General features: G+C 48.1%; 7 protein-coding genes across 10 annotated transcripts in view; 4 read left to right on the top strand and 3 right to left on the bottom strand.

Annotated features, from left to right (window-relative positions):
* The window catches only part of LOC120648581 (protein LYK5-like), a 2,808-nt gene extending 2,486 nt beyond the window's left edge, over nucleotides 1-322 (bottom strand). The window contains exon 1 of the mRNA XM_039925321.1: nucleotides 1-322. This exon is cut by the window's left edge and continues 2,486 nt beyond it. Within this exon, the coding sequence (XP_039781255.1) occupies nucleotides 1-112 (112 nt within the window). The 5' untranslated portion in view covers nucleotides 113-322.
* Nucleotides 323-3,642: 3,320 nt separating this feature from the next.
* Nucleotides 3,643-9,668, top strand: LOC120648557 (peroxiredoxin-2E-2, chloroplastic-like). 3 transcript variants are annotated; one of them, XM_039925313.1, is made up of 3 exons: nucleotides 3,643-4,438; nucleotides 7,277-7,853; nucleotides 9,335-9,668. In XM_039925313.1, exons 1-2 carry the CDS (start codon nucleotides 3,756-3,758, stop codon nucleotides 7,293-7,295), a joined length of 702 nt encoding a protein of 233 aa, XP_039781247.1. In that variant the 5' UTR covers nucleotides 3,643-3,755; the 3' UTR covers nucleotides 7,296-7,853; nucleotides 9,335-9,668. The 3 variants fall into 3 exon arrangements, 2 of the variants coding, with proteins under 2 accessions (XP_039781247.1, XP_039781242.1); XM_039925308.1 differs by having other exon boundaries at nucleotides 7,277-9,253; XR_005664998.1 differs by lacking the exons at nucleotides 3,643-4,438; nucleotides 9,335-9,668 and adding an exon at nucleotides 6,181-6,514 and having other exon boundaries at nucleotides 7,277-7,946.
* A 5,957-nt stretch (nucleotides 9,669-15,625) lies between these two features.
* On the top strand, nucleotides 15,626-21,872 carry LOC120648545 (glucomannan 4-beta-mannosyltransferase 1-like). Its single transcript, XM_039925299.1, has 9 exons — nucleotides 15,626-16,084; nucleotides 16,227-16,325; nucleotides 17,729-17,981; nucleotides 19,980-20,090; nucleotides 20,170-20,306; nucleotides 20,474-20,587; nucleotides 20,701-20,900; nucleotides 21,012-21,209; nucleotides 21,286-21,872. Exons 1-9 carry the CDS (start codon nucleotides 15,806-15,808, stop codon nucleotides 21,446-21,448), a joined length of 1,554 nt encoding a protein of 517 aa, XP_039781233.1. The 5' UTR covers nucleotides 15,626-15,805; the 3' UTR covers nucleotides 21,449-21,872.
* A 3,021-nt stretch (nucleotides 21,873-24,893) lies between these two features.
* LOC120648535 (methyl-CpG-binding domain-containing protein 9-like) lies at nucleotides 24,894-48,472 on the bottom strand. The gene is made up of 11 exons (XM_039925290.1): nucleotides 47,602-48,472; nucleotides 36,453-36,538; nucleotides 35,725-36,044; nucleotides 34,433-35,572; nucleotides 33,655-34,326; nucleotides 32,315-32,620; nucleotides 31,006-31,341; nucleotides 29,632-29,730; nucleotides 28,818-29,249; nucleotides 26,241-28,331; nucleotides 24,894-25,728 (listed from the first exon to the last, which is right to left on the bottom strand). The coding sequence occupies exons 1-11, from the start codon at nucleotides 48,282-48,284 to the stop codon at nucleotides 25,486-25,488; spliced, it is 6,408 nt and encodes a 2,135-aa protein (XP_039781224.1). The 5' UTR covers nucleotides 48,285-48,472; the 3' UTR covers nucleotides 24,894-25,485.
* Nucleotides 48,473-48,687: 215 nt separating this feature from the next.
* Nucleotides 48,688-49,540, bottom strand: LOC120652151 (protein-L-isoaspartate O-methyltransferase 2-like). The gene is made up of 2 exons (XM_039929886.1): nucleotides 49,296-49,540; nucleotides 48,688-49,078 (listed from the first exon to the last, which is right to left on the bottom strand). Exons 1-2 carry the CDS (start codon nucleotides 49,538-49,540, stop codon nucleotides 48,688-48,690), a joined length of 636 nt encoding a protein of 211 aa, XP_039785820.1.
* A 5,558-nt stretch (nucleotides 49,541-55,098) lies between these two features.
* On the top strand, nucleotides 55,099-64,066 carry LOC120648515 (protein FLX-like 2). 2 transcript variants are annotated; one of them, XM_039925282.1, is made up of 5 exons: nucleotides 55,099-55,310; nucleotides 55,459-56,205; nucleotides 56,296-56,438; nucleotides 56,530-56,627; nucleotides 63,223-64,066. In XM_039925282.1, the coding sequence occupies exons 2-5, from the start codon at nucleotides 55,577-55,579 to the stop codon at nucleotides 63,853-63,855; spliced, it is 1,503 nt and encodes a 500-aa protein (XP_039781216.1). In that variant the 5' UTR covers nucleotides 55,099-55,310; nucleotides 55,459-55,576; the 3' UTR covers nucleotides 63,856-64,066. The 2 variants fall into 2 exon arrangements, with proteins under 2 accessions (XP_039781216.1, XP_039781213.1); XM_039925279.1 differs by having other exon boundaries at nucleotides 55,099-56,205.
* A 3,527-nt stretch (nucleotides 64,067-67,593) lies between these two features.
* LOC120648503 lies at nucleotides 67,594-68,225 on the top strand. Its single transcript, XM_039925269.1, has one exon. The coding sequence runs from the start codon at nucleotides 67,675-67,677 to the stop codon at nucleotides 67,903-67,905; it is 231 nt and encodes a 76-aa protein (XP_039781203.1). The 5' UTR covers nucleotides 67,594-67,674; the 3' UTR covers nucleotides 67,906-68,225.
* Nucleotides 68,226-69,351: the final 1,126 nt, after the last annotated feature.

Here is a 69,351-nt window from a genome sequence, read left to right as displayed (position 1 = left end):
CGTTCTGCTTGTTGGCCTCGTACTCCTGCTGCCCCCGCGCCGGAGCCGCGGCGAGGAGGAGGAGGAGGAGGAGCGGGAGCGCCGCCGCGGGGAGCCCCGGTGGACGCGGCATTGTTCGGTTGGGAATGGGAGGCGCTGGGAGTGGGACGGAGGGGGCGGGGCTGGGTGGGTATGTGAGGAGCGCGGCGGCCGGCGGTGACCGGGGCGGTCGGTCAACAGACAAGCGGTCGGTCAAGGCTGCGCAGGAATGGGGGCGGCTTGGGTTCCGGCGGTCTCTGTTTTCCCGCAAGCCCCGCAATGGCTGGCCGCTGGCGGTGGCGACTGGCGAGCGGGTGGGGAACTGGACACCTATGGAGGCCCGTTGCGTTGGCAGGTCAACACGGCACACCGAGTCAACTCTTCCGTGCTTCACTATGAATCATTTATGAAGCTATGATTGTACCCAACTGCAACTTTTTTTAGAGCAAACTGCAACTGATGAGGCACAAAACAAAACAATCCGTCGCTCGCGAAGCGGAGGAAATGCAGACATCACCGTTCGCCAGCATCCGTTGACAGTAGCGGGCTGAGCTAGTCACGTCCAGTTTGGCAAGCAGTACTAGACTACTAGTACTCGGGACTCGGGAGGGGTGGAGTACAGATCAGATGCTCCCTCGGTTCCTAAATAAATGCCGCCGTTGGAGTGTGTATAGTAAATTTAACTTGATTTATAGAAAATGTATATTTGTATATTCAAATAAATTTATTAAAATAACTAGAATAAAAGATCTTTTTATTGATATTAATTGTGTATCATAAATATTAACAAATTTTAATACAACTCCGTCTTGGAATGTAGAGCATTCTAGATTTTTATAGGCAGATTATGGAGATAGAGTAAAGATGCATGAATCCCTCATTATTGTATTGTTCAATTAATTATTTAAATTTCAGCGATCCACACTAATACCAAGAAGATTAGCATGTTTTTTTTACCCCTTCGCCCACCGAATTTCTTTACAAAACTAACACCAAAATCAAACAGATTAGCATGTCTTTTTATTCAAAAAAAATCCTAAGATACTTTATACTAGGATATAAATTTTAAACCCTCCAACACTTACATTTCAGACTAGATAAATATTTAGGGAGAGAGGGATAGTAGCTAGTGACCATGGTTCTACATGTATCTCGGCCATTTTCTCCGGTATGGGTGGGCAGAATACCCGAAACCCGAACCCGAAAAACCCGAGCCCGAGCTCGAAAAACCCGAACTCTAATTCGGGTTCCAATCCACGGTACCCGAAATTATTACAGATAATTCGGGTATCAGACCACGGTACCCGAATTACCCGAAAAACCCGATATTAAAGAAATCTTACCTGAAATTCTACCTTGTGCTTGCAATTTCAGCCCAGTCAGCCCAAATTCTTGTAGCTTCGCACGGCACACGAAGACCAAAATCTTATCCAGAGTCTTCTTTCCTCACCGTCAAGACACAGAACAAAAAAATCTTCCGTCTCTCTCATCTATCATCTCTCGATCTCTCTCTTGATCTATCGATATCTCCCTGCAGCGATGAATCTGTGCCCCGCGACGGCACATCTGCACACCCCCCGCGGCCCTGCCGGCTAGACCTGGGCATGGGTCACCCGACCCGAACAACCCGACCCAACCCGCCCAAAAAAAACCCGACCCGACCCGACCCGAGCTACGTGGCGGGTGGGCGCGGGCTGTATTTTTTGACCCGCAATAATCAACGGGCCGGGCACGGGCCGTGATTTTTGACCCAAAACCCGACCCAACCCGAAAAAACCCGACCCAAATGCCAAAAAACCCGACCCAACCCGAAAAAAACCCGACCCGACACGCCCGCGCAGGGTGCACGGGCCAACCCGACCCGACCCGGTGATAGGTAGGGGTCGGGCGCGGGCCGTCCTATGCGACCCGTGACCCGACCTTGACCCGACCCGAACCCGACCCGACCCGACGTTTGCCCAGGTCTACTGCCGGCCAGCCATTGGCCTCCCGTCGGCCGCCGTTGTGCCTCTACCGGGTAACGATTCCTCACGCACGGCCCCGTGCCCGATCTGAGCTGGGTCGATTTGAATCCATGGCATTGTAAGGCTCATGGTCGCAGGACTGCAGGAGCAGATCGATGACGTGTGCTGGAGGAGCACCGGAGGCTTTCCATCGGTGGGGATCGGGGGCCGGGGGCGCTAGTTCTTGACTACGCTTCCGTCGGTCGCCGCCAACATTGGGGAGCTTGTCGGGTATTTCGAGGATATCCGAATCCGAACCCAAATTTTCGGGGGTTTTTTGACAATTTTCGGGTAGCAATTTTGAAAATTCAAAATTTTAAAAATTCGAATTACTCAACCCGAAATTTTCGGGTAACCCGAATGCCCACCCACCGGACATCTCAGTTGCTTTACCCCCTCGTAGTGTGGTGATTGATGCCTCTCTCCGATGCAGGTTATCAGGAGGTAAAACAACTAAAAAAATGCTAACGGTAAACCGGTCCTGGTGCTAGACGATGTCCAGAAGCTAGCGGCCGCAGATCGCGACGTGCACGATACGTGTGCGCCCGGTCAAAGGCGACGACGAAGGCCATGGCCCAGGCGCAACGGATTCGCTTTTTGGCCCCGTGACACACGGACGACGCGGCGAGACCCGTTTGTTCGTTCGCTGCTAGCGACCGGAGCGGGGGGGGGGGGGGGGGGGGGGGGGTCCGTCGCTGTACGGCTCGCGTAAATCCGGCTGGCGGGTTGGCGCGGTCAATTTCCTCAACCTACGTCCTACGGTAAGCAATTGACCAGTTCACCGGTGTCGCTTCCTCCTACGACTACTATAGTGCTCGCCAACTTTACAGCGTGCAGAAGAAGAAGAATTAGGGTTTTGATAGGCCGTTTAGTTGCCAAAAATTTTCACCTCCCCTTTGAACACATGTATGAAACATTAAATGTAATTAAATAATAAAATTAATTACACAGTTAGGATGTACACGACGAGACGAATCTTTCGAACATAATTAGTGCATGATTAACCATAAGTGCTACAGTAACCCGCATATGCTAATGATGCGGTCAAAGATCTCAAAAGATTCGTCTCGCGGTTTTCCAAGTGAGTTCTGAAATTAGTTTTTTAATTAGTGTCCGAAAAACTCTTCCGATATCTAGTCAAAGTTTCGATTTGACATCCAAAATTTTTTATTTTTGGAACTAAACGGGCTATGAGACTTGTAGTTTGTACTTCCACGAAACGAGCAAGCCCGTTCGGTTGCGCTTGCAGGGGCTGGGCTGGCTGGTTCCGTCGCTGATTCCATCCAGCGCTGGTTGTCTGGTGCTATGTGTCGCCGCAGGCAGAGCCGCAGCTGCCTCGGTGCCACTTACGTCGAGACGGGCGGTGTTACTCACTCGTCAACCACGACTCGAGTGCGAGGACGGAACCAGCCAGCCCAGGCCCAGCAAGCGCAGCCGAACAGGCTTGAGAGAGGAAAAAAATAAAATCCGGGCTGAGCTTAAACGGGCTCCCAAGGCCCAGAGCATCACTCGGGGCCCAACCTCTCCCATACGACTGTTGGGCTGCAGCTGTGTGATCCAGCCCAGCGACTCGCCTCCCACCCCACCGCCGCATCAAACCAACCAACCGAGAGAGCCGATCAGACAAAAATCCCGCCGCTCGGCGCTCGCCCTGCAACCGCAAACCACATCCCCGCACGCTTCCCAACCAACCCAAACAGATAGCATTCCGTCGAACACCTCGCCTCGCCTCCAATGGCCGCCGCTGCCACCGCATCCCTCCTCACCGTCTCCCCCGCGGCCTGCAAGCGGTTCGTCCTCTCCTCCCCGTCCCTCTCATTCTCCTCCCACCGCCCCGCCGCCCCCGCCGGGCCCGGGCTCCGCCTCCGCGCCGCCGCCTCGAGGGCGGCGAGGAGGCGGCGGGCGTCCCGCGTCGCGGCGACCATCGCGGTGGGCGACAAGCTCCCTGACGCGACGCTGTCCTACTTCGACCCGGCCGACGGGGAGCTGAGGACGGTCACGGTGGGGGAGCTGACGGCGGGGAAGAAGGCCGTCCTCTTCGCGGTGCCCGGCGCGTTCACGCCGACGTGCTCGCAGAAGCACCTCCCGGGGTTCGTGGAGAAGGCGGCGGAGCTGCGGGCCAAGGGGGTGGACACGCTGGCGTGCGTGTCGGTGAACGACGCGTTCGTGATGAAGGCGTGGGGGGAGGCGCTGGGGGTGGCGGGCCCCGACGCCGTGCTGATGCTGTCGGACGGCAACCTGGAGCTGACGCGCGCGCTGGGCGTGGAGATGGACCTCTCCGACAAGCCGGTCGGGCTGGGGGTGCGGTCGCGGAGGTACGCGCTGCTGGCGGAGGACGGCGTGGTGAAGGTGCTCAACCTCGAGGACGGCGGAGCGTTCACCAGCAGCAGCGCCGAGGACATGCTCCAGGCGCTCGGGTGAGCAGCAGGCCCGTCGGCGTCTTCTTGTCGTCGGCTACTCGAGAGCATCATGTCGTCCTCGTCGTCGTCGCTGGGGAGAGTTTTTCTTTTTTCTTTTTTTTTTATATATAAACAACTAGGCAAGAGCACTGTCGATGCATCTAAGAGAGAAAGCAGAATTTACAGTTAAAACAAAGAGTTGTGATTACGCGAAACAAAATGAACTCCTCGACTCATGATTACAGCTAATCCCATCGGGCCATTCCCCGTCCCATCTCTAAAACACGATTCTGGTGTTATTTCCTGGCACAACATCATGCCACGTCAGCAAAAAAAATCATGGCTGTCGATCCAGCGACCAACGCCCCGCGGCCAGCCGAGCACGTCCTCCCCGCGGCCGGCTCCCGCATGCGCCGACCGCCGCCGCGGGCCGCGCCTCCCGCCGCCACGCCATGTCCTCCACCGCAGCGCGCGGGCCTCCACCAGCGCGCGCATGGCCCACATCGGATTCGGCCGTGGACGGAGGAGGGAGGAGGGAGGCGAGCGGCGGGCTCCAGGCGAGGGAGGGGGACGAGGACAAGGGAAGAGGCCCGCCGCCTCCCGTAGGGCCGCCGCCGCGCGCTCCGGCCGCCGTGCGGGAGCTCGACCGCTGCCGCTCCGCCCCTGCTCCTCCACCTCCTCCACTGCCGCTCCGCCCCGCCGCTGCGCTCCCGGCCGCCGCAGGGGAGGGCCGCGCCGGCGCTCGAGAGGAGGTGCCGAGCTCGCTCACGGCCGCAGCAGGGGAGGGCCACGGCCGCTCGGCCTGCTCGCCCACGGCGGCGCCGCTCGCCCGGCCACGGCGGTGCGGAGCTCGCCCGCCCGGAGCCCACCAGGAGGGAGCTCACGGCAGCACGGAGCTCGCCCACACGACGCGGATCCCACGGCATCGCGGAGCTCGCCCGCCCGGAGCACGGCACGAGGGAGCTCAACTGCGAGGCCCACCGCTCGCCGCGGCCCTGCGCGCCCCGTGAGCCGCCCGCCGCCACGCCATGGCCTCCACTGCAGCGCGCGCCGGCACGGATCCGGCCGCCACGGCCATGGACAGAGAATGGAGGAGGAGAGAGACGGCCCGCAGGCTCGGGGACCTCGCGGGCCGAGGTTTGCCGCTTCACCACTTTCCGTCCGCCTCCATCTTCTGCCTGCGCGACCGCACCCCTGCTCCCCATCATCCGCCTCCGCTGCCGACCCTCCGCTCCCCACAAGGGCCGCGGGCTCCCGTGATGCTCCCGATGTAGAGGCCCTGCTCCCTGTCGTAGTGCCGTCGCCGCCTCCACGAATGCGCGTACCGCTACTCTGGAGCCGTCGAGAAGCGTGAGCCATCACTAGGCCAATCGAATCGCCTCGGAGCCTCAGAGGAAGCATGTGCTCTGAGTGCCTCTCCTTCGCTCAAGTGCTCAACTGCATCTGCCCATGCCTCCTTGCCTCCGGGGAGGACCTCGTCGGCGGCGGCTGCCGTCGCGGAAGATGCCTCCCTCCCTCTGCACGCAGGCCCCCGCTGGGATCGAGCGCCGCCGGCCACAGCTGCAAGTAATCACGTAAGCCTCTTTCACTTTGCTAACATAGAGATCTCGTTAACTAATTAGCTTCTGTGCACGTGGCCACGATCCAATTCTCGGGTTGCAAGTGGCGCGGGTTTCGCGATAAGCCCGCTGGGCTACGCTGCGCCGCCAGCCCACAAAATCCCGCATCCCAGCCCACAACGCCGAAGCGTTTCGCGGTAACCCGCACGGCCCAGCGGCGCCGCATAACCCGCTCCCCGCTTCCCTGGCGAACTCTAGCGCCGCCATGGCGAGTCCCTCGGCTCGACCTCCGCTGCCTCCCGTTCCTACGCCTGCTCCGCGTGCGTCGCCTCCATTGATGCCGGCGCCAGCGCCCGGATCCGCGCCAGCGCCATTGAGATCTGGGCTCATGGTCGCAACCTCTGGTCCCTCGGTGATGCTGTCTCCACTGCCGCCGCCACCTGCTTCGTCGCCCGCAGCAGCACCTGTGCCGGTGCCCTTGGTTGGCATGAAGACCGGCGGCGGCATCCTCCTCCCGGAAACATCCAAGCAGCAGGTTCTCTCCCGTCTTGCCCTTTCGATTCTTTCTTTCTTTCTTTCTTTCTTTCTTTCTTTCTTTCTTTCTTTCCTTCCATCCCTTTTACTTTTTAATACTGAAGGATAGGCACATGAATCTGTCATCTGTGGTCTTAATACTTCCCTTGGATCTTAGAAAAGGATAGTATATCTGTCGATTCTACGGCGTCGTGTGCCGGGTTTGCGCCTCCGCTCAGGCGGCGACTCCGCAAGGGGGCTTTTAGGCTTCTATAAGCACATGAGTTAGTATGTTTGTGCTGTAGCATGTGGGTATGCAGTAGTTTCGATGCATACTGCTACTATGTGATGCTATGGAGACTAATTTGACTCAGTTGCATCCTCTGTTTTTACATAACAACCATCTTCTGAACATTCTAATTTGACAAGTATGTTGTTCCAACATCCTTGGATGGTATATGTTTTGTGATTGTGAATTCTTTTGCCTCAAAGAACCTGCTATCCTTTTTGGAAGGGAAAGAATCTGCTATCGCTAACATCAACCATGGCAACTGGTATTAGAGTGCACTATTCTGTGACAACACGTTCATCCCCTCGCTTGGATATACCCCTACAAACTAACAATTTTGGTTTGCTTCGGTGCTTAAAGTCTTATGTACAGGCTCTAGTACCAGCAAACCTGCTTGTAGTGAAGCTGTGTTTGCTAACAGTTGCTAACTCTGAACTTGTGTACTGACAGATTCAATTCTTATCAAGTGCTTTCTAATTTTGTCTATATATGCAGGCTGAGGGAGATGCACTGAAGTGTAAGGTCTCTAGCGTGAAGAGGGCAAGTGATGGATCCAAGTGTAGTGCTAATAGATTAGTGTGGTTCTGTAATGTATAATCCATTTTAATCTTTTCAGAAACTCACCGATGTCATCATCCGATCCTGGAGCATATTTGGATTTTGATGTAGTGTTGAAAAATCTGGAGCATATAGTTGTTATAGGCTTTTTATACATGTATGGTGTTGCAAAATCTGGATCATAAGCTTGTTATACTTGGAGCTTAGGCTTGCTAGCATGAGCGCCTGAGCGGTCTTCACTGCTAGCTTGCTAGCGTGGGTGGTCGCGGCGGCAACTGGCGGCGCTATGCAGGCCGCCGCAAAGCCTGCAAACACTTGCGGCGTGATGTGGGCTGCCGCAATTGCCCGCGTGACAGCTTGCGGCACGTGCGGATGTGGGGCGGGCAGCCCACATCCGGCCCACTTGCATCTTGATCCAATTCCATGGAGCACAGCGCCATCCATGCATCAGGCTGGCATGGCGGACACTGCTCAGTGATGCTCGTTGCGTCTCCGCCACAAGAAGCTGATCAAGGTCTAGCTCTTCTTACACATTACTGATCTATGAATTAAATCCACCTGTCTTGATTCGCGGACACATGAAAAAGTGTTACCTTTTCTTTGTTGATCTTATCTTGTTGACACATTTGATTTGACTTCTCTAAATCTGCAATCTTCGATGCCTTTTATTTGATCTTACGAAAAGGATTCAGAGAAACAGAGCAAAGATTTAGATGACTGAAAATTTTCGGCCTCAAAATCGACATGTTCCGGAGCTCCATGTTATGGATGGGACGGTATACCAGATTCGCCATAAGCGCTCACGCGGCTGATTAGTATAAATTTTCAGTTTGTTAACTCTGGGAAGGAAACATTGTTAGCCTAAGATTTGGGTTGTCAGCAGATTTATTAGCGGCCATATATATATGGCCAGGACTCTATGAGATATTCTTAAGCAAGGTAACATATTGTTACCCCTTGCACACCCAATTAGATTGGCAGTAACCATTTGTCCTTTGTTTTGAGTGTGTGATTAACTGCAGGGCAAATAGATTGATCAAGAATCTATCCTCCCGTGTTGCCATTCCTTACTACATTGCATGAATGAAACGAGTCTAACGGAAATTGCAGCAGGTGCCAACCTCTTTGAATCTCCTAGGTTTCCATAAATAAGAATTTGCAATCCTCTTTTATGAAGTTGAAATTGTCCTTTGAATATTATTTAGCTTTTATTATGGCTAGATTTCCTCTCTCACTCGGATATCTATTGACAAGACATGCATTTTTTTTTGTTACTTTCTGTCTTTCTGAAGTTGGCGTGATCTGAATTATGCTTCCTTGCATTGTCCTTGCCGCCACCAGCGCTAACCACATAAGAGGGGACATAATTCATCCAGACAATTCAATATTTTGATCTGTTGTGAATGGTGAACCAATGTTTTTACATTGACTGCCGTTTAATGAGTGTCCAGGCAGTTAAGGGATGACACATGAAATCTATGTGGGGGCTTATTGCCTTCTTATTTGTTGTTTTTCACCTTAGTGTTCTAATATGGTGACCTTCCTAATTATAGGACAATGTACTTCTTTTATTTGCCCATTTCAATGTTCAGTCAGTGATGTGAAGATAAGTGCTAGGGCAGAGTTTAAATATCTAAATAGTTGCATTAACAAACCGTCTGACTAAGTTCATTTTGGATCTACCTTAGTGGGAGCTACTAAAATTAGATGCGTACCATAATTGTCATTTTGGCTTTATTACTGTTGTACATTGACAGCTAAAATTGTCATCTCTTTCGCATGGTGGACTTCGGACTTTGCGCAAGATAGTTGCAATCAGAATTCAATATGGAGCCCAAACTGATGAAATGGGAGTATCAGCATTCAGCCATGAATATTAACTAGCACAAGATAAAAGGGACATCCCTTGGTTTGGTATCATCAATGGGAAAACTCTATCATGTGCTGTAAATAAACGGCGAGCTGTTTACAAATGTTTTGTTTATGTTGTTTCAGGAACCAAGTAACACGGTGGCAATAAGTTGGATGAAGAAGCACAACCAACTGACCAGTTGGAAATTGCGTGCACTATCGCTCCACTGCATCAGGGTGAAAATTAGACTGCTGGTTTGCATTGTCTTAAGACAGCGTAGTACACAAGATGTGGAATTGTCGGTGCTGCGACAGTAGTAATAGGCAAGCTTTGCAGTAACCAAGATCTACAGTTATGTGCAGAGCTAGGCTTGGTCGGACTAACCTGCAACCTGGTTTCACAAACTTACTCATATTTGCTTAAATCATGTAACTGTGCTGCCGTGCGCTTAGAAAGTTTGATGCGAAGTTCTAGAGCTGTTCAGGTGTGTGCATGTCGTGCTGAAGCTATAAGCATGCTACTTCATTGTAAGGTTTTCAAAAAATTGTTATTTTCTAATATCTACACGTTGGTTTAATGCCCATTGCAATGCTCAAAATAGGATGTTGTTAATATATTTTCATACTCAATATAAAAGTTGTTATTTCCTAATATCTACACGTTGATTTATTTGATGCCCATTGCAATGCTCAAAATAGGATGTTAATATATTTTCATACTCAATATATGTATTGCATTGGATATCTTTTGTTGCCCGTTGCAACGGGCACGAACCTAGTTACAAATAAAAGTTAAAAATCAGGTGTTGCTGCGCAGCCTTCCTTTCTAGTGTTCGATGAAACGTGAGTTGAGATCATATGGACACATTTACGCGGCAGCCCATGCTTGTTTGCGGTGGGCCGTGCGCGTGAGGCTAGAGCTCAGCACAGCCCATCAGCGCGACACTATCCACCACCACCGGCTGAGCCCATCAAACCCAAGACTGTTCACCACATTTCGGCTGGGCATCAATGGCTGCTGCTCCGGTCCAGCCAGGGGTCCCCTTCAGCGGCGTTCCGTCGGCGTCGGGCCGGCACATGCCCTCCCCGATTGAATGGCCGCCGACTCGCCGCAGATCACGCCCGCTAGCTGCTCGTGGTGCGACCGTACCCGTGAGAATTTTGATGCGCGTCCGAGTCTCCGGAGGCATAAACAACGGTGGTATTTTATTTATTTATTTATTTTGAAAAAAATACGGTGGTGTTTTATTCATGAGTAGTATACTCTTTATTCAAAAAAAGAAAACGGCGGTAAACTGTACCGCGTCGTCTAGGGAGTACTAGCAAACTGCCATGCATGTGGGCGCTCAAGAACTGCTTTTCCGTGGGGACAAAAAAAGAGTGGGTTAGGCCATAATTAGTTCTAAATAAGTCATCTACTTATAATCTAAAAAATAAAAAACGTGACTTAATTTGCCAAACAATCCATAAGTCATCTCAACTTATAAATTTTAAGCAGTTCCACTCCAATTTAAAACTTATAAGTCCTCCTTTTCCGCGTGGGGCTCACACCTTTTAAGTTACTTAACAACCAAACATTCCAGACTTATAAGTCACTGGTGGTTTTAAGTTACCTGATTTACCAAACAGAGCCTAAGATTAGAGTGTCGGTGGTAAGTGTCGTGGAAACGAGCATCGTGGAGTTAGCTGTTGTTGCAACTGCATGCCAGAGCCGTCATCTACTCATCTTCTATGTTCTATGGATCCTTCTCTTTTGCCTTTCCGGCGCAAAGGGGGCTGAGCTGAGAGAGATGAGATGAGATGAAATGGTCCTCCGATCCAGTCCACCACTCCTCCAGAGCTGTGATGGAGCGGGGCGGCCGGCTCTCGCAGCCATCCCTTTGGAGATCAGATCAGCTCGCTAGGAACCCATCACGGCATTCAACTGCCCCCAAGAATTCAGCAGCCAATGACCTGCAACCTCCCGGGCATCATCAAGACCGACCCGGAACCGATCGAGCTGAGCTTCCAGCTCAACCCGCTGCGGCGACAGCGCGAGGACGGGACGCGTCGTCGATCGATGCTCCCCGCGAAAGCGAAGCGTAGCTGAACTGAGGCCCTGTTTTTTTCACAGTTCACACCCCGTAAACGCAAAAAAGTCGTAAACGCATTAAAGTGAAAAAGAATCTTGCTAATTTGAAGTACTAAATGAAGTCTATTTACAAAACTTTTTGCATGGCTGGGCTGTAAATCGCGAGACGAATCTAATGAGCCTACTTAATCCATGATTTGCAACATTAATGCTACAGTACCATCCGCTAATTATTGCTTAAACATGGATTATTTAGCATCATTAGATTCGTCTCGCGATTTACAAACCATCTGTGCAAAAAGTTTTGTAAATAGACTTCATTTAGTACTTCAAATTGGCAAGATTCCCACGCAAATTTTTTTTGCGTTTACAGGTAAAACCATGATAAACAAAACCCAACTGCAGAGTACTCTAGGGAGGAGATCGGACGGGGTGCTTCCAAGGCCTGCCGCAATAGAAGCAGCGGCGGCCGGCACGGGCGCGTGGCGAGTTTGGTTGGTGTCGAGGGGAATGGTGGCGCGGACTGCGAGGAGCAGGGGGCCTCTCGTCTGATCGTCGTCTCCTCCTCTCGGCGGACGCACAGTGCCGAGCGCTTCCTCAGGGTCCATTCATACAAGCGGCGAGTGTGTGCTCCCTTCAGCAACTTTTACCGCACGCGGCTCCGATTGGCGTAGCATTGTAGCCACAACCTCTTCCATCTTCTTCTCTGTGGTCTGTGCCTCTGCGGATGTCGCTGCCTCGTGCCGAATCCGGGAGCAGAGAGCAGCGCATCGCCACCTCATGGTTCCTCACCCTCCAATCGGTGCCTCTCAGGAGCAAGCAAGTTACTGGGCAGACTTTCTTGCTCCTAGTAGTAGTAGTACATTTGTCAGACCAGACCAGACCAGGAAGGAGCGTCAACGTATACTTTTTTGGCATCCTAGGAAATGCTAGTAGCTGTTAGGCAAGGAGATGAAAACCGGCGTCCTGACACGTGACGCTCTTGGCCTGGGGTCTCCTTTTTCCTTGGCTGCACACCGCACGTCACCTTCCGTGCCCTCCCTGTTAGCGTAATCAGTGCCTTGTGAGAGGCTACCTTGGCAACATCTGCTGCGATCGAGAACATGCATCCATTTTCATAAAACAAAAAAGAAGAAAAACATCCATGAATTTCAGAGCTCGCCAAACGTCTTTCACATGGCGCGGCCGGTGGTGCACCTAGCTGCCCGCCGCTTGTCAAGGGCAAGGCCGCCGCCCCGGCCTACTGGTGGCAGAGAAGCAGTAAGGATCTGAGATCCCCCTGCCTGCAGGTCTCCGCCCCCCCCCCCCCCCCCCCCAGCCGGATGCAATCTGGGATGCCAGAAAAGGAAGGCTCCGTCCCCTGCGCGTCAATGCCCGGCGCCGACCGGCCCCCGCCCACTGCGTGCGCCAGTCCGCGCGCGGGCGCAGGCATGGATCCCGCCCGCGCTCGGGTCGGCACATGGCGCCGCGCGTCTCGCTCCGCGCCACGATTTGTGCGGGAAATCCCCATGAAATTACCAAGCACGACCGGGCCTGGCCAGACTCTGTATAGGCGCTACTGTGTGTTGGTTCCAGGCCCTGACCCAGCCGAGCAAAAATCTGGCTCTCTCCAACAGTTTTGGCCTTCGATCACCACCTTCGCTTGGTCTGAGGCCAAATCTTTGGGTCCTGGAGACAAATTTTGGGCAGCCCATGCCCTTGCTAGCTATGCTGCCATGGTGCTACCAAAGAAAGAGTTGGCCTGGCCATGCGCCATGTAGCGTTGAGTTGGCATTGGGAGACGCTTTTAATCGCTTGATAAATCTTATTAAAATCTTCATTTAAAAAGAGAGAGAGAGAGAGATCTTTATTGAATTCACAGTAACTTTTCTCTAAAAAAAGACTCTCGCTTGATTTGTAACCTGTTTAAACCACCGTATTTTAGGTGATTAATTCCATTATTTAAGACCACGCCAAACAACTACACGCTATGACGATGATTAAAATGCTACTGACTCATGGGATCCACTAGTCATAGACACATGATTTTCACATCAAATTCTAACTATTTTTTTAAAAGATTCGGACCATTGTCCAACATTCACTAATAAGGAAAAGAGTTTATAGTGACTTCAGGGGCGGAGCCAGGGGCCTAATTACTAGTACTCCCTAATGAAATGTACTAATCACCAACGTTAGCTTATATTGGCCCCCCTCAAGTCAGCCCATGACTGATTGGTCCTCCCTATATCCAAATTCTGGCTACGCCCCCGGCCCTAGTGGCGCCAAAAGCAACTTCCTTCCCAAACAAGCGGTGGGAGGCCAAACAATGTAAAACGACTACTCGCTAAACAGATGACCAACTAGCGTAGCCAGGTGCATCAAAACTAGAGCCTTGCTATTAGCGATCCAAAACTAGAGCCTTGCTCGCTCAGATTCTAGGCGTGACGAGCTTTCGGGTTGGCTCTCGGTGGGGAGGGAGGGAACCGGACATGCCACATGAGCATCGTCTGGAGATGTGGGTAAGCCCGGTCCGTCGACGGCGAAATGCACCTGAACAACTTGAAAATGTTGTAGCCGAGCCCGCCATGGCCGGGCTAGCTAGAACAAGGCGCGGCCGAGCCGGCCATCTCGGGTTTTATTAAGCCAGCAGGGTGACGTGGGCACTGGGCAGGTCGCAGCTTATTACTGCGCATGTTACATGCCGTGCCTGTGCTGCCGCTTCATCACGCATCGCCGGCCGGAGAATCTGAAGATCAGAAAGGTCGCCTGCATGAACAGGCCCGGTGCCGACGGGAATGGTGGGGCTAGTGGCCGCCGATCCCTCTCTCTCTCTCGTTGATGACCATGGATGGTGGCTCGCGCTTTTCAGCAAAGGCGCGAGCCCCTGTTTGAATAATGATTTGTCCCTGCCGGTTACGCTGCGCGTGTTGTGGCGCGGCAAGAGGAAGAGGAAACCAGAGCCGCCGCGCATGTGGCCGCGCCGGGAGGAAACATAACCCCCCGGCTTAATGCCCTGTCTTGTGGCCGCTGCTGCGCTCGGAGGCTTGCCCCGCCGCCGTCGGAAAGCACGGGCCAAGTGCCCAAGTGGAGCGCTTTAATTTCCTTCCCCTGATCCCCTCCCTCTTGTGCTGAAAAGAAGCTGATAACTAGCTCATCTTTGGTTTGTTTTTTCCCCTGGAATTAGGCGAAATCAGGGGGAGAAAAAGAAGCTCTTGTTGTCCCTCCACTGCGAAAAATCAGACCTGCGTTACTCTCTGGGAACTTGATGACACACCGTCTAATCCCTTTTGGATTTGCATCTTTTGTTTTCCGGGCCTGGCCTCCTTTCGCTCTGCCTGATCGTCGAAGCCAATCCCAAGGCCCCAAAAGTGCTCTATCCTCTACTATCCCTGCGCGAGGCTCACGCAGAAAAACTACCGCCGGCGAGTTAACTGACTCCGTGATTCCCAACCAACCCGGCCCGTCTCCATCAGCTAGCAGTAGACGGCAGCAGGGTGAACCGGCATAACTGACGCGCCCATGGCCCCGTGCTTCTGCAGCAGCTAGGCATCTGATCTCATCTCCAGCCGCGCGCGCCACCGACACCCCCCGCTGGGCCCGTCCACCCCCACCGCGACAATGATGGCCTAATCGGCCCCGTCTTCCCTCATCCTTCCACGCTTTTCACTGTTACGGTGTTACTGTTACTCCCCTCCCTCTGACTCATCTCATCTCATCTCATCCGTGCTACTAGTATGTTTGTTTACCGGCAATCATGCAATTTCCCCTGTTTCTTTTTACTGTCACGGCGAGCACAGCATATGCCTTGGATCCCAGACCCCACACTCGTCTCGTTTGCAGGTCAACAGTGCGGATGCCAGAGGAGGCTGCGTTAAAAAAAAATCCCCTCTGGCGAGCTGGAACGGCGCTGGTGGTGATTAGCGAATGTGCTCGGTCCGGCGAGCGAGAGACCGTCGGTGTGAGGCTCGGGCTCATTCTTGCCAGCAGATGCGGACCTGGGACGAGGCTCCGCTGTACTTGGCCGCCGTGCAGTTGAGTCACTGCGTGTGAGGCAATCCGGTTCCGCGGACATGAGCTGAGGGAGTCGCCACAACGCTCCCGCCATTTTCTTAATCAGGGCACTCAGTGGATCTGCGGTTTTGGCGCCACTTGCACCTGCAAATATCTCATCGCCCCAGTCCACTCTAAAAAATACTCCTAGTTTTGAGTTAAAAAAAAACTCTTCTGGAAATGCATTTTTTTCTTTCTTTCTTTAAAAGAAATAAACAAGTGAAGTGAGAGCTAGGAGGAGCCTAACAGTAGGAGTGTACTAGACGCACAGTGTGATGACCGATGAGCAGCGGCAGGGCGTACAAACCCCTACGCGCCCCCCTGATGCCGCGCTGCTAAGCACGTGCCCGGCCTCTATAAACCCACCTCGCGCTCGCGCACTCCCAGTCCGCAGCCCGCCCGCGCCCCAACATAGACCCGCACCCGCGCGCCCCAGCCAGCCCAGGCAGCCAGCCAGCACCCCTTGCCGCCGCCGGCCGCATTGCCCCCTCGCGGCGCCTCCGGAGCGAGCGATGGACGCGGCGGCGGGGCTGCCGGAGGCGTGGTCGCAGGTGCGCGCGCCGGTGATCGTGCCGCTGCTGCGGCTGGCGGTGGCCGTGTGCCTCACCATGTCCGTGCTGCTCTTCCTGGAGCGGATGTACATGGCCGTCGTCATCGCCGGGGTGCGCCTGCTGCGGCTCCGCCCCGACCGCCGCTACCGCTGCGACCCCATCCCCGACGACGACCCGGAGCTCGGCTCCGCCGCCTTCCCCTCCGTGCTCGTCCAGATCCCCATGTTCAACGAGCGCGAGGTACGCGCGCATCCGCTGCCCCGCTAGCTAGCCATCCGCATTGCGCCCCCGCCATTGCCGGCCTCTGCCGGGGGGCGGCCTCCAATGGCGGCCGGCTGGATGGATGGATGGATTCCGGCTAACCTCGGCGTGCTGCGCGCAGGTGTACCAGCTGTCGATCGGCGCGGTGTGCGGGCTGGCGTGGCCGTCGGACCGGCTGGTGGTGCAGGTGCTCGACGACTCCACGGACGAAGTGATTAAGGTAAAGCTCACGCCACAGGTTGATTAGCATTAGCGCGAGCAGCTCCTAATCATGCGGTTACCTTGCCGCCGCCTGCCATCATCAGCAGCGCCATCTCCGACCTGTCGGTGGAGTGGGTGGCCCATTGATACGGGCTCGGGCTCTGTAGGGAGAGGGGAGGGGTAGAATAGGCACAGTAAAAAAGTGGAAAGAAGGTGGGGGCACTAGGGTGCCGCCGAGGGGAAGGGGCTTTGCCTGGCCTTTTTACTTTCTTGTCCCCAATTGAAAGAGGCCCGCCGCGCCCGGGCATCCTGCCAGTGCCAGGCCTGGCCTGGCCCCGACCACGCTAGCTTGTCCTCTTTACGCACGCTACACATGTCGCGTCACGCTGCGGCCGCGCTGTGGCTGAGGTTACTGCACCAGTAGCGCTTGCGATGAAAAAGTGAAAACCCACATGTACCCTCACTCCCTACCTACCAGCGGGCAACACACATGGCCGGCCGCAGGACTTTTGCCGGAGATCAGTTATTAGCAGATCATTTCCATGAGAAGGAGAGAACAAAAAAAAAAAACTTTAGCGTTCGAAGCAAAGAATTTTGCTTAGAGGTTTGGTTTGGTTTACGCTCATTTCGCAGTTTTTCTTTGGTGGCCGGGCATTCTCAATTATTGCGGATTCATTTCTAGTTTCAGGGCACATTAACTTTTTTTCGCATAATTGCAATTCTTTTGGTAGTAGTAGCAGTAAAAAAAAATACTCCATCGCCGGCGCCGCAACGGCAATAAAAAGGAGATCCTACGGCGCGCCGGATTTGCTGCGTGGCGCCATCACCCCTAGTAGAGCAGAGCATTAATTGGCGGGGGGGGGGGGGGGGGGGTCGTGGGGGGCAATAATGGCCCGCTAATTAAGCGATCCGAGCTTAGTGTTTAATCCGTACTCTACCTGATCCTCCGCGCAAAGGAAGGTCGTCCCGGTATCCTAGTAACTACTAGGCACGTGCGAAGGCCGTGCCGGGTGTTGACCGCCAGGGCTCGGGCTGGTAGCTGCTGGCTCACTGCAGGTGCAAACTGATGATTTTTAGTTGCACCTCTTAAAAAAGTTGCACCTTGGATGCTTCGTAGTTCAAATATTTATGCTGTTTTTATAAAATAGAATTTTATTTTTTTTATTTTAAAGAAACACCACCACGAAATTACACCCCTATCAGTCGCATTGGATCCTGTCACCCTCTCCATTCTTTAGACGGGCATTGGCCGAGGCAGGGCTGACGCACCGCAGCATCTACTAGAGGACATGCTAATTCTTCCAGTTGTGGTAAAAAAAAAGCTTTTTACTATTGCCGTTGGGAATGGGAGGAGGTAATAATAATTAGGGGAATGATGAGCTGGCCGGGTAATAATTAATTTTGCTGGGCCTCTGCGTGCAGGAAATGGTGCGGGCGGAGTGCGAGCGGTGGGCGCGCAAGGGCGTGCGCATCACGTACCAGATCCGGGAGGACCGGCGCGGGTACAAGGCCGGCGCGCTCCGGGCCGGGATGAAGCACGCCTACGTGCGGGACTGCGAGTACGTGGCCATCTTCGACGCCGACTTCCAGCCCGACCCCGACTTCCTCCGCCGCACCATCCCCTACCTCGCCCACAGCCCGGAGGTCGCCCTCGTCCAGGCCCGCTGGAGGTTCGGTGAGTACCTGGTCTCTGCCTGTTGCCGTGCACCGCAAACTTGTGTCGCGTTCGCTTTTTTCTTTTTCTTTTTTTTTCTCTCACCGCCGTGGTCTCGTTTTTTTGTCGGCGGTAGCGTAAGGTTTAGCCTAGCAGGACAGCAGGTAGGGGGTTTGGTTGATTGGGATCCGCCGCTGTCTGAAAACCGGGGGTTTGCGATTGACTTTTGGGGGCCCGGGGCACGTGTCAAACGGCCTTGACTTCCGGGCCTGGGACTGGGAGGTGGTGGTGGTTGTAGAGCCTTGAGCCGTCGGATTATTTACGGACGGTCTATAGCGCACCGGACGCCGACTCCACCGACGGTCTCGCACACCTGCACTGCACCCCGCGACGCATTCGGATCACGGTTGCATCTCCGCCGTCGGTGGGCTGATCATGTTTCCAGCGGTGGCCCCCACCATCGCGCCGCGCGCGCCCGGGGTGTTGCGGCCGGCGCAGCACGGCGATCTTGGCAGCGCGCGCGCGGCCCGCCGGGCTCTCGTCTCGCCGCCGCCGCCGCCGCCGCCGCTCCCGTCCCTGTCTCGTCGGCAGGGCCGTCGGTGACCGATCTGACGCAGTTAATCTGGGGTTTAGTTTTGCATCTGCAGGCCGTTTACTGTTCGGGCACGGGGCGCCTCCTGACAGTGACAGGAGGGCCCCGCCCCGCCCGGCAGCAGCATATTCGCTCGTGCCGCGCAGAGGAGGTCGAGGTTTTTTTTTCAAAAAAAAAAGAGAAGGTCGAGGTTCTGCTGCCACGTGGGACCGACGCGCAGCACGCTCCAGAACCCGAAGACACTTTTTCTTTCTTTCTTTTTTTTTTGTGCGTGCAACGCCTCCGGAATGGTCAATGGAGCATGGCAAAAGGGTTCAGTGGAGCGAGCTGCCACACTCACCAAGCTGCTTCACTTCACCCACTCACCAAGCAAAAGGGTTCTGTAATAAATAATTCCAAGATTCTCAGCACGGACACGAGGCTCTCGCTCTCCCTGTGCCCCCAGTGTCCGAGTCTCTATCCGGAACTAGTCCCCGAACTGCGCGTCCGTGTCCCCGGGGGTGCCCCAGGCTCCACTGCCAGCAGCCCGGTCCGCCGCTGCCGCCGGCCGGACAGGTTTTCCGCGGGCCATGTGGCGCGGTCCGGCCGTCGGTGATCCCGGGACGACGGCGCAGGCGGGCGTGTGCGCGCGGCGATTGACCGCGGCCGGGACCCGCCGTGTCTCTGCTTTGGTGCGGGGCAGCCACGGGCACGGCCACGGCCGGCCCCCCTGCACTAAAGCCTTCTTGCATTGGGCCTCTCATCGGCTGGGGATAAAGAACACGGCCATCAAGCTGCAATAAGTAGTGGCATCGGAGCCCATGTCGTATGATATGGTATGCTACTATGGTGTAGTATGGAGACCATCCAGATGCAGACTGGTGCAGTAGTAGTAGGGTATGCGTGGACTGAAACTGAACTGAGCTTGCAGTAAGGATGGATGAACTTGATCCACTCTCTGCAATTTTTTGTTGGTTCCCAGAGGGTGTGGATTGCAACTTCTTGTTTATGTCTTTCCCGGTAACTTGGTAAGAGCTGCTACTGAGCTGCAGGGCTAGTACTCACATGCTGTTTGTTGATTGTGATGCGGGTTTTCCTTTCCCAGCCTGACCACAGGCGCATTGCTTGGTCTGCTGGCCCAATTGGGTCACCGACCAACCTATAAGCGACAGAACAGAAATGACTGCAGAAGAAATTCAGAGTAGCTTGCACATGGATCCACGGCAGTGCTGGTCCGATGCAGCAGTACAGTATTTGTCTGCTCAACCGAACAGCGTAGGAAAAAAAAAGATGCACATGTTTTTTCTGGCCGTTATTTCGTGGTCTGTACCTTTTTATTTTCTTCTCTTCGTTGCCACTTGTTTTCCTCGTGATTGTTGTCACGCCAATGATGATGATGAATAATTGATGATTGTATCTGATTGATGCCCCCCTGCGGTGATCATCAGTGAACGCCGACGAGTGCCTGATGACGAGGATGCAGGAGATGTCCCTGGACTACCACTTCACGGTGGAGCAGGAGGTGAGCTCCTCCGTCTGCGCCTTCTTCGGCTTCAACGGTAACTACTAATAAGCTCACATCCAATGCTCTCTCCACTGACCACTGTTAGCAGCATCTGACTCTGTCTTTTCATCCAGGAACCGCTGGTGTGTGGCGCATTTCCGCGATTAATGAGGCCGGAGGGTGGAAGGACAGGACCACGGTGGAGGACATGGACCTTGCAATTCGGGCGAGCCTCAAGGGCTGGAAGTTTGTCTACCTCGGTGATGTTCAGGTACAGTTCATACCAATCATGGCCTCCACCAATTTCAGATACCATCCAATGCATCTTTCCGCCTTACTATCATTGCATTACAACCATTTCTTCTTTTCGAGACAATAGTACACTTAGATTGCCCAAGAGGAAAGTCAAGCTAAAACCATGATGCGTGCAATTTTCAGGTGAAAAGTGAGCTGCCGAGCACCTTCAAGGCTTTCCGGTTCCAGCAGCACAGGTGGTCCTGCGGGCCCGCAAACCTGTTCAGGAAAATGCTTATGGAGATTGTGACAAATAAGGTCTGTCTAAACACGAATTCAGAAATTTAGATGCTCAAAACACAGTTCAGCTGATTGAAATTTATGGTGACTAGAACATGTTGCTAACTCACATGCTATTGATTATGATGCAGAAAGTGACGATCTGGAAGAAGATCCATGTCATCTACAACTTTTTCTTGATACGCAAGATCGTGGCGCATATTATAACATTTTCATTCTACTGCCTTGTCATCCCAGCAACAATCTTCGTCCCAGAGGTGCGCATACCGAAGTGGGGCTGTGTCTACATTCCCTCGGCCATCACCCTTCTCAATTCTGTTGGCACTCCCAGGTGAATACCTTTTAGTGAATATCACAAATCCAATGAAATATACCCATCTGTTAATGATTCTCGGTGATCAAACCGCATGATTACCTAACCTGAGGGCATCAATTTTTGTAGGTCTTTTCACTTGCTTTTCTTCTGGGTTGCCTTTGAGAACGTAATGTCCCTGCACAGAACAAAAGCCACTTTGATAGGATTGTTAGAGGCTGGCAGGGCCAATGAATGGGTTGTGACAGCGAAGCTTGGCAGCGCTATGAAGATGAAATCAGCTAATAAAGCAGGACTCAAGAAACAGTTCATGAGGATATGGGAGAGGTATGGAGTGATTACATCTACTATTTTCCCGGTGTTCTTTTATGTCTTGCAACTAATGTTCAGTAACAAAATTCAGGTTGCACATTACGGAGCTTGGTGTGGGAACCTTCCTCTTCTCCTGCGGATGGTATGATCTTGCGTATGGGAGGGACCATTTTTACATCTACCTCTTCTTTCAGTCCATAGCTTTCTTCATTATCGGTTTTGGCTACGTTGGCACAATCGTCCCGCAGTCGTAACAGAAGTGTTCAGTTCATCCACCTTTGGCTTTCGCATTGTCTTCAGCAAGTTTCGTAGTGGATAACCAGTTTGAAGTAAAGATCATAAGGTCCTCTCTTCCATCAGTCTTTTTTTTGGGACCGGCCATGTAGCCTTCCATCGTATGTGCTACTGTAAAATAGGAAATGCAGTGTTGTAAGATCACTGCAGGAAAATTTAGAGATTGGTGCCGTATGGGCAGGAAATGTTGTGGCGTTTTTGCTTATATATTATAGCAAGTATGTACTGTGTTTTAAGGGGCGCAGGATGACTGCTTCCAATGTACTAGTAACATACAGAAAAAGAGGTTCAGACACGTGTCGAGAAAAATCAAGTGTTCATCTTTCTCTTGTACGACACATTTCACACGTGCTGAATATAGTCCTCTCTTGTACTGTCTTCTCATGTCCACAGTATACTGCTACTCTACCTTTCTGCTTGTACTAACATGTTTTGTATACCTAGAGGAGCTAGAGGGTTAGGATTTAGAGTTCTTTATACTTTCAGTAAAGCCCCCATCTCAGAACTTTCATGTAGGATGCTGAGCGAGCCAAATGCCTTATATGGGCAAAAATACTTTCCTAACTTCTTTTTATCTTGGAAGATTGGAGCTTAAAGCACTAAATTGTGGACATGGGACCCTACCCTAAATGTAAGAAAGCACACGATCAATGTTGTGCAATGGTACATTTTTTACTCGTGGGTATACAAAATGTTCCAATAGGTTATACTCAGAAGGCTGGAAGAACAGGGAGGAGACAGTCTTACCAAGTCAAGCACAAGTTCCCTTTAAAAAAAGAAACTCCAGCCCAAGTTCAAATGCTTCCATGGCCAATAATAGCACATCAGCAGATGAGAGGAAGCTCAACCTCAAATTTTGAGTTACGGATTTCTGCAACCACGACCTGTGCTATTGTTCTTTTTTTTTTTTGAGTGGAGGGGGGTTACCCGACGTGGCCCGCGTGCCACTGGGCCACTGCCCCATGTGTAATCCCGAGTGCCCACTGCACCCATCAAACACTCTGTTCGACTGGCTGTGGCTAGCGCTGATTTGATGTGAGAGAAAAGCACTGTTGCTGGTTGCCAGACCCTCCCCCCTCTAAAAAAAAACTAATTTTTTGAAACCAAGTGCTACATGGCCTCAACCTCAAAGCTCAAATCATCCTATATATGTGTTATGGATGTTTACCCATGAGAAGCAGGTCACTTTTATAGTATTCCTTCCATATAGAAAATAGATGACGTTTAGGACAGCGACATGGTCTTCAAAGTATAATTTTGACTGCTTATTTTTATAAAAATATTTGTTGAAAAGTGATATATGTATATATTTATGAAAGTGTTTCTTAAGACAAATTTATTCATATAGTTTTCACTTTTTCAAACTCAATAACTTAAAAGTTATTCATAATTTATATTCCCAATATTTGACTCAAACCTTGTCCAAAACGACATCTAAATCCTATATTAAGGGAGTATGCATAACCGGGTAAAGTAAACACATCGTCCATACAACAGTCTGGAACCCAGAATATGGAACCTGTTAAGCACGTTTTGATCCCCAAGGATGTGGTCCAAGTAACTGTTACAGAATGCTATAAGTTTCTGCAACCACAACCTGTTAACCATTTGATCTCAGTAAGGATTTTTGCAACCGCAACCTATAAGTTCAAACTGATGCACTACTAGTACAACTCACACCTGATACAGAACGCTCCAAGTGCATCAGTTTCTGTTGCTAGATAGGCAAACCATTTGTGTACAACTAGAGATCAAATAACTCAAAAAAACTTGTACCGACACCCATCAATCAATCGGATGGTTCAATGTATCCGACCCCATACCCATACATGGGTTTTTTTTGATTGGTGCCACTGCAATTTTCGAAGTTTTGAGATATGCCATTACAATTCACGTATTTTAAATCGTGCCATTACAATTCTTCTTTTCTTTGAACCGTGCCATTTTATACGTCTTTCATGCTCTTGGACCCACTCGCAGACCCGTGTATTTTCGTATGGTCCAAAATACCCCCTGCTACTTCTCTCCCTTCCCTCACTGACGTGTGGGGCCCACACATCAGCTTCTCCTTCAACCTCACCTCCACCGCGTTGCTCCCACACCGGGCGAGCTCCTCCCCCATGCCGCCACCGTCGGCCTGCTCCCCCACCGGGCGAGCTCCTCCCCCGCCGCCGCCGGCCTTGCCTGGCCCTCGTGCGGGCTCGCCTCTGCTGCTGCCTCGCCTGGCCCTGTGCGCACCGGCGGGGCTCCTCGGTTCTGCTCGAGCCCCTGCTCGCGGCGAGGCTCCTCGGCTCGATTCGGGCGAGGACGAGGCGGAGGTGACCAGCGGCAAGATGGCCCCCGCTCCTCGCGGCCGCCCCTCCGCCCGCGAGCCCCTCCGCACGGCACCCAGGCCGCTCCTCCTCCGCCCGTCTACCCTACCTCCCTCGATGGATCCAGGTCGTGGCGGAGGCGGAGGCCCGCGCGGGGCCTCGCGCCTCTGCTCTGCTCGGCTGGGAGAGGGCGGGGCCGTGCACTCAGGGGAACCGGAGCAGAGGCGGCGCGTCTCGGCTCGACTTTGGCGGCGCGGCGGCCATGGCGAGGCGGAGGCGCGACGCGCGGAGGCTATGGCGGGACGGAGGCCCGCGACGGCGGCCATGGCGCGGCGGAGGCCCGCGGCGGCGGCCATGGCGAGGCCCACGGCGGCGGCCAGGGCGAGGCGGAGGCGCGCGGGCTCGAGGGCGGCGGAGGCCCGTGCAGGGGTGGCGGAGGCCGGCGCGGAGGATTCGAGCGAGCTCCTCCGGCGGGGCTTCGCCGTCCGCGACGGCCTCCCGGCACCCGCGGCAGAAGAGGGGCGCGGCGGCGGCATCCGGCCAAGCGCAGTGAATCCCGACGGCGGCGGCGTCTCGTCTCCATCTCCTCTCTCTCGTGCGCGGGGCAGCAACGCGGTGGAGGTGAGGTTGAAGGAGAAGCTGACGTGTGGGCCCCACACATCAGTGAGGGAAGGGAGAGAAGTAGCAGGGGTATTTTGGACCATACGAAAATACACGGGTCTGCGAGTGGGTCCAAGAACATCAAAGACGTATAAAATGGCATGGTTCAAAGAAGAGAAGAATTGTAATGGCACGATTCAAAATACGTGAATTGTAATGACATATCTTAGAACTTCGAAAATTACAGTGGCACCAATCAAAAAAACCCCATACATAAATGGTTATAATCGAGCTATACACAACTCAAAAACACCTCAATATAAAATTGGTCGAAATCATTCTTCATTATTAGGCAAAATGATGATTTCCCTACCAAACCTATCTTCAACTCATTCTTCTCTGTACATCTTGCCCCACAAGTCCCAAATCAAAACCAAGAAACAGGGCAGTGACATAGCGACGGGGAGCCCAAACAACTCTTATGACACCAAGAAACGGGGAAAGGGGACAGGGATTCATTTTCCTTCTTCATTATTCGTTTCGGTTTAGTTACAACTTCTATGTCAAAAAAAAAATATTACACTCGTCATGTGTCAATGCCCTAACGCAGTCAGTTGCTGCAGGGACATCCTGAACACAATGCCCGGCACCAAAAAAAACATGACAACTACCCACTGCTGCCACTAAAATAAATCAAGCAGGGTAGAAATGGGAGATCAATCCTACCGACCTAGCAATACCTCATCTAAACCCCCAAACAGGCAAACTTTCACCGATATTCCTGCCAGGTAGGTCTAAACGTCAGCATGTACCGGTGCCATGCCTCGAACAGAATTTACAGAGATTATTCTGACCCTTAACAACAGAAGTTGGACGGTGGCAGGCAGGTAAATATGATGAGACCGAAACAGGTAAACAAGACTGCAATCTTGCTGGGACCCTGCAACCTGAAGTAACCAAGATGACTTGTATCACTATCATCTATACCTCCAATCTACCTGAACGCATTGTTATGCTGCCAAGATCTGATAAACTTCAAAATTTAGAATCTACAGTGGAGTCAGGAGAACCCTCCATCATGATGATCATGAATCAGCATCTCTCTTCCTCTTCCCCTTGTTTCCAGATCTTGAATTGTCAGCTGGCTCGGGGTTTGGAGCTGGATCTTTTGTGTACATGATGCAGTCGTCAAGGGTGTAGATCCTGAGCGCGAGCGCTGTTACGGTTGTCGTCTTGATAGCTGCTGTGAAGGAGGACCAGTACCACCAATCTTTCTTCAGGAACTCGGCTTTTATCATGCTCTGCAAGAAGTTGGTTGCCAATACCACCTAAAAGAGGCACAGCCATGATTAATCAGTAACTGAATAATGCGGAAATGGTTTCTAGCATAACTTAAAACTGCAATTTTGCAGACTCGAATTGGAAAGAACAAACAGGATTACTGATTAGGTCTACCATTTGGATTGGTTAGACCGCCAACAGCTTAATTACACCCTAAATTCTTTTGTTATTGGCCTTATTTCTCAGTCTGGCGACAATAGACCCTGGCACCATGCAGTAGTCATTTTGACTCGAACAAAGAGGCCAGCTAAATCTATGCACCATTGGATGTACGGTAGTTTGAGAGTCGGAAGTAAGATCAGGAGTAATATAAGTCAAATAAATGCTGATATTTCTTAGGAAAATAGAGATAGAGATCATGCAGGTTTCTACAAAAGCAGAGATAGTTTCTTCAGAAGTAAAAATGGTGCCTGGAAACTCACTGAAAAAAAAGCAACTAGCACTAGTTAAACAGGATTTTTCAGTAAATTAAAGTAAATGAATAAACAGGCTGACATACATGAGATATTGATTCTGCACTCTTCACAAAAGCACGCCATGAACGTCTTCTTATTTGCTGAGACTTCGAGGCTCTCAATGCTTCCTCAGGCAAAGCTGCTTCTACATCAAGCAAATTTATCTTTAGCTGTTTCAGGATATGAAAGTTCCTGCCTATCACAGGCATCAATGATGACTCTGGAACCAGGCCCCCGTTGATTGTTAGTAATCTTGTTGGTTTGTCTGTTGAAGAAGATGCTTCCTTGGCTGAAGTAGAATCCCTAACAGGCCTTTTAGATTTTGGCATTTGCTCATCACTTGCATTGCCAGGACAATCTTGAGCAGCTTGGGATACCTCTTGCCCAGACTTTTTGGCGGACATTGCCTGGCATTCCTCCAAAGAGGAAGTCCAATCATTTGGGATATCATCATCATTTCTTTTATTTTTACTTAGTAGAGCTGGAGGGTCAACGAAAAATGCAGGTGAAGGGACAAACGATGGAACTCCATTTGATCCAAGGAGCCCAATCTCCTTCACCGTCTCCTTGTTTGAATCATTTGTGACGAACTTTCTACAAATTTCTTCAAAGTCAAAAGGGCATGGATCCAATTTTCCATTGTTAGATGGCTCAGCGGAACAAATATGATCTACAGGATCTTTTCCCTTTATATCAGACTTGGTACCCTTCAGTTTTGGCTCATCATTTTCTTTGCTTTCATTAGGAGAGTCATCACTGCTGTTGCATTTTCCACCATTATGCCCTTCATATTCTGCTGATGTGGGATAAGTCTCATGACAAGTTAAACAATGGTGTCGAGAAGGCCATACCAGTTCTAAACAGTCACAGCGATATATTCTTTCTTCAGAACCCAACTTTGTCTTCCTTCCTCTCCTTTTGGATAGTTCACTAGTGTCTTGATCCAATTGCAGGCCATATTTTTGCTCCAGAACTATAAATGCCTTGGTGTCTGGAAGGTCCCTAAGTGGTTCACTCTTTGAAGAGTTGGACACTGGAGGATCACTGACATGAAAACTAGCCTGGTGATAAAGAGACTTTTGCCAGTGCAAGATAGAGTCTTTCAGGTCCTTCTCCCTTGGATCAGTGTCCCTTAGCCAGTCAACAAGACACTTGATTTCTTCATCAGATTCATATACAACAATTGATGCTGAATTCCAGCCTCTACAATCAAATGTAGACTGAGGATAGCTGGTAACCATGCTAATGTCTCTGTCCTTGGGTATCAGCATGCTTCCATCAGCGATCAGTCGAGGACGTCTACCAGGTCTTCCTGTAACCCAGTACAATCGACCCACAGAATCCCTTCCAAGGCATTCTCTTCTCAAGGATGCCATACTGAGCTGTAACTCTGCTGTGCTAATTGAATCCTGCAACTGTGAAATCCTATCCAATAAATTATTTGTTTCATTTTTATCAGCATCATGGTCAGCCAATTTAGTTGTTGATGCTTCAAGGTTATCATGGTCGTCCAATTTAGTCATCGACGCTTCAAGGTTATCTTGGGATGGTGTCCTAGCATTTTCATCAGGCAACTCTCCATTTGGTGCATTGACAACTGTAGCAGAATGAGCCTCTCCCATATTGATGTCACCTACTGATTTCTCAAAACTTTGGGACACTTCACCAATAGAGCCCCCATCAATCTGGTCAATAACCACATCTGATGTTTGTTTTGAAAGTCCCAAAGATTTATTTCCTTCAATAACAGATGTACTGGATATGTCATTGTCAGCGCTGTGAGGTTTACCCACATTCAATTGCCCAGTAGGAGCCCCTTCAGCAGGGGTGTTTAGGTTAACTCCAACATTAACCCGTTCAGCCTCTTCAAGATGCTCTGATGTCGTGGGCATAGCACGCTGCTGATTCTCCACTAGTCCTGAACTATTGCTTACATGATCATTTTTCATCCATCTACTTTGTGTAGCATATGAAGTTCTTGTTTCTAACTGATACTTCAACTCTTTCAGTTCATAATTGAGATAACGTAACTTCTGCTGGAGATCATTTGATTTGTCCGAACATTGATCTAGGTGTTCCCTGATTAGAGCTGTGTTGAGTAATTCATCACATAAAAATTTCAGTAAATATATCCTCTGCAATTTGAAGATCAAAATAATATATCAGAAGGTTGTCACTTATCTGTTATAGAAAACAGCATAAAAATAACATTAAGATAACACAACCCCTCCTGATTCGAAGGCCTATTTGCTTTGTAATCTTCTTACAGATTATAAAGTTTGCATGTACATTATGTTATGGACATTTCCTCTCTTAGATCCTTACTCCATCACCTTTCCTAAGTGTTTATATATGCTGATAACACAAGTTATCCAATGGGGAAATAAAATAAATCCATACCAACCTAGATGAGTACATCTAGAAACTGTTTTATGCTGAATCTTAAAACAACTTCAAAAAACTTTAAAAGGATAGTTTGCATATTCAGTTCTTCACACACTTTCTTTACCTTGGATGAAGGAACACAAAGACTTCTAAGTAAATGATACATAAAATACATGAAAAGCTTTCAAAGAGTAGCAAGCTGATAATTTTACTTCAATTCAAAGATAAAGACAGACCTCTGGTATGCTAAGCTCCCAGTACTCCTTCTCATCCATGGCCATAGCTAACTTGTTGAGCCTCTCAAGCAAAACACGAGCTTCCTCCCCAACACACTTGTCTTGTTCTTGCATTAAAACATGAGTATCGTGATCAACATTCGGTTCCTTTTGTCCTGACAAACATGACGGGCAATACCAGTTTCCAATTGGTATGCGTGCCAGTGGTGGGTTCAGGCAATAAGTGTGGTATTCAGAGTCACAATTATCGCACAGAAGGACACTTTCATCATCTCGATCGATGCCGCAGACTTTGCAGACACCATCCTCCCATGGAGCTTTGGGCAGCTTGTTGTTTGCTGCCATGAGAATATCTTGTAATTCGTCATGGATTTCAGAATTACCATTCCCGTTGCTTAGATACTTGTCAAATTTTTGAATAAGGTCTTGTACCTGCACCAGTCAAGTAAAAATCATTGAGAAAGGTTTGGTACCAAATCATGATTATATTATTTAAATATTACAGAAATGTCCATAGTAATGCCAATATATAAAGCTCGTATCTAAGCATTATCACTGGCAAGCGTAAATCAATACTTACAAACGCAACTGCTACAATACAATTTCCGAAACAAATGGAACTGTCTAAAGTTTGCTCACAATTTTCAATCACTTCAGAGAACTCAGAGAGGTGAACTTGTAGTTATTGGAAAATCAAGTTCTTAGGCAAATTATCACAACGGAAGGTTATTAGTATTAATATGGTAAAAGCTAAAATTATACATCCCTGAGCATAGAAAGCAAGATCCTAAAGGGACAGACAGGAATAACAAACCTCTGCCTTATAGAATGACTCAAAACTCTGAGACAGCGCTGCAACCATTACCAGCACTTCAGGTCGATCACCAAATGCAGTTTGCAGATTATGGATTACCTGCAGGTAAACAAAAGGACACCATGATTTGAATTTTGACCATGGAATACATTGCGGGGGGTTGGGGGTGGGGGCCGGGGGGTTGGGGGGTGTGTACTTTAAGAAATAACGGAGGTAGAGTAGAAGTGGTGAAAAGAGCACAACCACCAAAATAAAATGCATATGGGGGAGCGGGGGTGGGGTGCAGAAAAGAAGCCATCTCCTTGGTTTCGTCTTAAGAGAAGGGAGAGTACTGAACCCTTTAGGGAGGTATTCACATGAACTGTGAGCCCCCAGGTTGAAGCTTAGGTGGGTGTGGCTTCTCAACTAGAGATTTTACCAACAAAGTTATTGGCTTGTTGCTCAGTTCTCTAAAATATGACAAAAACAAAGACATTTTAGAATGTGTTTTCCATTGCTCGGTTAGCCACACATATTAGTAAAGGTGGTCTACAAATTAGTTAGCTTTTTGGCTGCATATCTTGAACTAAGCCCATATAATGAACATTTCTATAAAAATGATAAGAATTTCAAGACTAAATTAAATACATTATTCTAGACTTATTGTATCTTAGTTTCTTTGCTGGATAGTTCGGCTCCATCTTAAGACAACTGAACCTCATCAGAATAGTGAAGCTTAGTCAGTCTACAGAACTTATGGTGAGAAAAAAAGGAGTCATGAAGATTTGGGCTATTCTCGTTTGAGCTACATAGTAGTTTTTTTTAATATATATATATTCAATAAAGAGGAAAGAATGCCTCATAAGAAGTGTGAACAATAAACCATCGCATTTCAACCGGAAAATATAAAAGAGGTGCATGGATATCAGATATCACTGCATTACCAAAATAAATGATAAGATTCATAAAGTATATTGGGAATATAATTGAATTACACTCAACAACAGTGTCTTGTTTCTTATTATTCATAGAACAAGCAGCCCAGGAACTAAAGCAGGCATAACAAATAATTCCTGAATATGCAATCCAGGTTCCGAACTTACAGAAGCATATATTGTAATAGCAGTAAACTGGCATGACATGATGACCAAAAGAAAATGACAGTCAAAATGATAGAAGTTGAAGTACAGCCATAGGTACCGAGACATGTCTAGTTTTCATGGAAAATGGAAGATGGAGGATATAGTACCAAATTCATTTCAAGCTATCACAAAAGTGCAAGGAGATTCCTTGAAGGCACATGAACAATCAATATATGATAAATGATAAATACAAGAAAAAGATCATATGCATCAACTCTGAATAATATAGAACAAGGTGTCAAAGAAAACATACTTCTTGTACATCATCAAGAAAAGCCTCCAAGGATCCACGATAGGTTCCCATAGCCAACCTTATATCAATTGTGCGGAAATCCAAAGGGCGAGATACCATACCAGGAAATCCAAGAATGCCCTCATCCTCATTCTCATTGGAATTTGTTAGAGTTGTTCCAAGCAAATTGCCAAAAGGCTTCGATTCATCGGAGGAAATAGCACGTCGCAGGACAATACGGCACTTTTTCAATATAGCCTCTGAGATACATATAATATTTCTCTCTTTTCTTGGTTTTTCTGGATTCTGGGGTACTTTTTTACGACAGGCCTCCGCCAAGACAGACAAGACAGCTTTCTGAAGAAAAAAGGCACATTTAAGTAAATTTTACAAATAATACCCTAGTCCTAATTTTCTGAGTAAAGGATACACAGTAAAAACCAAAGGTGAAGATCTAGTCTAGTTTGATGCTGATGTAATGTTTCAGACACCAACACATCTCCAAAACGCTGATTTGACCATTAATTTCTGTTGCACTACGATGGTAAAATATAGATGTAACATTTTGGGCATAGTTTAGATGCATGTATAATGGCCATCCAACCTGGTGCATTTCCTCTTCTTGCAGCTATATACCCAATTTTCATGAAACTGGGACAACGGCAGTAAGTTCAGATTAAAATTTAACAAAAAAATTCTGATCAGATAAGCTAAAGAAAGCAAAAGCACGTTAAAAGAGCATCTGAGGGGAACAGAATTTGCATCTCTACAAGGTAGTAAACCAGCTAATAACAAGATAAAAATCAGAAGAAAATTGGGTTGCTCAATCCTCCATCAAAGATACAAAGGATACCTAGCTTGCTATCCTAGGCCTATCCTACCACTTTGACCTACCAATTTTTTTTTGTGAGAAATCTGCCAATAGTTCATAGAGTTAGCATGGTAATTTGGGGCTTGGTTAGGAAGGTCCTGTGGGCCTTAGGCGTGTGGCCGCACTTGCCGTAGGCTGTGCACCCGGCCTTTCCATGTGATGATAGGATTGCTTGATACGTAAGGATCCCGTGATTGGTTCTGATTCTATAAGCCATCATTCCTTGCCAATATATGTGTATGGGGATTGCCTTTCCATAATCAATCTATTGTCTCCTGGCTATATATGCTTTCACATAGCATATAACATATTAAAAGAACAAGCATGTAGTGAGGTTCACTATTTGAGTGAAGACATAGCGGAATAGATATTCGCCAAAAAGATTAAAAACACAGAATGTAAGAAAGCACACACAAAACTGAATCCCTAAAAGTTAGTAGCAGCAGGAACTTGACAAACCTTGGTCGGTCCAGATGCATTACCCTTGTAGACCTCTTTACTGATTGAATGCTCCAAAATTTCCCTTGCCCATTCTGGAGGTTTCCTCTCCAAAGCTTCATAAACACACTTTCTTATTCTTGTTCCTACATTAGTAGGCAATTTTCTCACGGGCTCCAGAGATTTCACCCAATCTGGTAATGCAGTATCACAAGCAGGCTCCTCAGGGGAGTCTACAATATCACTGTCCTTATAATCCATCATAAAGACCTTATTCCCTTCATTTACTGAAGAATTGCATATCAATGTTTCAGCCTCCGCAAGCAGCTGAAATACAATAACATTATTGCTAATTGTACGCACACATAACTGTCAAAAACTATAAATTTTCCAATTAAGTAGACATTCATAGTATTTTCTCTCAGCATAATAGGAGATGAACTATAAACAAAGATTGATAGATAATATGGCTTAAAGTAAACAACGCCAGTACAGGTTTGTATGATATAAAAAATTAAAATATAAGACACAGCTGAACAAGACATGGCTTGTTTTCTAGTAGCATTTTTTTCCCCCAGCAGTAGTATACAAAAATAGCGCAAAATGCATGTAAAGAACAAACGCTAGTAGAACTTTAAAAACAAATAATCACAAATAATGCTGGCTTGAATGGAAAGATTTGGTTAGCTTTTCAACTCCATTCCATATACGAAGGTTCATCATTACCCCATAATGTCCTAGTATGTAATATGTAACATACTACATATACAATAGGATTTAGCCTGCTGATTATAAAACTGGATACATAAAACAAAGAAGTTGAAGATTGTTAGCGCGCCCCACCTAGCCAACCCGACCATAAAACCCAGGTGTTATAGTGGGAGGGGTGGGGGCTTTTATCCATAGTCCATCATTCCCCTTACGGCGTGCGAGCCCGGCGTAGCCCGCAGCAGGTTCTAGTGCCCGGCGTAGCCCGCAGCAGGTCTCAGCACACGAGAGGCGCAGGGGAAATCGCGCAGCGGAAATGCGTAGCCGGGTGGGTTCGAACCCGGGACCTCGGCTCTGGTACCATGTTAGCGCGCCCCACCTAGCCAACCCGACCATAAAACCCAGGTGTTATAGTGGGAGGGGTGGGGGCTTTTATCCATAGTCCATCAAAGATGAATGCAGGAAAATACAGAGCATAACATACAAGCATTATCAAAGCAAGATTCCTACAACAGTACCATACAACTACAATCATTGAAACTCTTATGTCTAAATTTGAAGACAGAAGAGACAGGACAAACTGGAAATTATGTATCTTCTGTGACAAATAAATCAGAAGTGCAACTAAAGCCAATACAAGGCAAACTCCTTACCGATGCATCCTTCTCCATGCCAACAACCCCAGGTAGTGCTCCACACAGGATACCACCATCACCTTGTAGGCAGCGGAACAATTTCACTCCTTCTCGACTAGAAATATCAGATAAATCCATGCAGCCACTCAAGGAAGAAACAGCTACAATATACCTTCTAGCCAACTCTGGCCATGTTAATATGTTAGCAGTCAGCATATCAATCTTTAATTCTCTTGTTAGAGTATCAGTGTCCCTCTTTCTTCCACGTTTGGATTTTGATTCCTTCGAATCAATTCTTGGATCCACAAAAATCGCAACTCTCGGCACTAGCTCAGTAAAAAGAACCTTCAAGAGTGCAAGGTGAATCTCAGGCAACACTACACCGCTACATCTCCCAAGTGTTTCAGCAGCCAACTTATCTTGAGCAGCTACACTTGTTGAAGAAGTTTCAACTGGAATAAACACAGATGCTGTTTCTTCATTAGTAGTTAGACCTGATTCACCATTTGAATATGATGTAGAAACATTAGCGGGTGAATTCATTGGTGGAGTATGATCCCTGTGGTGTTGAATGTCCTTTTGATTTGCACAAATTGGCCATGGGTCAATAAGTTCATCTTCTAATTGCTCAACTGAAGGAAGTTCTTTGAGGCCAATAATTTCAGCAAATCGTCCAAGAAACTCCAATATCTACAAGAACATTGCAAGGATAACCCAGTAGCAAGACTCAGAACGAGAAATGAACAAATAAAGAGGTGTTCCTTTTGAACAGTGGAACAAGTGAAAGAAACACTACCTGGAAAAGATCTCCTGCCAATTCTGGTGGAAGCTTGCGGCTAAAAGGATTTCCCGGAGGAAGCTCACGGATGCTAAAAGAGCTAGGCTGAGCATGATCCTGTGGCCCAGTCACCATAGATCCATGTCTACCATATGACATGACATCCCCACTGCTTGGACTACTTTTATTAACAGCTAACAGTGCGCCACTTGCAATCGTCAGTGAAGAGTTAAAACCAGTCCTGTTACACAAGAACTGATAGTTTGAACAAGCCCTGGATTTAGGAAGAGATTCCACAATTTCTTGAACAAATTCCAAATCTAACCCAATTCTGTCCTGATACAACCATTCTTTAAGTAATGCACAAGTTGATTCCACATCATTCTCCTTTTCTATGAATCGTGGTATCTTGGGCCCGTTTGATGAGCAAAATCTAGTCAATAGATTGCAAGGACTGTCAATGTTCTGAGATCCGCTCCCATAATCAAATGAAGTTTTTTCACTACCGTGTGTGCAGAACAATACCAAATGGCCATGTTCCTTGTACATTTTTTCACAAGCTTCCATCATAGCACAATAGATCATCCTCCAGACTGAGGAAGGTGTTGTTCCTTCATATGTAAAGTCACCAATTTTGTCTTGCAGATTTGCATCTTTAGTCTGTGCCCAACTGAAAGATCCAGAATCTGACAGTGCAGCTGACACTGTCATATTTAACGTTTGTACATTACTGCACCCTAAATTCTCTTTACCCTTCATATTGTTACTGAGACATGACATGAAATCTTGGTTTGTCTCAGAGAAATTTGATAGGAGCATGGAAATATTATCATCAGTATCATTTGCAGTATCTTCAACAGCACCACTACTTTCCTTTGTTTCTACTGTATCAGCCTTCCTCACAACATTTGGGCACACTGTGGTTGATGCCTCCGGAAGTTGGAACACTGAACACGGTAATCTTCTCGCCTTAAATATAGGTCCAAAATTCCCTCCATCACATACCTCACACTCAAACAGTGAACCAGTAACTCTATCATGCCAGTAAGAAGTAAACCCAACCGGCCATATCTGGTACGAATTATGGTAGCTTGTCCGATTGTCAATTTCTCCCAAACTGGTAATAAAGAAATCACTATATTGAACAGGTAGCACAACCTAGAGTTTCACCACAACAAAGTAATGCAGTTGAAATCAGTATCAAAAGAAACATAAGATAAAAGGAACTCACTTCATTCTGGGTCTCAAAAAAAAGTTACACTGTTGGAAAACAGGGACAGAATCTGCAATGGACAAAGCAAAATACTCACTGTACGATGATGTGGCTGATGATTACTTTTCTCCACAAGAAATTTTGGAGGCTTTAGCGAACTTCCATTTTCAATAGTACTTTGTTCCATTGCCTTAGCAATAAAGGATGGATCCATAAAAATGCTGGGATTTCCGAACTCATGGTTCTCAGCAACCATGGGTAATGTTGATGTTTGTGGAAGATCTCTTCTTTTGCGTAAATGAATTGGCCTTTGTGGTACATTTTCATCAGCATTTAAATCTCGGTCCATGGAAGCAAATTTCTGTCTCGTGCCAAGACAATGAGCAAGATCAAATTGTGGCATAAATTGCATCCCATCTACAACAAGACAACAATAGGTCTCATTAGTATAAACTGCACCAATAATAGCTAATCATCGCATTTGAAACCACATGTTTACAATACATGCCGCTCTGAACAACACGCAATAGACTTAAAATGTTAGTAAGATGCTGAATATTTTTGGGGGCCAGAATCACCATACAGGAGGGAGCACACAATCTATGGACTGAGCATACTGACAGATGATTTTAGCTTGACAGCACAGAATAAAAGCCTCTTTTCTAAAAAAACAGAGATCCTTTCAATGGATATTGCTGTGTAAAAGTTAATAACCATTAATCTAAAAAAATTAAGAACTAAAAAGTCACATTAAACTCTAAGCAAAAGAACCAACACATCTCACTTGCAGTAAATATGAGTAAATGATTGCTCCATCATCTTTACCATAAAGAGCAGTATTGTTCAAGCGAACCCCCTCAAAATGCGGTAATCTGGCAACACTCAGCTGAGCTCCACCAGAGATATTTGTTCTGCAAGATCCCCAAGAACAAGTTAGCCACCTTATGATAACAGTGTCTGCATGAGAAGGTTAGAAAACCTATCATGAATTCACAGACATTGTTACTGTCAAAGCAACCAAAAAAGATATTCCGCTAGTTTTGTAAGAAGGTAGCCACCTAAGTACAAAGAAGTTACAGCTCAAGATAGCAATTTGAACTTCAAGATATCAGAAGTGTCTTCTTGGACTGGAACTTTCAATTAAATGATGATCAAAGCACAGACCAAACTGACAAGAAAGACAGCAAACATGGCAACACTAAGGAGCGCTCCACAATAGTAATGAAAATAATAACAATAGAAGCTACTGTAGCAAATGCAATCCTGTCATTTCTGGATATCAATTTGTTTCATGTTTTTCCTGTCCAGACACCTTAATAATACTTAGGAACGTGACATTCACTTATAGTTAAATATTAGGAAAAACAAAGGACAGGTCTCTCTCTGATTTGTCAAGTTCTTCAAATTAGCAGCTAACAGTGATGATGATGTTAAGTATGGCCCATATAGAGACTGGCCCAGCCCATATTGACTACCTCATATGCTAAAGCTGCTGCCGTTTGCTCTCTCTCTCTCTCTTGTTCATTCCATTCCCTAAAGGTAACATGGTATCAGAGCAGGTAGGGTTAGGGATACTCATCCCACCCGAGATCCGCCGCCGCCGCCGGCCGCCGCAGGCCGCCCGGCGACGGATCCACGCGTTACGGGCCGCCAACAGCCCGTTTTGCAGCCGCCCGTCGCGGCTCGCGTGCGGAAGCGGCCGTCGTCGCCCTATTTTCATCCCCGTCCAGGAGCTCTGCCGCCTGTCGTGGCGCCCCCGTCCGGTGCTCGTCCGCGCCATCCCCCGCCCCTGTCCGGCGCCGGTCCGCGCCGGCCCCTGCTCTCGTCCGGCGCTCGTCCGCGCCCCCCCCCCCCCATCCGCGCCTCCGCCGGCCGCCGTCTGCGTGCTTCCCTCCACGCGCGCCTCCGCCCGTCTGCGGTCGTCGCCGCCCCTGCCTCGTCTGCAGCCGCTCGTGCGCCCGTTGCGCCTCGACTGCTGCAGGCCTCCGCCCGTCCTCTGTTCAATCGCGCCAGAGGGAGCAACCACCGCCTGGTTCTGTGCTGCTGCTCTGCTCTGCTGCTGGTGCCTCTGCTATGCTCTGCTTGTGTTCTACAAAAAGGAAAAGGGGTGTTCCGCACTTCCGCTGTGGTAACTGATTCCTTCCTGCCCTCTGTTGTTTGGGTCACGAGTTCTAGCAGCTTTCATCATGGCACAGATCAATACAATAGTAATCAATATCACTCTTGATGGTCAGAATTACCCTGAATGGGCCTTTTGTGTAGAGACTGCATTGAGGGGTCATGGTCTCTATTTTCATTTAACTAATGATCCACCTGTGCTTGCATCTGATGGCAAGAATGCTACTGAGATCAATACATGGCAGATTAATGATGGGAAAGTGATGGCTGCTATGGTCAATAGTGTTAAGCAGTCCATGATTATGAGTCTGTCCAAATTCAAAACAGCCAAGGCTATATGGTCTTCTCTTAAGCAGCACTATGTTCAGGATAGTGGTGCTCGTTTGCACAATCTCATGCAGCAAGTTCATGTAATTGAGCAGAATGACATGTCCATTCATGATTATTATGCTGCCTTTGATCGTCTGGTTGGGTCTTTGACCTCTATGGTGGCTGAATGCACTGCTAGTGATTGTCCAGCACACAAGTTTCTTGACAGATTTCTTACATATCGCTTTGTCATGGGAGTACGGGAAGAATTTGATTCCCTTCGTAGGCAGCTGCTTCATGGTGACTCTGATTTGACTATGGCACAAGCATTGTCTGCTTTACTTGCTGAAGAAACTCGTCTCCAGTCAATGTCTTCTTCAGTGCCATTGCCTCATAGCGTGTTGGCAGCTTCTCAGCGGTTTCATGTGCCAAAGGCTACCTCTTTTGAGCCTTGTAAGCATTGTGGCAAGAAAACCCATATTTCAGAGAATTGTTTTTCTCACTATCCAGAGAAGCTGGCTGAGTATCGTGCTGCTTGTGGTCGTGGTACTTCTCGTGCTACTCGTGGTCGGGGTACTACTTCCACTACCAAAGGCTCCGTATCTGTTGCTGCTGCCTCTCCTATTGGTGCTGCTCACTCGTCATGGGTTCTTGATTCAGGGGCCTCCTTTCATGTGACATCTAATCGGTCTCAATTGGTTGCTTGCAAGCCAGTCAACGATGATGCCTCTATTCAAACAGCTGATGGTACATCTTGTCATATCACTCATCAGGGTTCTCTTTCTAGTTCAAAATTTTCTGTACCCAATGTCTCCTTTGTACCTCAGTTATCTATGAACCTCCTTTCAGTTGGTCAAGTCACCGACCATAATTGTTTTGTTGGATTTGATGACACATCATGTTTTATTCAGGATCGTCGAAGCGGGGCTGTGATTGGGACTGGCCATCGCCGTAGACGTTCTCCTAGTCTCTATATTTTGGACACCCTGTGCCTTCCTTCATCCACTGCCTCTACCGCTCGTGTGTCATCCGTTGCCTTGTCTTCGACATCGTCCTTTGCGAAGTGGCATCATCGACTTGGTCATCTATGTGGTTCTCGCTTGTCTATATTAATCAATAGTGGTTGCTTAGGCCATACATCAATAGAGACTAGTTTTCATTGTAAGGGATGTAAACTTGGAAAACAGATCCAACTACCATATTCCTCTAGTGTGTCACATTCTGCTAGGCCTTTTGATCTTGTTCATTCTGATGTATGGGGTCCTGCACCTTTTGCTACTAAGGGTGGTCATAAATACTATGTTATCTTTGTTGATGATCATTCTCGATACACTTGGATTTACTTTATGAAACATCGATCTGAATTGTGCTCCATCTACCAGTCTTTCACTCGCATGGTTCATACTCAGTTTTCTACCTCTATTCGCATTTTTCGTTCTGATTCTGGTGGAGAGTATTTATCTGACACTTTTCACAAATTTTTGACCTCTGAAGGTACTCTTGCCCAGCTCTCATGTCCTGGTGCTCATGCTCAAAATGGTATTGCTGAGTGTAAACATCGCCATATTATAGAGACCGCTCGCACCCTTCTGATTGCTTCTTTTGTTCCTTCTCATTTTTGGGGGGAAGCTGTCTCCACATCTGTATATCTCATCAATAGACAACCATCATCCAAATTGTCCGGCAAGTGCCCTGGGGAAGTCCTCTTTGGTAAGCCTCCCAACTATGACCACCTTCGAGTTTTTGGATGTGTCTGCTATGTTCTGCTTGCCCCTCGTGAGCGCACTAAATTGACTGCTCAATCGGTTGAGTGTGTTTTTCTGGGGTATAGTCCTGAACATAAAAATTATCGCTGCTATGATCCTTCTTCTCGTCGCATGCGTATCTCTCGTGATGTGACATTTGTTGAGGACCGTCCTTTCTTTTATAACCCCTCTACACATCCCTCATATTCTTCCACAGAGTCCACATCTTTTATGTGTCTTCCTCCTATTTCATCCACGGGCGATGTCACTTCACCTTCCGCATCTATTCCTGCTCCTGCTATTTCCACCACGCCTCCTCTCTATGAGACACCTACACCACCTCCTCCACCTCCACCTCCACCTCAGCCGTTTTCGAAACCACCAATAACCCGTTTCTTCAAGCGTCGTCCCAAAATCCCCACTGACCTTTCTTATAGCTCTACCACCTCGGCCAGTCCTGATAAGCCCGTTGTTGATACCTCTACTGCTAATATTGATGAGACACATATTGATGAGCCCGCTATTGATACCTCTAATGCTAATATTGATGAGACACATATTGTTTCTGATGATGTTGATGAGTTACAGGCCGGTCCACGATATAATCTACGAGATTATAGTACTATTCATCCTGAAGACAAGTATGGTTTTCCCAGCATGAATACTGTTGTTTCTGAGCCAGTCACATATCATGAAGTTGCTAGTATTCCAGAGTGGCAGCTTGCTATGTCTGAGGAGCTTGCTGCCCTTGATCGTACAGGAACGTGGGATCTTGTTCCACTGCCGCCACATGCTATACCTATAACATGAAAATGGGTCTTCAAAATTAAAACCAAGTCAGATGGTTCTATTGAAAGATATAAAGCTCGTTTGGTTGCCAGAGGTTTTCAGCAAACTCAAGGTCTTGATTATGACGAGACATTTGCTCCTGTTGCTCACATGACCACTGTTCGCACTTTAATTGCAGTGGCTGCTTCTTGCTCTTGGCCTATCTCTCATATGGATGTTAAGAATGCTTTTCTCCATGGTGATTTACATGAGGAAGTCTATATGCAGCCCTCACCAGGTGTTCATGCACCTTCAGGCTATGTTTGTCGTCTTCGTCGTGCCTTATATGGTCTCAAACAGGCTCCTCGTGCTTGGTTTGAGCGCTTTGTTTTTGTGATCCGGGCTGCAGGTTTTTCACCAAGTGAGCATGATCCAGCCCTCTTTATTCATCGTTCTCCCCATGGACGTACTTTGCTTCTCCTATATGTTGATGATATGTTAATCACGGGAGATGATATAGAACACATTTGTCATGTGAAGAAGCAACTTGGGGAGCAATTTCAGATGTCTGATCTAGGTCCTCTCAGTTATTTCTTAGGCATTGAGGTTTTGCATTCTCCCAAGGGCTATTATCTTTGTCAGTCCAAATATATACATGATCTTCTTGCTCGCTCTGGCATTACTGATAGTCGGACAGCTGCAACACCTATGGATCTTCACTAACAGCTTCGTCCTACTGATGGTGCTCCCTTGGAGGATCCCTCTCGGTATAGGCATATTGTTGGGAACCTTGTTTATCTCACTGTTACTCGACCTGACATTGCTCATGCTGTGCATATCTTGAGCCAATTTGTGAGTGCTCCTACATCGGTTCACTTTGGACACTTGCTTCGTGTTCTACGGTACTTAAGGGGCACATCATCTCAGTGTTTGCTCTATGCTCATGATAGTCCACTCCGTCTTCATGCTTACTCGGACTCCACTTGGGCGAGTGATCCCACAGACCGTCGTTCAGTCACTGGTTATTGTATCCTTCTTGGTTCTCCTCTTGTTTGGAAGTCCAAGAAGCAATCCGCTGTATCTCGATCAAGTACAGAGGCAGAACTTCGAGCACTTGCCACTACCACTTCCGAGATTGTATGGCTTCAATGGTTGCTAGCTGATTTTGGTATTTCCTGCGATACCCCCACACCTCTCCTTTGTGATAATACAGGAGCCATACAGATTGCTAATGATCCTGTCAAGCATGAACTCACGAAACATATTGGTGTTGATGCCTCTTTTACTCGGTCTCATTATCATCAACACACAATTGCTCTTCAGTATGTGCCATCAGAGTTGCAAGTCGCTGATTTCTTCACCAAAGCACAAACTCGAGAGCAGCATCAACTTCATTTACTCAAACTCAATGCTTCTAATCCTCCACCTCCGCCTTGAGTTTGAAGGGGGGTGTTAAGTATGGCCCATATAGAGACTGGCCCAGCCCATATTGACTACCTCATATGCTAGAGCTGCTGCCGTCTGCTCTCTCTCTCTTGTTCATTCCATTCCCTAAAGATAACAGATGATATGGTTGTCCTCGTCATTAGGCTGCAGTGGTTTATTATTTGGAGCAGATCAATGTTTAATTTTGGTTTGCTTACAGGCCACTCTAAATAGGTCATCTTCCGGAACTACGCTGCTAACTCACGCATGTACTAGAGCTAAGCGGCTGTGAGGCTCATGCACCAGGCAACCAAAGATTGAAAGCAGCAATTTCCTTTCTGGAAACCCTAAATCCCCCCAATAGATGGTTGCAATCCAACTCATCCCATCACGGATCTCCACTATGGACGAGATTTACCCACTAAAACAAGCAGAACAGGCAAAGATCAATTTTCCTACTGGAAACCCTAAATCCCCCGATAGACGCTTGAAATCCAACTCACCCCATCCAGAAATCCACTGTGGGCGAGATTTACCCACTAAAACAAGCAGAGTAAGCAGAACTTTGACATCAATCAGATCCACAGAAACCTCTCTCTCAAGATGACTATCTTAGTAATTCTGTAATACCGATAATCTGATGCAAGTTACTTCACAACTCCGAAGACAGCAAATCGGCGTATAGTTTGAACCCTAGATGCGCATCTCAAACCACAGGACCTTGTTTCCCACCATCCCACCCCAGATCTGACAAAAAGAAGAGTTATGCTTAGATCCATACCTCACGATGCACAGATATGCCGATCTACAACTCTCCTGTTGTATCAAGCAAGATTTCTGTGCTGATGGGGTTCAGAAGCACCAGGGATACTTGGGGATTCTATTGAATTTTTTCGTTTTTGTTATAATGAGACAGGTTATAGGGTATATATAAAGGGGAAAGGCAGTCTATAGACTCAGTCTACCAACTCTATATAAAGCCAGAAAGTGTGGCTTAATTAAATAATATTTTATTGACAAATTACACATCATCATTCAAGCAAGTATTGACGAGGCCTGGTTGGGCGAAAAAATGAATTACAAGCACATATCGACAGCTAATTGAACAACTTGAAACAACATAAAGGAAGGGACCACTTTCGTACAACATTAGAACAATTTTGATGTTAGGACACCTGGTTGAACAATTATGTCACAAAGTCAAGCTTGAACTTTTAAGTCGGATCAGAATCCAGACCATACAAATTGTGTTTCTCCAAAAAAGGAAAAAAAATCTCTGTGCACATAGACCTGAGCTGGCCTTAAAGGAGATGTAACTATTTTATTTGATAAAGAACTTCACATTAAAAAACGCATATCCAAGGGATAGTTGCATCCTAATAGTCGTGCTCAGGATAAAGACATTGTTAACATAGTTGGACAGCAAAAGGATAAAAAAAATGTGCACGGACTAATCATGGAAAAAAACTTGCAACCATGGAAGAGGTGTAGTTTTAGAAAAAAAAAGTTGGATGATTAGAAATTTACCATAATAAAATGCTAATAACACTACAGATTAGCTATATGCTCACATAAAACTCAGCCAAAAAAATGTTCCTTCCAACTCAACTATAATATGTTCACCATGCTTTCATGTATTTCCATTTTTTACTATTTCCATCTAATATAGCACAAATGTGATAGCTTCCCAAGAATATCATCAAACATAAACAGCAGATAAGAAAAATAATAATCACTGGAGAAACAAAACATTTCCACTCACACTCAGACAAGGGACCTCGGTGTGGGCCTAGATTCAGTGACATGTCAGCTCGTCCATCAATAAGCGCATTGGTTCTTGATCCCACTCAATTCCAACCCACACGAAAGACCCTAGAATGGAAATAACTGCAAGGACAGGACCTTACAAAACCAGAATGCGGAACAGAAAAATCAGGCATGAAGCACTAATTTACAGTTCAAATCAATCAAGCAAATACAGTTTTATGAACCACCCAACTGGCACAATTAAAAACTCCGAAATTGTAACCCCCCATGGATCCACACTATTTTGAGCCGCAGATGACTGACGCCTACACAAAGATACGTCACTAACTTTTCGCACCGTAGTTGTAGTTCCATTCCCATGGTTTTTGCGTTTGGCTCACTGGAACGGAATATTTCAGCACTGTGTCATACCAGTAGTCAAGCGGACCAATTCCAGTTGACGTAAAACAATTTATAGTTTCACAATATCCCATATAAATGGAAAAAATGCATACTCACATGTTTCTGCAAAATATACAAGTATTGTATTCTTCTAATAGAAATCTTAATATGGAAAGTAGACACCTAAGCTCCTTTGTAGGAGACATAATTGTCCTTGTTAATTGATAATTGGAGGGGCCAAAATCCAAATGGAATAGAGAATGGAAATGGAATTATGACCAGAATGGAAAGGAACTTGATCCTTGATGGCTAAAGGTGCTCTAGTACTGTTGCATGGTCCACACCATGACAACTCGTTAAAGATATATTTCAAAGAGATCGTGTTTTCAATGTCTGCAAACAATAATTATGCAGCATCGTTCAATACCACGGAGTAACATGTGAATCAAGCAAAAAAAAAGGTACCATCAATTTTCTAGTTAGTTTACATATTGCGCGTTCCAAATGTTTACATGGTTCTTCACTACTTAGTCATACCAGAATGATGACCACATGGCTACTAGTGTATACACGGAGGATACTGCTTGAAGGCCATGATTGTTGGGCTAACCAAGCGACTTGTAAAAAGCTTCGCCTAGGTCAAAAAGAAACTAAGAGCTGTCCGTCAAGATAGATTAGGTTAGTTCAATGCATGGACGCATAGGAGAGGAAAGTCATAGTCCCTTGACTAAGTTGAACGGGCTACATATTTGTCAACATCATCGAGCCTACTTGCAATGGTCTTCATAGCATACACCACATCTATCCCGCATATTGTACTACACAACACATCTCTCTACAAGCTTACTTTACACGATAAGTGCAAACCTTTCCACAACCGCAAGGGGGCTTCAACTTGTGTTGACCATGCCATGACATGTTTGGCAATCTAGGGAAACATTAACGCTCACGGATAATTACATCGGCAACATTGCGAATGTAGCAACTGCCATATGCGTTGAGGAATGGCAATGGTTGTCTTACAAAGAAGACATCAACGAACCGAGACAACAGTAACATGCCAAACAAGAACTTCACCCAAAGAAATCTTGCATTAAATGTAGAGCCCTATCTTGATAAGTTTGCGATTAGGTTTGTGGACATGTAAATAGCACCAATGTTGTTGCAAATGAGGATGGCCACCTTCAACGGAGGATGAGTTCATGGAGAAGCTGCTATAGCCAAGTTGGCAAAAGGTGATAGCACACATCCACAACTATGCGAGAAAATCATCTAGCATTTAGAGGACTGCAACACTAAGTTGTCTCTAAGGTAAAGACTTATCCATACATGAAGAAATATCAAGTGAACTCATAGAATGACCATACCAATGTGGTAATGGAGGCTGCTAAGGAACCAGTGATCCATGAGTTGGAAGCAAGTGTGACCTTGATGCATCAAAGAACATGTTTCAACAAGAATATACAACAATCATGAGGATCATTCGTATGCAGATAGATCAATCACACAATAATCCGTGATGTCAAAGAGGCACTGAAGGCAATGGTGCTCCTTTGATACGCAATCTACCTAGGCTATGCAAAATCGAGAGTGGTGGGTATTTTGCATGAAGTGATCGTCAAGAGAACACTTGCTAGAGGTGGCCTCAAGAGTAGGTGCCACTTGGCGTAGTTGAGCTTAACGAGCTCAAGTGCAACAGGTATTAGGGTTCTGTCGGTACCACAATGACCACTTGAGTCCACATATGGTCGTTGATGTGAGTTCTTGCTCATTTCGAGGAAGGTGGACTTGTTTGAGAAGTAGCATGCATGATGGAGGCACATGAGCGGTGTAAGCTAGAGTCACAAAGGACGTGGAACCATGCTACGTTTCTCATCCCAAGAATGTAGGGACATTTTCTTCCCCGCCTTGCCAAAACCTCTCTCAAGTAGCATATTGTGTTCCTCGATCATGTTCCTCAACCCCATCGACACAAGAACTTGTCGACTAGGGGCATACATGAGAGAAGACGTAGATTGAGTCAAGCCCATTGAGTAGCAGGGGTTGGGTGGCACTCGCACAAGGTCCCTATATCCTAATTAACTTACTTAAGCATATACTTAATCAGAAAAAAAATGCCCCACAAAGCTGCCCTATACATAAACATGATTAGTGATTACATGAGGCCAATAAGGTTCATTGCTTCATGCTACCCTGCCCTGTCACTAGCTAGTGGCCACACCCGCTACATGATGGCATAACAACACAACATGTTGCCAAGTGCCAAGGAGCTAACGCGGTGACTCATGTAGTCATGTGGCTCATGCCAATTGCCGAGTTGCTGACGCCAAAGGAAGCACCGAAGAGAATCCAGAATCATCACTTGTGATCATCATGCAATTAACAAAAAAAAAGAAATTTTTCTTTACCACAAGGAGAAGTTAGGAGAGGAATATTGTGAAATAGAGATGGAAACTGTTAGATGTACATACACCTCTTGTAATTTCTCACTAGTGTAGGGTGTTATCTGCACTTTGTACATCACCATTTCTGCCCATTTTGGGCATGGTGGTAGATGAGTTCGCCATTCATAACATGGTATCACAGCCTAGGGTCGTTGGTCCTCATCCCGCCGCCGCCAACGAGCCACCGGTGAGCCCCCGCCGCCGGCCCGGCGAAGGCAACTCCTCTCCTCCCTTCCTCCCCTTCCGCCGCACCCTCCTGTGGTCGCCCCGCGCCGCGCCATCCTACGGCGCCCCGCCGCCGGCCCATACCCCTCCTGCCCTCCCCCTCCCCCCTCCCACCCACCCACCCACCCCCCCCCCCGCTGCCCCGCCGCATCACTGCGTCGTCGCCTCCGCTAAAGCCCCGCGCAGCGATCGAACAAAGGAGCATGAAGAGCCAATATGTTCGAGGTTATTGCAAGACGACCTCGATTAAGAAGTTCACCATTGAGAACGGCATTATTTAGTTCGAGGAACGAATAATGACAATGAAAGGGTACCCACCCTTCACAATCATGGTCGCTGCGATAAGTTTAAGTCGTGCTGGCAGTGGCTAAGGTTTTAGGTTTGGAGCAAAGCAACATAGATTCTCTATGTTTGAGTGCCCAATGGGGCTAATATACAAGAGACGGCATACACAAATGCAAGAAACATCCTACACTAGGTGGTAAATATAAAGGTATACATGCTCATGCAATACAATTGGAACAGAGCAGGGGGAGTTCAAAAGGTACCATTAACTAAGCTAATGTATGTCGCACAACAACTAACGAACTAAGTGTAACTCTATAAGACTGTAACAATAGCAAGCGCCAAACCAAACAAGAGTCAAACATAATAAGTAGTACAAGGTTCACAGCATTATCCCCTGTTTTGCTTCTTACCAGCACGGTCACAGATTGGTCAGTACCAGCGTTTTGCGAGCAGCAACCTACTGATGCCAAGCATATATAAGTAAAAAGGTGCTCAAGGAAGTGCCTGCTGATGTCGTGGGCGGGGACTGCGATGGGTTCCTCGGGCGGGGCAGCGTTGATGTCAAGCGGGACTGGACCCAGCTTCCAGCGGGTGGAGCGAGCGCCACGCATCTCGCACTCGGGGCAGATCCAGTCCTCGTTGGTCGCGGCGCAGGGCCGCCGCGCGCCAGGGGGGCCGGGCGGCGGGGGCGGGGGCGGGAGAGGCGGCCAGACGCGGACGCAGTCGGAATGGAACCCCCTGTCGCAGGCGTCGCACACGAAGGTCTTCCCCAGCTTCTCCTGGCCGGCGCAGGAGGCGCAGAGCGGAGGCGGGTAGCCCCAGCCGGCCTCCCCAGGGTGCGGCGCCGGCAGCGGCAGCCCCAGGCCAGGGAGCAACCCGGCAGGCACGCTCCCTATGGGCCCAAACGGGGTGCTCCTCAGCTCGGGCGGCCGGTGGAGCCGCAGCACCACCTCGAGGGCCTCCTGCTGGAGCCGCAGCTGCTGCTGCGGGCTGGGCGCCACCAGAGGCAGCAGAGGGGGCGGAGGGAGCTGCGGCTGCGGCGGGGGCGGGGGCGGGGGCGGGGGCGCGGCGTAGGCGGGCGGAGCGAGCTCCTGCGGCGGCGACGGGCCCCGCGGCGTCGGGGGCTCGGACGGCGGCGGGGACGGCGCCTCGTTGAGGTCGATGTCGAGATGCGGCGGGCGATCCATGCCGGAATGGGGGGATCGAGCTCGCGCTCAGCCCAAGATTCGGCCCCTCGGCATGGCCCCGAGGCCGAGGAGGAGTTGGGTGGGGAGCGTGAGGGGAGCGAGCCGCTGGAGAAAGGCGACACGGGCAGAGCTCGCACGAGCAAAGCGAGGCTGGGGTTAAGGTAGGGGAGGGGAGCGGGGGATTCGGACGGGAGCGCGGGCCGCGCGGCGCAGGCGCAGGACCAGCGCGAGGGGAAAACGGAAGGGAAAGGGAGGCATTATAAAAAATGACCTTGACGTTTATATCACTCAAAAATTTGGTGACACTTCTGTAACATCACGTTTTTTATTTTAACGTCTGTACCATTTCATCCATCATTCGTTGTAAGTTAACAGATTTAGGGTTCTGACATATGGGCCTAATCTAGTAAAATGACCATTTTGCCCTTCCATCACTCCTCCTTCTCATTTTGAGCGTCGTCTCCTCCGCTCTGCCGCTCCTCTGCTCCAAAGCCTCGACGCGCGCCATCTCCCGCAGGACATCCGGGGGCGCCGGCCGGCCGGCCACGGCCACCAGCACGCGCACCGCGCAGGCGTCGGCAGCCGCGGACACACGCAGGAGCCGCTGCACCACCACGGCGACGCCCGCCGGGTGCGCCGCCACCGCCGTGCGCCCGTCCGCGCACGCGGCCAGCTCCGCCAGCAGCGCTAAGGCTAGCTCCGCCGCCCTCCTGCCACCCGCCGCGGACAGCTCTTGATCTTGGCTCGCGACACGGCCAGGCGCTGCGCCTGCGCGTGGGGAGGCGGCGCCGAAGCTGTCGAGTGCGGGAGGGAGAGATTGGGAGGGCCAAACCGCCGCGCCATGGCCCTCCCCGAGCTCCGCCGCCGGCGCGGGCCGCCACGGTTGCGTGTGGGAGCTCCGCCTCGGGCGGGCGGGAGCCTCCGTCGCCGGCGCGGGCGGCCGCGGAGCTCCGCCCCGGCCACGGCGAGGCCCGCCGGGGCGGGGCGCCGCCGCTAGGACGGCCGTGCGGCCTAGGCGGCCACAGCGAGGCAGCCGGGGCGGGGCACCGCGCGGGGCGGGCGGTCGCGGCGAGGCCCGCCGGGGCGGGGTGCGGCGCGGCGCGGCGAGGCGAGGACGGCTGCGGCGAGGCCCGCCGCGCGGCCAGGGGGACCATGGCGAGGATGGCCGGGGCCGCCAGGGTGGCTACGGCGTAGCGCGGGCGGAGAGGGCGGCCGCATGGCCGGGTGGCCATGGCGAGGACGGCCGAGGCGGCCATGGCGCGCCCAGGGAGGCCCTGCCGACCGCGCCGAGGACGGCTGGGGCGGGGCCGTCGTGGGGCCAGGGCGGCCGCAGCGAGGCCGGCCGGGCTTCGTCTACACCACATCACGTCGCCGTCGTCCGGGAACTTGCAGACGGTGTGGGAGGAGGAAGAAGATGATAAGTGGGGCCTGCTTGTCATTGAGAGGAGGGAGTTAAGCAATTTTTTGGCGTTCAAGGGTATAAAGGTTTTTTTGCAGCTCCGTTACTCTCTGTTAGGACCCCTTCCGTCCAAAATAGTATGGAGGTCGAAAAAAAATGCGATGATATAGAGATGTCACCAAACTTTCTAGTGGTATGGACGTCAGGGTCATTTTTTTTGTAATGGTATACTTGTAAATAACTCAGTGAAGGGAATGGATGATGCCGCCGCGGCGCGTGCCGTGCCTGCCTGGAGACGCGACGCGGGGAGGTGGGTTGATGCGGGCCCGCACGTCAGTGACTCGCGCGGGCGCTTTTGGCCGGGGCGGGCGGGCGGGGGGGATGCGGTGGCGCGGAGCAGGCAGGCACGCGAGGGGCATGCCGAGGGTCCGGGCGCCGGGCCTGGACGGGCCCGTGTCCCGTGTCCGTGTCCGTGTCCGTGTCCGTCCGCCCGCCTGCGTCTTCTGGTTCCTGCCGGGTCCACGGTTTTCCTTTTGGCTGGGTTCACAGGCTTGTCCGCTCACCGTCACCGGGCTTCCGGGGAAAAGGAAGGGTGTAATTGCAAGTTCGCGAGCGTAACTTTGACCGGCTCTGTGAGATTTTGAATGTAACCTCACGGACACGGGGTAGCAACAAGGTTTGGAGCGAGGACTAATGAATCGGTGGTCATTTATGAGGTGATATGCTGTTGGGATCCTACCAAAAACAAGATCTCGAAGAACTAATGAGTTGTGGTCATTTATGTGGAGATATGCTCATGTGATTCCAAAAACATGCGAGATGGGAATGGGATCACCTCTCTCTTGAAACTAAACGCTTCACGAGACCGGGATCAATGTGCTGGCAAGTGGCAAACAGTCATTGCTCCTTGCTTACTCGAATCACTTCCGAAGAAAGAAGACAATTATGATTTTGCTTGGTCTCAAGACTTTATCGAAAACATACAAAGTTCTTAAGACTGTTGTTCTGTTGAGAGAAACACACTTTGCTGCAAAAAGACCGTTGCAAATGTTTCCAACCATTGATGAGGTGTATGTCATTTAGTTAGTAATTTAGAGCGGGAGAACCAAAAGAGGGTACTCACTTATGTGATGAAATACTATAATATTTAATAAAAAATATCTAGTTTTCGCACAACCAATTTTTAGATGCATCGAATGTTGGGATCAGAGTTGTGGATCCCAAACAAAATGAATGAAAAGGGAAACGAACGAATGTAAGATGCCAGTGGAACAATGGTACAATAGTAATTGCACTATAATTCCAGGAAAAAATTCATCCCTCCACAGTGTTGTGGGAGAGGGCTATTTATAACAACCCCCAACCTTATTACATCATTCCCTAAATACCCCTACGTCATTTCCGGAGGTCTAGAGATTACAACATGGGTATTTGGTAATTTTTCCAGGTCAGAGTGTTTGATTTGTCTACTCCTCCTCTAGATCACGTTTCTCACGCGGCCTTCTTGCCGACCTTCGGGCATAACCTTGGGCGTCATCTTGTCACCGTGGCTTCTCCACTAACGAGCATGAGGCGGATCTTAGCCATTCAACCTTCGGATCCCGAAGGTTCCTTAAGGCGCAGGGGAGTTTCGTGACCCACCTGTAACTTTTGGATGAACTTACTCTGGTTGTACTGACACTCCTGCACAACAAAGGCAAAGCATTTTGGAGTTATTGATTAACCTTCGGAGGACCTTCGGCCAACCTCCAATCCTGGGATCTAACCTTCGAGTGCCGCCTCCGCAGGGGACAACCCCCAACATCAAACTTCTTAGAAAATGTATTGTTGAGTCTACCATAAACATATTTGGAACAAGTAATAAATTGTATTAATTTGTGTAGAGATATGCTTACGTGATTCTATAAAGACGCATGCAAGATGGCATTGCCTTTCACTTGAGGCACAGCCGCATAGAACACAAGATAGTGATCAATTCAATAGCATATTGTCATGTTGAGTTGTACACCAACTAATCAATTACTCACAGAATCATAGCCAAATGAAAGAATATAAATATGATATTGCTTGCTCTCCAGATTTTATTGAAAGCATCCAAAGATTCTAGTAGTGTTTTTTTATTGCGATGAATGCACTTTGCTAGGAAAAGATTGGTACAGTTGTTTAAAGCATTTACTTTGTAACGTTGTGGGGAAGAACAAAATACACTAGTCACTTTTTGTAATGGAATACTATAAAATATTATTGAGAAAGATTTAGTTTTTATGCGATCAATTCTTTTAGATGCATTGGACTTATTAAGAAAAGTGTAAACGATGAAGTGAGATGTTGTATGCAAAAAAAAAAACAATTGTTGATGGAAACGCAATCAAAGGATATAAGATGTATACGTGCTTGTATGCTCTAGAGATTTTGTCAAAAATGTCCAACTCTTCTAAGATTACGTTATTAATAAGGAAAATGCACTTTTTAGAAGAAAAAAAACTATAGCAGTGTCATCCTGTCACTGTTGTGGTGTGTGTCAATATATTCCTAACTTTAAGAGGGAAGGGCCAAAAAGAGATGAGCCCCCTATATGATGAAATATTTTAAGATTTGTCCATAATTCAAATGACTAATTTTTTATACACAATTAACTTCTTTTAAGGTAGCATTATTGCATATAAACATTTTTTTTCTTACTGCTTCGCACTAGGCCAGACTAGGCTATGTTCACCCTCATGGCGAAGTGCTTGCTGGTTTGTGCTGGATTCCAAATTTGTTTCATGATGAGACAAAAAAAGGATTAAATTTGTTATGTCCTATTGCCTTTATTGATTAAATGTATGTTTACTGATTTATTGATAATTTGAATTTAGTTTACTACTAACAAACAAAATATTTAAAAGTATTTTCCTTAATAAATCAGAATAGTGTGCATGTGTTATGTGTCATGATTTTTGGTATGATTCATGAGATTCTTGGAAATAAAAATAAGAAAGGATACCATAAAAGGGGAATTAGAAGAATTCAATCATCTATGGGGTAGAAAATATATACATGCTTGCTTGCTCTAAAGTGCTCATTGGATGCATCCAAAATGTCTTAGGCTACTTTGTGAGTGGCACACTTTGCGAGCAAATGTTTGTTGTAGTAGCTTCCTGCCACTAGTAAGGCGTACATCAATAAATTAGAACTCAAAAGGAGGAAGAAACAAAAATGATGAGTCATTTATGTGATGAAATGCTCTAAAATGTTGTAAAAATTTCTAGTTTTTGTTTGACGATTTTTTATCAGAAACAATGAACTTCAAATATTACGTTGTATAAAATCATGAATGATATAGCTAATGGATAGAAGATTTATATGTGCTTGCAAGCTCTAAAAACTTTATCAAAAACTTTCTAAAGCAACTTTATTGGTAACAGCGGCAAGCTCCTTAGGGAAAGAACTATTGGAGCTAAATCCTACTATTGATGAGGTGTACATTGACAAATAATAGTTTGAAAGGGAAGAACCAGAAACAGATGAGTCACTTATATGATGAAATACTTCACCAATTTTTGTCCAAATCATTTTATTAGAATGTGTCTAATTTCTTTTTGGAAAGCAATAAATTTCTTGAAAAAAGTGTTGTTCACGAAGCCATTATCGAGTTGTATATGATTGATACCAATTGAAGGTTGAAGTATAGACAACCATTGTTCAAGTATACATTTTAGTAACTCAAGGAGGAATAATAAAATAAATTAGTAATTTAAGTGATGTTATACTTTTTAACTCACAATGATGTTGTAAGAGGAATAATGTCGGAACCATGGGGATGATGTAACTCTCTATTGCAAGAAATTTATGTTTCTCCGTTAACTGTAACACAAAACATGTGCTAAGAAATATCGTAATAAGAGTACGTAATATGATCCTAATCCAAGCAAAATGTAGAACCAGAGTAAACAAAAATATGTATATAGAGCCATGTAAGATTGTATAAAGCCCGATTCTGAATTGAAAAACCATGTAGTTAGCATCTTAGCATGACGTGACAGCGAGCATTCACTGGCATGAGTTTGCATCACCACACTTACAAATAGCTATGTAGATGTGTAGCCACGAACGCTGCCTCGAATGCTGATGCAGTAACCATGGCATTACCAGTGAGTTTGCATCATCATGTTTCGTGACTTTAAAGACCAATCCATGAAATTATGGAAGGAAACTTTCAATTTTGCTGGATGCCATAACAAACTCCTAGTTGTGGTTGTAATTTTGAGTGTAATCTAGTTCTAGTTCACGGATTCCAATGGAAGCTTTTCATCATTCGTCATGAAGTAAATCAAGAATACCAATTTGATGGGTGTTGATGGCAACTTTTTTATACCTCTGTTGACGGTAATCGGTAAGTTAGCAACAATGGGTAAGAATCCTAACCCTTCAAACCTGTGGTACGTTTGTTTTTTCCCCCTCAAAAAGCAGGTTCTTGGACATTGCTAATATAAGACTATGGTGCAAAAAGATATTTGAACCAAATGGATTCACTGTATACTTGTATGATATGTGTGTTGCCGTGCTATATCTAGTAAAGTCTATAATTTATTCTTCTCATCATATTTCTATAGCCTTATATCAAATCTAAGGTAAAATGCCACCTACATTGAAGCACCTTAATAGCAAAATGATGGTGTTATATCACCTTCTAGCCATGCTTATATTAGAACATTTCAAACGAAACGAGAATATGTATCTTACTCTTGCCACAAAAAAGCATAATAATCTATTGCAAAATTAACCTAGAAATATACGAATATACATGATAAATCTTGAGTTTGATCTAGAGTGATATGTACCACTTGGGTTCCATTACCTTAATAATACTTACTTCGTTTCGAATTGTAGATCGTTTGGCATATTACTATGCACAATTTTTCTGTGATCTAAATATACTGTTAAAACCATTTCTGTGATCTAAATATACTGTTAAAACCATTTCTGTGATCTAAATATACTGTTAAAACCATCTATAATTTTGAACTGAGAATAATATTTTATTGATACTTATCGATGTATATACGCAAACGCAAGTATGAAATCTGACTCAAAGGATCAAACAAATTCCCCTTTTCGCTTGACTATATTTTTTTAAGAATTTTTATAATGATTGAAAAAAATAAGAATCGTTCATCTGACAGAATTATGCGGTGGATAAGATAGGACATATCTAATCTGACAGAATTATGCGGTGGATAAGATAGGACATATCTAAATGTACTTACGTGGATTAAAGTATTTGGTGGTATAAAAATATGAGACCAAGTATCGAAAAGTAGATCAAATACTAATTAAATATAATTTTTATAAATATTTTCTATTGATCAACTGGCAGAAAAATTTGAAGAAAAAAGTACCTGACAAAAGATTTTCGCTTACTATTCGTCCTCTCATCACTTCCTCTCCGATAGTCTTTTGATTTATCCCCAAATTAGCTGTGCCTTACCGCCGGCGACGGGGCGCAGCAAAGCCAGGTCTCCCCTCGCCGGAATCCGCCCTCCTCATCCTCCTCCTCCCCGCTTCTACGGGTAGTGGACTTCCGAGGCGCGGGCATCCATCCGGACTCGCTCCATTACTTCTTGGTACCCTTGTTCCTCTTGCTCGTAAGTAACCCTCGGATGCCTTCCTTGCTTTAAGATTTTTTTTTTCGTTCTCAATCCAATCCAAATCTCACCCCGCATCCAGCCATTTGCGGATTTGTGCCCTACTGACTACCAGCCCAACCCTTTTGTCCATCCATGGTTCGATTAGGTTCGTCCTCCCCATCTCGCGCGTTCAACCCCAGTTGACGCCATAGGAGAATCGGCGGTGCCCTAGGTGTTTGCGCGGAATTTGTTTTCCAGACGATTTGGGGATTCCACTGAACCCTATGATGCCCCGCGTCAAGCCTGCCGCCGGCATGCCCCCTTACCACCACCGGGCGCTCCCCGGCCCCGGGCCCGGGCCCGGTCAGGGTCCAGTTCCCACGGCGCATGGGATGATGCACCGGGAGGTCCGTGACCCGTACGTGCCGGGGATGCACCTGCCGCCGCCGGGGCATGGGCCCGGGCCGTTCCCCTACGACATGCTGCCGCCGCCGGAGGTCCTTGAGCAGAAGCTCGCTGCACAGCGCGTGGAGATGCAGAAGCTGGCAATGGAGAACGACCGGCTCGCCGTGAGCCACTCATCGCTGAGGAAGGAGCTGGTGGCGGCGCAGCAGGAGCTGCAGAGGCTGCAGGCGCAAGGGGAGGCTGCGAAAGCCGCCGAGGAGCAGGAGATGAGGGGGATCCTTGACAAGGTTGGGAATATGGAGGCCGAACTGAAGGCCTGCGAGTCCGTGAAGGTGGAGCTGCAGCAGGCGCACGCTGAGGCGCAGAACCTTGTGGCGTTGAGGCAAAAAATGGCGGCAGATGTTCAGAAGCTAAGCAAGGACCTGCAGAGGAACCTTGGTGAGGCGCAGCAGCTTCCGGTGCTCGTTGCTGAACGGGATGCTGCAAGACAAGAATATGAGCACCTCAGGTCCGTGGCAGGTGCTTCGTTTTTTCTTTAGTATGTATGTTGCTCTATATGTGATTGACCACACCTTTGCATGTGCTGTTTGTATTTCAGGTCTACGTATGAGTATGAAAGGAAACTTAGGGTGGATCACTCTGAGTCGCTGCAGGCTATGAAGAGGAATTATGACTCCATGGTTACAGAGCTGGAAAAACTTCGTGCTGAGATGAGGAATGCAGCTAATCTAGACAAAAGTGGTATGACGTTTGTCGTTTATCAATTATTTCCTGTACTACTAAAGGAGCTTTTCAATTGCGTGCATTTAAGCATGAAACAATATTTGTATAGGTATTTTTTACAATCCCATTACTGGTCAAAAGGATGATGGTACATCAAGCCATCTTTCTGTTGGACAAATTGCTTATGATGGTTATGGAAGAGCACAGGTGAGCATCTCTGGTTCTTTAGAGTGTAGCTTAAAAGTTGACTTGGGATGCCGATTGCCATTGTACCCAGTGAATTGTTTTGTTGTCTTCATCAGTATCTTTTATCGTTGTGATTGTAAGTGTATGCCACCATGAAGCAGCTTTTGCATAACTTTCCTCAACATAAAAATATCTGTTCATGAAATGGAAGTTGAAACCTTTTGTTGTAAGGATTTTTTTTCATAATTGATTGCTACCAAAATTTAATGAATTTAAGTCATGATGAATGCTTAAATTGAAGTTAAGGTGTCGGCATCCGCACTTCGGTGCATAAATTGGAGAGGGATCATTCTCAGCCTATCTGCTCACCCTGTCGTTGATCTCCCTCGGTCTCTGACGATGCAAACACATGAGTGTGGTCCTATCTGAGCTCAATACCTCATTTCATTTTTCGTCTTTTCCACCCCATTCCCCATTCAGGCATTCCTCCTAATGTTGTGGACACATTCTTTGGGAAGAAATATCAACGCAAGAAGAAGCAAGCGGCGTCCACAACGGATTAGCAAGAGTTTATTTTCCTTCTTATTAGTTTGGCTGTTTTGTCAAGGGTGTTTTAGTTAATTGTCATAGACTATAAATGTAAGAGCCGGCGGCTCATTAGGGTTTAGGCAGAAGATAGTTCCCGCAAGCTCAGAGCCTCCCAGGAGGGCGAGTTGGGTGATTATCGATCTGTTCTTGTGCTCAGGTTTAGACTCAATCCATATTAATCCATAACATCTTGGTATCAGTCTAGGGATCTTCCTTGGCCTGGTTTCCATCGTCACCTCCGCCACATCCCGCTTCCCTTGCGCGCCGCGAAAACCCTACCGCCATGGTCGACGGCGCCGATACCGACGTCCCGGTCATGAAAGCGATCCTGGACGAAGTGGTCGATCGCATCGTCAAGATGATCGGCGACAACGGCAAGAAGATGGACGACGACGTGACGTCGCTCCGCCAGGAAGTCGGGCTTCTGTCGACTTCCATCAAGAACGTCCAGACGCAAGTCCTGGCCAGCAAGGGCCGATTCGACGCCGATAGATCGTCGTCATCCGGCGACACCCCGGCCGCGCCGTCGCACAAGCTCCGATTTCCGAAGTTCGACGGATCCGACGATCCCATCACATGGTTGCACAAGGCCGGGCAGTTCTTTCGTGCCTACGGCACGCCGGACCACCTCAAGGTGCCAACGGCATCGTTCTATCTGGAGGCCGCCGCCAGCCAATGGTATTACAGACTCGAGAAGAACCAAGGCGCTCCAACATGGCCGCAGTTCGTCGACGCCATCAACAGGCGTTTCGGGCCGCCGCTTCGCAGTAATCCACTCGGCGAGCTCACACATCTGCGCCGTACATCCACCGTCGATGAATACCAGGAGAAATTCCTTCTCCTCCTGGCACGCTGTGAGGACGTCACGGAGGCCCAACAGATTGCCATCTTCACTGCTGGGTTGCAGCAACCTCTTAGCATTGATGTGGAGCTCCAGAAGCCAGAAACCCTGGAGGACGCCATGGCGCTCGCACGGGCGTACGAGCGCCGCCAAGTTCTAGGAGCCGATGCGACTGCCGGGAACAACCGCACTCCCACGCGTTCGGCTCAACGTCCTCCGGCTTCGACCTTGCGGACGTCCCAGCAACCTGGCACGACGGGATCTACATCAGCAACGCCCGCCGCGCCCGCTAAACCTGCACCCCTGGTGGACAGCCGGTTCAAACGCCTCTCACCTGAGGAGATGGCGCAACGGCGTTTGGAGGGGTTGTGTTTCAACTGCCCGGAGAAGTTTTCCAAGGAGCATGCGAAGCAGTGCACGGGAAAAGGCATCTACTTCCTTGAGCTGGACACCGAGGCACTCGCATCTGAGGACGGTGGCTCGGATGATGAATTGCAGATCTCTGTGGCCGCCATCACGGGTATTTAGTCAAGCGCAACATTGCAGCTGCCCACGGTGGTCTGTGATAAGACCGCCGCTGCGTTGGTCGACTCTGGCTCCACTCACTCATTCATCGACGAGGCCACGGCACGCCGTCTGGGTCTGGTGCCATCGCCCCGGCCTGGTCTCTCTGTCGGTGTAGCAAATGGGGATCGCGTCGCAGTGTCGGGAGTGTGCAAGGCGGTGCGGTTTGTAATTGGTACAGAGGAGTTCGTGGTCGACTTCTTCGTCATTCCACTTGGGGGCATCGACATGGTCCTGGGGTGTGACTGGCTCCGCACTCTCGGTCCCATCCTCTGGGATTTCACCAACCTCACCATGGTGTTCTGGTGGCACGACCGTCGCGTCCGTTGGAGTGGCATACGACCAACGGCTGCCATGGTTACCGCGGGAGCTGACAAGCGCGACTATTTGCTGGCTCTACTCGACGAGTTCGCCGACTTGTTCGCCGAGCCCAAGGGCTTACCGCCGGCGCGTTCGTTTGACCATCGTATTCATCTACTTCCGGGAACACCGCCGGTGGCTGTACGTCCATACCGGTATGCTCAATTGTTGAAGGATGAGATCGAAGCTCAATGTCGGGCAATGTTGGCGCAAGGCATCATCCGTCCAAGTACCTCGGCATTCTCCTCGCCGGTGCTTCTCGTTCGCAAGGGTGACGGTTCCTGGAGGTTTTGTGTAGACTATCGCGCCCTCAACTGCAAAACAGTGCGGGACATGTTTCCCATTCCCATCGTCGAGGAATTGTTGGATGAACTAAAGGGCGCGGTGTTTTTTACTAAGTTGGACTTGCGGAGCGGCTATCACCAGGTCCGGATGCACCCCGATGACGTTGCCAAGACGGCGTTCCGAACACATCATGGGCACTTTGAATTCCTTGTGATGCCGTTCGGTCTCACGAATGCTCCATCTACGTTCCAGGCATTGATGAATGCGGTGCTACAACCTTTTCTTCGCCGGTGCGTTCTCGTGTTTTTTGATGACATTCTCATATTCAGTAAATCTTGGTCAGAACACCTGCAGCATGTGCGCTCGGTTTTCTTGGCGCTTCGGCAGCACGGCCTCGTGTTGAAACGTTCCAAGTGTTCTTTTGGGGAGCAGCGTGTTCAGTATCTCGGCCATGTCATTGCTAATGGAGTGGTCACCATGGATACAGACAAGATCAGTGCGGTGCAGGCATGGCCACTACCGAGGTCCATCAAGGCACTTCGTGGGTTTCTGGGCTTGACTGGCTATTACCGTCGTTTCATCCACAACTATGGTGTCATTGCATCTCCATTGACGGCTCTTCTCAAGCGCGAGGCTTTTCAGTGGACAGCAGCGGCAACAGCGGCATTTGAAGCCCTCAAGCATGCCCTGACTACGGCTCCGGTACTTCAACTGCCGGACTTCGAAAAGGCGTTCGTAGTCGATTGCGACGCCTCTGGTTCGGGCTTTGGCGCGGTCCTCCATCAGGGTGAGGGGCCGATCGCATTCTTCAGTCGTCCCGTGGCCCCGCAGCACGCCAAGTTAGCGGCATATGAGCGTGAACTCATCGGGTTGGTTAAGGCCGTACGTCACTGGCGACCGTATTTGTGGACGCGGGAGTTCATGGTGCGCACTGACCATTGCAGCCTTAAGCATCTACTTGATCAACGACTCTCCACCATACCACAACACACTTGGGTGAGCAAATTGTTTGGTTACAGTTTTCAGGTGGAGTATAAACCGGGCAAGATGAACGCAGCGGCTGACGCTTTATCACGCCGTGACGAGCAAGAGATAGCTGTTCGTCTACATTCTATCTCGCGGCCGGAGTTCGAGTTGTTTGAGGAATTCAGGTGCGAGTCTGCATCGTTGCCGGAAGTTTTGGCCAAGCGGCAAGAGATCTCGGCGGGTTCTGCTGGGGAGGGTTGGTCAGAGGTGGATGGCTTCATCCTATATCAAGGGAAGATCTTTCTCCCTGACTCCTCCGCGTTCTGGCCCCAGCTTCTGGACCATGCTCATGGAACGGGTCATGAAGGTGTGCAAAAGACCTTGGTTCGGTTGCGTGCGTCATTTTACAGTCCACGCGCGGCAGCACGTGTTCGTGAGTACATTCGTGGCTGCTTGGTGTGTCAAAGGAACAAGACCGAGCATCTTCATCCAGCCGGTTTGTTGCAGCCGCTGGACGTTCCATCGATGGTGTGGTCTGACATCTCCATGGATTTTGTGGAGGGTTTTCCACGAGTGGGCGGCAAATCAGTGGTGCTGACTGTGGTGGATCGTCTCTCAAAGATGGTGCACTTTGTGCCGTTGGGACATCCGTATACCGCGTTAACGGTGGCTCAAGCGTTCTTCGACAACATTGTGAAGTTGCATGGGTTCCCTTCATCAATTGTGAGTGATCGTGATCCTGTCTTTACAAGTACCCTTTGGTCTGAACTTTTTACTTTGGCTGGTGTCAAGCTTCGTCTTAGCTCTGCATTTCGGCCGCAAACGGATGGGCAGTCAGAGGTTGCTAATAGGGTACTTGGTGTCTACCTGCGCTGTTTGGCTGGGGATCGACCACGCAGTTGGCTCAGGTGGCTTCCTTGGGCTGAATATTGTTTCAACACGTCCTACCAGTCGGCCTTGCGCACCACTCCTTTCCAGGTGGTATATGGCCGTGAACCGCCAACATTGGCATCATATCAGCCCGGGCTGGCAAGAGTTGTTGCCGTGGACAAACAGCTCCAGCATCGTGATGTGTTTCTTGCCGAAATTAAGGAGAGGTTGTTACAAGCTCAAGATTACATGAAGATTTCCCATGACAGGTTGCATCGTGAGGTTGCCTTTGCGGTGGGCGACTGGGTTTGGCTTCGCCTTCATCACAGAACCGCAATTGGTATTACCGATGGCTCTAAGGGGAAGCTTGCACCACGTTTCTATGGTCCGTTTCAGGTGGTTGAAAAAATTGGATCAGTAGCTTATCGTCTTCGTCTTCCTCCCAAGTCTCGCATTCATGATGTGTTTCATGTGGTTTTTCTGAAGAAGCATACTGGCGACCTTCCAGCTGCTCCTGTCGCCCTACCTCCGATTGCTCATGGTCGTGCTCTTCCGGTTCCAGCCAAGGTGCTTCGTGCAACACCGGCGCATAATTCTTGGAACCTCTTGGTGCAATGGGAAGGTCGTAGTCCAGCTGAAGCAACATGGGAGCCTCTGACAGATTTCAAGGAGAGTTATCCAACTTTCAAGCTCGAGGACGAGCTTTTTGGTCAGGGGGGGGGGGGGGGGGGGAGTGTTGTGGACACATTCTTTGGGAAGAAATATCAACGCAAGAAGAAGCAAGCGGCGTCCACAACGGATTAGCAAGAGTTTATTTTCCTTCTTATTAGTTTGGCTGTTTTGTCAAGGGTGTTTTAGTTAATTGTCATAGACTATAAATGTAAGAGCCGGCGGCTCATTAGGGTTTAGGCAGAAGATAGTTCCCGCAAGCTCAGAGCCTCCCAGGAGGGCGAGTTGGGTGATTATCGATCTGTTCTTGTGCTCAGGTTTAGACTCAATCCATATTAATCCATAACATCTAAATCCTAGATCCTCTCCTGCCATCTCCTGGGCATCCTGCTGGCTACCGCCGCATCTTCTCCTGCCATTTCCTGGGCATCCTGCTGGCTACCGCCGCAAGTGCCTCCCGACGTAGCGCTACATCAACACTTTCAGCACCACCTGCTGTGGACAGCGTACCCTTTAGTGCCTAATCAGCATGTGTTCCAGGCGATCTGCTGGGCTGCTATTCGTTCCTGACTTTTTTCATCTTCTTGATGTGCAGTTATTTGATCTGTTTAGACAATTCCTTATATGAAAGATGATGGTAATTTTCAGTTGTCATATATCTATCAAATCACTAAAATTTACATGATATGGCCATGTTGTTTGCATGTCTCGCATTTGGCTGGATTTGCAATCAGTTGGAAGAATCATTTCTTTAGTATACTATTATATATACGAGGGGAAGTTTGATATAACTAGCATATTTTTTTGGGGGAATCTGATGTTTTGAATCATGCTCTACGATCATGCTCTCAAACTATGCAGTCCACAGTTGTAGCTAAACTGGTGTTCTTATTTATAGATTTTTTTTTTGATTGGAGAACTCCAAGGGAAACCCCTGAAGCATAAAGGTGCGGCACCCAGGGTTCGAACCCTGGGCGGGAACAATTGTATAGAAATTTTGAGAGAACTCATAGATAGAATTCTAAAAAAGATTATTCCAGTTTGATGATGGCACGCACCCACTATGTCAAGTTGTTTTAGTTTGGGTGTTGCATACTGTAGTACTATTGAATCAGTGATCTGGAAGCCCCCTGTTTTCACCTTGAGTAGCCATGAGCCCAATAAGTAATTGCTGATAGCTAAGGCAGAGTAACTACGAATCTTCGACTATATGTTTGATTACCTTTTTTTTGAGGAACTATGTTTGGTTACTTGAAGTTTGTTCCTTTTGTGCCTTTCTTTCTTTCTTTCTTTCTTTCTTTCTTTCTTTCCTTTATGGTGTGAAGTTAATAGATGCTTATCTTACTGGACGAAAGGGGTCATAAAGCAATTAGTCTACCATTTTGTAGCACTCCTGATCTTCTGTCTTCAGCTTACTAGGTTTTGGATTCATATTTATTTAGCAATAACAATATGATTTTAATGTTAATTCAGGCAAGGACAACTCCTACTAGTCTGGTAGACCCTTTAAGTGGAAGCCCAGCTGGAAGTGGTCTTCATTCTGGATTTGATCCATCAAGAGGCAATACGTATGATGCTTCTCGTGTTGCCAGTTTCAGTTCATCAAAATCTGGAACCCATGATGTATCAAGGGTTGCTGCTGGCTTTGACTCTCTGAAGAGTGCTGGGTATGATGCTTCAAAGGCACCTGCAATTGGAGGACAGGCGGCTGCTACTGTGGCTCATGGGAGCAGTGCTGGTTCCTATGGATCCAATCAGACAACACCGGCTCCATATGCATGGGCACAATCTGCATCCACCTACGGATCTGTACAGATGCCACCATCGTATGCATCTGCGTCCACTCCATCATCCTACACCACAGCAACAGCACGTCCCTATGGCTCAGCTCAGGCGCTACCATCATATGAGCAAACACAAGCACCATCTGCGTATGGACACACACAGCAACTGTCATCCTATGGTCTAGCACAGGCACCGTCTGCCTTTGCTGCTGCACAGGGTTCCTCTCCCTATGGGTTGGCCACACAGCCTCCAGCCTATGGATCTGGGCGAGCAGCAGCTAATGCTGGCAGTAATTATGAAGCTCTTCACGGACGCAAATAATTTAGGGACACCTGTATTTTTTAAAAAATTGCAAAAGAGAGCTTTGTACACCCGATTCCTTTCTGCAGCTACTGAAACCGTGTTGTTTAACTGCTCTGAGATGTGAGAAGAATTAGTAAAGGATAATCTTTGTAATTATATTTTGTGATTCTTCTGAAGCATTTTTATTCGATGGAATAGAGTTCTGACATGAGCTGGGCTGTCGGTTTTATCTGGCTTCACGAAGTTATGTCCTTTGCCTATCAGTTGAAATGCTGCATGTATTTATGAGATTCAAACTTCGAGTACTGGGGCTAAATCCTTTTTTTTTTTATGCCTGGGGCTAAATCTGTTGCTGCAACTTTCTAGCGAGCATCTGACTGAGGAGAAGCTGCTGGCGAAAAGATCAGAAGATGCCAGCCTGAACTTCTCCAAGTGATAGACCAATCATGAATGAGCATAATATCCTTTCATGCATCAATTTGCAACAGAATGACGGACTGAACACAACATCTTACACCTCCAATTGTTGATAGTACACCACGGATCAATTCGTGGCGTGCAGTTTATCAGGGAAACCCCTGCACGGAAAACCCATGGCAACGTCGCCTGAATCTGCATTTCAGTGGTTATGGATTCACAGAAATTAGTCGTCGAATTCCAGCCGTAGTTCTTGGTTCCCGCACTACTATGCCGATGGCTGTAAACCTCTAACAGGACTTGAGCAGAATAAATTCATGCAACCTTTACAGAAAGCAGAACAGAAAAGACCAAAATGGTTCCAACTCTACACACAGGGGAATATATTAGGCCCTATACTGCCTCAAGGTTAAACTTGGTGTAAAGAAGCTGTCATGATAAGAAGGGGATAAAGCGGAAAAGAGATGAAGCTTTACAGGAGCAGTAGAAATGAAGCTCTCAAGGTAATTGGCCAGCTGGAAAAGGCTCGCTGAATAAAAGGTGATCTTCATGCAGTAATATCATAGTTAATATGGCCCAGGGTGAGGATTTGTTCAGCTTTTATCAAAAATCAAATCACCTGTACATCGCTACTTGTGCTAGCGCTATATTTAGATTTCATAAAAAATGATCCGTTAAACCACCCGATGAGAAAAATGACTTATTTTGCATATGATATCTTTTGCATTGCAACGAGGCCCGTCGGCGCAATAGCAACAGATCAGATCAAGGAAATCTTCAAGTAGATAAAAGCTTCCTAAATAAGGACAGTGATCATAATCCACTTTCATGATCAGATCACTATCTTTTGCTCAATGTATATTTTCTCGCAGAACTGCACACATCTGCTGCAATGCACTAGCAAGCCAAGATGTATTTCTTCTTTTCCCATGTCCTCTAAATAGAGATATGTCACTGGCTTTCTAGGTTCTCTAAGTAGTTACCATTTGTCGGATTCTATTATTCTTTGTTTGTTTGGCTCACAGAAAGGGACGTAGGTCATAAATTAATAATAGTTTGATTGAAAGGAGCGAACACTTTGGCATATGAAAAATCTCAGCTGCAAAGATGAGGATATCTCAACCCTCTCTTTTTTCTCTACCGTTGCCATCTTCCTTTGGAAGCCATCTACCATCCTGTGCCAAGGTTCATTTCTGGCAACATCTTCCAATGCCATTTGGACACAAAGCATACATAAAAGAAACCGAGGGACACACAAACACATAGAAAAAAAAAACTGGTGCAGCTTTACTGCGTGGAGAATCCAATTAGTTTATCAGAGATTAGGACGCAAACATATCTTTACATCTAAATTCATAGCTCTCGCCTAACAACTCTGGACCTCTTGCCCATCATTAGGATTCCGCCTAAAATTCGCTCTTGTGATCAACGCAGTATTGTGATTACAGCAGGAGCGCATTACATGTACGGCAAGGGCTGAATTAAGTAATGAGCCAGTGGCACAAAGGTGAAGAGGCCTTGCATTCTGCAGCTTCCCTAGCTCCTCCTCTAAACATGGCAAGCCCAGCTGGGGACACTAGAGAGTTGCAGGCAGGACAGCTTGAACTGTACGTGTAAGATCTTTATTTTTTGAGGAGAAACGCAAGATCTTTAATTGTGGGTAGAATCCCTTTTACATGGCATAATCGCCCTTTTTGACCAGTCCTCATTAGTCATTGATCTTGAATTATATCTATATACAGAGGTAGATACGCTACGCATACATATATATGCGGTGTAGCCAAAGGGAGTAGCAATGATCCGGTGAAGGAGAACTTGTGGAAGTCTACTTGTTAGGCACCGAACATGTTAGGTTACTGGAGCAATGTGAATGCTACTTTTTTTTTCCTGAATTGTTTTCTTGGAATTCTGATTAGGGATGAGAGATCAGGGAATTGCGTGCAAATCAAGGTTTTGTTTCTCTGGTGGTTCTCTTAAACAGGAAGCTGCGCAGTGCATCCAGTCCAGAGGTAAAAAGAGGCAAGACCAAATCCTGGCCAGAGAGTCTGCTTAGAAAAATGGCCCTGAAGTGACTAAACGTATTAGTGACCCTGAGATGCTGGCTTATCCCCGTAAGCTTCCTTATCTGAACAGCCCCTACCTCCATTTCCCCCCTCCCTTATCCTAGTTACATTCAGAAAGAAAATGTCGCGGTGCCTGATGCAGAAGGCACTGCTGTGAAAGCTCAACCTGGAGCTTTCTTGCTCGGATGATTGGCAGTAATATATTCATGGCAATTCTTATCCGAGACGGGGGTTCATTGTTGGACAACTAGATCTAGATATTTGTTCTTCTCGACTAGAGAATCCCTTTGGCAGTTAGAGATCTTACAGTGTACTACTACGTGCGTCACGTTTCAGTTGCAACTGCAAGAGTCAATTTTACTGATTGCCGTCAGACTACCACAGCCGCCGATTGGCCAGTCAAAGGAGATAAAAGTGGCTGGCAATAGACTAACACTCTAATAATAGAGGGGTGAAAATTTCGTGTCAGTAGCCTGTCAGGACCAGGCTATGTGCCTTCCCTTTCCCTCTATCAAGTTAGGAAAGACAGACAGCTACCAGAGTGCCGTTCCAATGTTCAGGAAAGGATTCCCATGGTAGCTTCTCGTGTCAAAAAGTTGGAACCAACACCTGGTGAAGCCAAATGGCCAATGTCCCTAGCCTGACACGCAGAACAGAGTTGATCAGAAACCTTCACTTGAGCAGCACCTGAATCCAAGTTCAGTTCTCCGAGGGACGGCCAGGGAGCTGACGGCAGTCCCAATTCAGACTCTATCATGGAGTCTAAATATTTATAGTCTCTTATTTATAGTTTTTTTTTGCTGATGTGGCACCTTAATTATTGAAGAGAGAAAAAAAATAAGACTTAGTTTCTAGATAAGACCTCAAGTCTACACGCCCTTCAATGCCCAAGAAGCCAGGGAGACTCGCGTTGTGGAGGGAGCATGGAGTCCATGAATCTTATGATGGAAGAAAAACAATAAATAGTTTTATGTATAGAAACTACTATTACACATTTTGTATTGAAAAGTATAGTTTCTTGTGATAGAGTCTTTGAAGCTTAAGATCTTAAGACTCTACAAGTGGACTGCTCAGAGGAAAAGAACGGCTGCAGCAGCCTCGCTCACTGCAGGCTGCAGCAGGATCCGCGTGCGGCCCATCCCCACCGTCCAAACCGCCCGCCAACTTGCGCGGAATCCTCGCTACCCTTGCCCGGCCTGCTCCGCAGCTCGCCACCCTCCTCCCCTCGCCCGGCCAACCCCTCGCTATAAATTGGCGGTGGCACCAGCAGCCCACCCCCCGGCATCGGAAGCCAAGCGAGAGCACCACCACCACCACCACCACCACCAGCCGCAGCAGCTTTTCGATCGCGGCAAGAATGGGCGGGTGCTTCTCGTCGGGGTCGGCGGGCGAGGACGCGGCCGGCGGCGGCGAGAGGAGGGTGAGGGTGAGGCCCAGCGACGAGGACGGCGGCCGGTGGCCGTACGTCGGCGAGCGGGACGTGGACAACAAGGCGTCCATCTTCATCGCCAACTTCCACCGCCACCAGTCCGGCGTCTGCGACTGCCCCGACCAGCAGCAGACGCCGGCCGCCGCCGCCGCTAGCTAGCTAGCTGCAATCGGGCGAGCACGAGCCACCGTGCAAAACTGCAAGGTGCAATCAATTCAAGCAAGGCTTCCGAGATGAAGAAGATCGAGTACGAGCAGTGTCTTGGTTTTGGTCGAAATCGCTTCCCAGTTCTTTCCTCTGCCGCTTCCTTCCATTCCATTCCTGTAGGATGATGAGTCGAGCTCAGTAGCTGCTAATGAATAATCGAGGGGGGGGGGGGGGGGGTCGTTCTAGAGTATGCTGTAGCATGTAAATTTGTTCGATATATATACATATGTGAAGATCAGAGAGTATATATATGTGCGCTTGCTTTTCGAATCCATGCATGCAAATCCCATATGCAATGATTCCTCTAACTAATCCTCCCATCATCCATCGACCGATCCAAGTACTCTTCTGCGATTCCGTTGTTCAGTGTTCGCTGAAGCACATGACGCCTGCAGCATCTCTTCGCTGACAGAGCAGCAGCTCATCGGCCACCGTAACAAACACTGATACTTGTTACAGACCAGGACATGAGAACTCTGGTCTCCTCACGAAAGAAGATGATATTTCATACGTGAGCTACATGTGGCCGTCCCAATCGAGCGCTCGATACCCCATCCACGCGAGGCACGACAGATTTGTTCGTTGGACTCGATCAAACTGCAGCGTTCAGAGTTCAAACGAAGCAGCACGATATACAGATCAAGAAGCCCAGCAGACTTTTAGTCCTTCAGACTTCGCAGCTTGTGCAGTGAAACTATGGAAGTTCCATGGTAAAATGCAACAGTTCTTTTTTTTTTTGAAAAAAAGATCTCACTCCTACGTATTATTATTTAAACTCGATGTACAAAGAGCTGAGTAGCTGATTATCATGAGGCATTTTAACTTTCAACCTTGTGCAAAAGCGCCAAGGAGTCACTCCGTGCTTTTGATCAGTCCTTTCCTGTCCTCTTACCAACACCATCCACTACTACCGGTCGGGTCGCTATGGTGGAAGATCATGATTCGCTGCTGATAGCGAGCTAAGCTGCCTAGAGGGCTAGATCGATCATCGATGTTTCCTTGGCATTCTAGCTAGCTATTTGGGCCTGCTATAGTTTTATTTCATGACCACTTGCACATTGCGAGAATTGCTGGCACAAGTATACTCAATTTTTAATGGTGCATCCAAACTTTTAAGACTGAAAACAAGTGCTGTACTGCTGTGTGCACACCAACTGATTATCACCTTTTAATTTTATTCTCATGGTTATCAACGGTTCACGTATATTTTTATTTTTGTTCAAGGAAAGCAAACAATGCAAGCTGGTATCTAAATTCCTTTTCTTTTTAGAAAAAAAGAGAGAAAAGAAAAAAGGCAAACATCTGGCATCTGACATTCAGTTGTCAAGATGAGTATATGACAAATGGTACATCAGGTAGTGCTGAAGTACTTTTGCTTGGGTGTGGTTTCTTAGAAGG

This window comes from Panicum virgatum, chromosome 1K, assembly GCF_016808335.1.
Source record: "Panicum virgatum strain AP13 chromosome 1K, P.virgatum_v5, whole genome shotgun sequence".
NCBI classification, from domain to species: Eukaryota; Viridiplantae; Streptophyta; class Magnoliopsida; order Poales; family Poaceae; genus Panicum; species Panicum virgatum.
This window is presented reverse-complemented; position numbering and strand designations above follow the sequence as displayed.

Coding starts and splice junctions, on each gene's coding strand:
- LOC120648503 (XM_039925269.1), top strand. CDS start 67,675: ATGGGCGGGTGCTTCTCGTCGGGGTCGGCGGGCGAGGACGCGGCCGGC.
- LOC120652151 (XM_039929886.1), bottom strand. CDS start 49,540: ATGGCCGCCTCGGCCGTCCTCGCCATGGCCACCCGGCCATGCGGCCGC. Junction 49,079..49,295: donor GCCTCGCTGTGGCCGCCTAG/GCCGCACGGCCG, acceptor CGCACTCGACAG/CTTCGGCGCCGCCTCCCCAC.
- LOC120648545 (XM_039925299.1), top strand. CDS start 15,806: ATGGACGCGGCGGCGGGGCTGCCGGAGGCGTGGTCGCAGGTGCGCGCG. Junction 16,326..17,728: donor CCACGGACGAAGTGATTAAG/GTAAAGCTCACG, acceptor CTCTGCGTGCAG/GAAATGGTGCGGGCGGAGTG. Junction 20,091..20,169: donor CGCCTTCTTCGGCTTCAACG/GTAACTACTAAT, acceptor CTTTTCATCCAG/GAACCGCTGGTGTGTGGCGC.
- LOC120648557 (XM_039925313.1), top strand. CDS start 3,756: ATGGCCGCCGCTGCCACCGCATCCCTCCTCACCGTCTCCCCCGCGGCC.
- LOC120648515 (XM_039925282.1), top strand. CDS start 55,577: ATGATGCCCCGCGTCAAGCCTGCCGCCGGCATGCCCCCTTACCACCAC. Junction 56,206..56,295: donor CAAGAATATGAGCACCTCAG/GTCCGTGGCAGG, acceptor TTTGTATTTCAG/GTCTACGTATGAGTATGAAA. Junction 56,439..56,529: donor AGCTAATCTAGACAAAAGTG/GTATGACGTTTG, acceptor ATATTTGTATAG/GTATTTTTTACAATCCCATT.
- LOC120648535 (XM_039925290.1), bottom strand. CDS start 48,284: ATGGATCGCCCGCCGCATCTCGACATCGACCTCAACGAGGCGCCGTCC. Junction 34,327..34,432: donor TGGCAGGAGATCTTTTCCAG/GTAGTGTTTCTT, acceptor ATGTTCTTGTAG/ATATTGGAGTTTCTTGGACG. Junction 29,250..29,631: donor AGTCATTCTATAAGGCAGAG/GTTTGTTATTCC, acceptor TGACTGGTGCAG/GTACAAGACCTTATTCAAAA.